General features: G+C 43.6%; 1 protein-coding gene across 3 annotated transcripts; it reads left to right on the top strand.

Moving 5' to 3' along the window:
- Window positions 1-15,481: 15,481 nt before the first annotated feature.
- On the top strand, window positions 15,482-54,712 carry ABHD5 (abhydrolase domain containing 5, lysophosphatidic acid acyltransferase). Of its 3 annotated transcripts, none has more exons than XM_029070178.2 (7): window positions 15,482-15,580; window positions 38,097-38,182; window positions 39,412-39,784; window positions 48,129-48,283; window positions 49,682-49,793; window positions 51,487-51,557; window positions 53,296-54,712. In XM_029070178.2, the coding sequence occupies exons 1-7, from the start codon at window positions 15,549-15,551 to the stop codon at window positions 53,328-53,330; spliced, it is 864 nt and encodes a 287-aa protein (XP_028926011.1). In that variant the 5' UTR covers window positions 15,482-15,548; the 3' UTR covers window positions 53,331-54,712. The 3 variants fall into 3 exon arrangements, with proteins under 3 accessions (XP_028926011.1, XP_028926007.1, XP_028926009.1); XM_029070174.2 differs by having other exon boundaries at window positions 15,483-15,580; window positions 51,487-51,673; XM_029070176.2 differs by lacking the exon at window positions 38,097-38,182 and having other exon boundaries at window positions 15,508-15,580; window positions 51,487-51,673.
- Window positions 54,713-72,089: the final 17,377 nt, after the last annotated feature.

Below are 72,089 nucleotides of genomic sequence, written 5' to 3'. Positions count from 1 at the left end.
CACGGCCTTCGGAGTCAGAGGACCTTGGTTCTAATCCCGGCTTCACCCACGTATCTGCTGTATGATCTTGGGCAAGTCACTTTGTTTCTCTGTGCCTCAGTTCCCTCATCTGTACCTTGGGGATTCAATACTTGTTATCCCTCTTACATAGACTATGAGTCCCATGTGGGACCTGATTATCTCATATCTGTAAGCCCATCAAGGGTCAGGGACTGTATCTGTTACCGATTTGTATATTCCAAGCGCTTAGTACAGTGCTCTGCACATAGTAAGCGCTCAATAAATACTATTGAATGAATGAATATCTACCCAGCGTTTAGAACAATGCTTCACACATAGTAAGTGCTTAAATATTGCAATTATTATTATTATTATAAAAGCCATTGCTCAATAAATCCCATGGTGATGTGAGATGTCAGATTATGTGAATTCAGTATTTTAATTTCCATTTGAGTAGTTTGTGATGATGGCGGTGATGATAATCACCTAGACCTAATGATTTTTCCTCTAGAGAAGCAGAAGAAACCCGAGAAATCATTTTAACCTCCAAATTTACTTGGGAAAATCATTGGGAGGAGGGGGGATTTTATATATTGAAGAAAGGGGGTCTGGTGGGTAAATTTATTTAATTTACTGACATTATCTCAATTCTTATAGCTTTATTATTGAATTATTTTTTGAAACTAATTTCACAGCCTACAATAACCTCTGACAATGTGTTCGTTTACTTATTCCTAGTTCAGTCACTCAGAAAAATTCAACAATGCAACATAAAAGCTGTTTTCTGATATTGCAAGGGAATGAACTAATTAAAAATGAGTGTGCAAGTAGACTAAAAAAGATAATTTGGAAAATATCTATTGCTGAGTTTGTAAACTCCAGGATGGCAGAGACCAGGCCTTTCACTTCTATTACATGTTCTCCAAGTGCGGAGTGTAATACTCTGCATTTAGTAGAAGCTTAGTAGATGCTGTTGATGAAGACAGTAATAAGACGCTGTGTGTTCAAAAATATGTAAGGGGCTCAGATCTTTTTTAAGGCCAGCTACAGGTTAGTAATATACAAGTGCGAAATGGCTTTTTCCCCCTATAAAATCAAATAAATCATCTAATTCAGAAATGAATCACAAAGAGAAGCAAATGCTGGCAAATATTTGTGCCAGGATTTCCCTAAATAGGCTGATAAAGTAAATTTACCTTGTCCCGGAGTGTAACAATCATTCAGTTAATCATATTCATTGAATGCTTCCTGTGTGTAGAGCACTGTACTATGCACTTGGGAGAGTACAATTTAACAGAGTTGATAGACATGTTCCCTGCCCACAAGGGCTCTTCAATCTATCAGATTATCACATAAATGGAGCTTCTTCTCTGAGTAAGTATGCAGTCACCTGACATCTGACTTTTCACAGGCATAAAAATGATGTCACTCAGTTTACTCACAGTAAGATAACAGATGCAATCATGGCTTCCTTAAATATACTGAGCAATTTCAACCACAGACTACAAGCAAGAAACTTTACCAATGCCATGTTCAAGAAATTTGTATTCAAGATGACAGACATATCATTTATCGTGTATTGAGCTGACCACCTTTGTTATTTACCTGACATTTTCACCTATAGAAAGAAGTATCAAATTTTCGCAGCAAAAAGGTGAAGAAAAGGTACACATCAAAAGCTAGTTAAATTGCAAGACTTTTTGGCCTCCAGTCTGTCTCATAAATACCATAATTATTATTACTGTCCAACTTGGGGAAAACAGCAGGCTTCAGGGTGGTAGTGTATATCTGGTCTCTCATGCCCTCCTTCCAGGACTCCAACACAACAAAGGCCTTACTTTGCACCTATTTTTTAAAAGATGCTTTTTAGGGAGACCACTTAGCTACAGTATACAGGAATATTTTATTCCACCGCAAGATACAGTACTTGCAACCACACTAATTCCAACATCGGAAAGTGAGAGATAGCTTAAGTTTTCACTCCACAAAAATATCCCTCGCTAAAGTCACCAAGGATCTCTTTCTTCTCAAATCCAACGATCTCTATGCCATCCTAATCCTCCTCAACCTCTAAACTGCCTTTGACACTGTGGACCACCCCCTACTCCTGGAAATATTACCTAACCTTAGCTTCACAGACACCGTCCTCTCCTGGTTCTCCTATCTCCCTGGCAACTCCTTCTCAGTCTCCTTCACAGGCACCTCCTCTAACTGTGGGAATCTTTTGAAGCTCGGGTCTGGATCTCCCCCTAGTCTCCATCTACACTCACTCCCTTGGAGAAGTCATTCACTCCCACAGCTTCAACAACCATTTCTGCAGATGATTCCCAAATCTACCCCTCCAGCCCTGACCTCTCTTCTTCTCTTCAGTCTCGCATTTCCTCCTGCATTTAGGATATCGCTATTGGAATATGCTGCCAATTTAACATGTCCAAAACAGAACTCATCTTTCCACCTGCTTTCCCATTACTATAGACAAAATCATTATCTTCCCTGTCTCCCACACCATAACTTTGGCATTATACTTGACTGTTCTCTCTCATTCAACCTACATATTCACTGTCACCAAATACTCCTGGTTCTCTCTTCACAACGTTGCTAAAATACACCCTTTCCTCTCCATGCAAACTGCTACTTTACCAATCCTTATCATATCACACCTTGCGTCAGTCTCCTCACTTACCTCCCTACCTCCTGCCTCTCCCCACTCCAGTCTTTACTTCACTCTGTTGCCCAAATCATTTTTCTAAAAACAGTTCCGTTCACATCTCCCCCCTACTCAAAAACCTCCAATCTTTGCCCACTCACCTCCACATCAAACAGAAACTCCTTCCCATTGGCTTTAGAGCACTCAATCAGCTCCCTCCCTCCTATCTTACCTCACTTGATTTTCCACTATAACCCAAAATGTCACTTTGCTCCTCCAATGCCAACCTACTCACTGTACCTCCATCTTGTTTGTCTTGACAGCAATCTTTTGCCCACATCCTCCCTCTGCCCTGGAACTCCTTTCCCACTTAATAAATGAGACACCACCTCTCTCCCGACCTAAGTAAAATCACATTGCCTCCAACAGGCCTTCCCTGACTAAGGCCTCATTTCCCCTACTCCCTCTCCCTACTGTGTTCTACATCGCTTGAATTTGTACCCTTCAAGCACTTGATGTTCACCCCAGTCTCGACATGTATGTACATATCTGTAATTTATTTTAATGTCTGTCTCCCCTACAAGTTGTAAGCTCCTGGTGGGCAGGGAATGTATCTACCAACTCCATTGCGTTATAGTCTCCCAAGCACTTACTATAGCAGTTTGCATACAGTAAGCCTTCGATAAATATCATTGATCATAAAAGGAACACAATTCATTACTATTTACCCCTCACAAGAACTTCGATTACCCAGTCCAAATTCCACATGCCCCAGTTGTCTTTCATTTACTTTAAGTCTCTGTGACTGTTGGCCCTTACATCTTGGCACCATGAGGAATATGGGATCCTGACATTTGAAAATTCCTCTATCACATTTTTTTTCTTAGCCACAAACTTTCCGCCCTTGCTTGATCCTAAATATTGCCTGTTTTTAGCCAGCTTCTTACCTGAATTCACGTGTCAGGCCAGGGGCAGAGCCTAGATGGAACCCAGGTCTCCCGGCTTCCCCAAATGCTTAATATAGTGCAGTGTACCCAGAGGGCACTAAATGCATATAATAATGACTACTCTCACATAGTTGTAATGAAATTTCTTCCTTGTGTCCTCGATCTCTAGGAACTGGACATTCAGCTGCTTAGGTGGTTTGAATGTCTCTTTGTGAGGCATTTGCTGCACTTCCCAAATGGGGATCTATTTCCCAAAAGTTTGGAACAAATCCGGAGACTGCCGTCCAAGCACTCAGCACCATGCATAGCAGCAGGAATATGAAACACCCTTCAATTAACACAGTTAGGCAACAGTGCAATCAACAATAAACCAGTGCTTAGACTTCAGGTGCACATAAAAATATCTTTCTCTTTTTTAAGTCAGCAAAAAACTGGGGTGATTAAAAAGCAGATGTTAAGTATAAGAACAGGCCTCTGCTGTGAAATTCATGAATCCTGTTTTGTCCAATTATTTTCATTCATATTTCAGAATCCCTACCCCACATATGCATTGTGATTTCCCATGATAATCAGATAGATTAATCTCTACAGCACACTTTTGTTATTCCAAAGAGCTTTCATATCAATAATCACATTTTGTTCTCACTGTGAGGACAAGGAGAAACAGTGTGGTCTAGTGGATAGAGTAAGGACCTAGGAGTCAGAAAGACTAATCCCTGCTTCACCACTTGTCTGCTGTGTGACCTTGGGCAAGTCACTTAACGTCTCTGTGCCTCAGTTCCCTCATCTATAACATTAGGATTAAGACTGTGAGCCCCATGTGGGACATGCACTGTGACCACCTGATTAGCTTATACCTACACCAGCACTTATTATGGTGCCTCGCACGTAGCAAGCACTTAACAAATACCATGATAAAAGAAACTACTGTTCTTGATTCACTGATATTGATACTGCTGGAATGAGTCTGTCTATATCCTTATCGATTCTTTCATTTTCTTCATCTACGTCAGTCATATGGACTGAAGATTATAAAAGAGTGCTCCTGTTTTAGGGAAATGCATAGAGTCATTAGATGTTCACTAACGCCTCTGGGCAGATTTGAAAGACTTGAACAGGGTGGAAGTAAACTGGAATAGGTCAGAACTTGTTTCCAATGGCAAAAAAAAAAAAAAAAAAGGGGGCCGGGAATGGCTGTTCTGGTAAGAAATTATTCGGCTGCAACAGTGCCCAGCCCATATGGGACCGGGTCAAGTAGGTGCGTATAGTGCCAAGTCTGCCTCCCTTTCCAGAATAATGCCTTAAAGGAGCAGTCAGCATCCCCAGTTGAGCCTGCCCATTACCGGCTGATGCCAAGAAGGGCGACCCAGAGCCAATGGGTTAGAGAACTCTAAGTGGCTTCTGCATACGGAGCATCCGCTGCCCTCTTCCTCCCCTGTGCAAGTTCAGGGCAGTCATGTTCTGCTGGCTAATAGCAGCTGAACCAGTTCTGAACCTTTCAAAAACCTTCCTCTCCAGGAAGCCACTGGGTTCCTGGGTCTCAGGGCAGTTCCTCAATGTGCCCTGACTACCTCTCTCTCTCTTTTTGTTTTGGGGCCTAGGTGTCAGAAGGACCTGGGTTCTAATCCCAGCTCCACCACTTGTCTGCTCTGTGACCCTTTTTTTTTTTGCCATTGGAAACAAGTTCTGACCTTTTGCACTCACTTCTCTGTGCCTCAGTTACATCACCTGTAAAATGGGGATTGAGACGTGGTACAGGGACTGTGTCCAACCTGATTCGCTTGTATCGATTCCAGCGCTTAGTTCAGTGCCTGGCACATAATATGTGCTTAACAAATGCCATAGTTATCATTATTATTATTATTATTATTATTACTAAATGGTATCTAAGTGGTTACTATGTGCCAGGCACTGTATTAAGCACTGGGGTAGATATAAGCTAATCATATTGGACATAGTCCATTTTCCATATAGGGCATACAGTTTTAATTCCCATTTTGCAGATGAGGTAACTGAGGCACAGAGAAATTAAATGACTTGCCCAAGAGAAGACAAGCAACAGAGGTTGGATTAGAACCCAGGAGCTTCTGACTCTCAGGCCCATGCTCTATCCACCAGGCCTCTCTATTTCTCCAGGGTTTGTTTTTTTTTGATCATCCCTTTCACTCGCATGGTAAAATTAAGCTATTGGGGTATGTAACATTTAAAATTGATGGTACAGCTTGGGATCTGGGGCGATTGTGGCTGAAAAGACCAACATGTGACAAACACTTCTTCACTGTTAGTTGCTAATTTCAAAGTTGGGCCAGACACCTTTGCTCACAGCTAGCCCTCCCAACTGCCCCCATTTCTGAGTGTTCTAGAGGAGGAGCAATAAGGTATGACTCTTCCTTAGGCCTCCTAAAGGAAAGCTAGATCTGATAGAGAATTGTTAGCAAAACAGCTGTATGTAACAGGCTTGGATTTGCCTGGTGGCAATGTGGCCATTTACCTGTTGACCTGGTCTAGTTTAAACTAGGCTGAACTGTTGGGAAAGCCACTGGGCATGGGGATATGCAGGATTGGCAGCAAGGGGACGGGTTTGCTGCCAGTTCTGCTGACCTGGGAGAAGCACACCTACTCACACTTCTGTCTGGAGCAGTATGTCTGTTCAGGAAAGAGCCCACCTGGCCTCACCCCAAAATCTCCCCCTTATCTCACGATGTTATAGAGTGGGTACAGACAGTGTGTGACATTGAGAGGCCCCGGTAGCATATTTTTTACCTGGATCATTAGAACCCACATCAGGTTTTTCTCTAGTCCAGTAAAGTCCTTCCCTGCATGGTCTCAAGTTGACTGTCACATGTCAGAAAGGCCTCAGGAGGTACTGGAAAGAACCAATCCACATCACATACAACTGGAAGGCCTCAAACCCATACCTGTGACCTTTCTGGTATGGGCTAGAACTTTTCCCAGCTGAGTAGAGCCTTTCCAATGAGGGCTGGAGCTTCTTGGGTATGCCCTAGCTTGTGCCAGAAAGGCCTCAGCAATCTCTGCGAAATTCCTAACCCCCACCAAGAAGCCACGGTAACCTAGGCTGGCACTTTTTCAGTGACTTTACGTTACGGTTAATAGGATAAAGGGTAGGAGTAAGTGGTAGTAATGGCATTTTCTAAGTCCTAGGTGTGGAATGTTGTTTTAGAAAAGTGATTTAGTAGCAGAATTTAGTATGGACTGGATATGGAGGAGAAGCAGTTTGGCCTAATGGAAAGAACACAAGCCCGGATGTCAGAGGACGTGGGTTCTAATTCCGGCCCTGCCAACTGCTTGCTGCGCAACCTTCAGCAAGTCACTTAACTTCTCTGTGTCTCAGTTTCCTCAACTGCAAAATGGGGATTCAATTCTACTCCCTCCAACTTAGAGTTTTAGCCCCTTGTAGGTCAGGAACTGTGTCCAACCTGATAAAAACCTGTAGCTACCCCACAGCTTAAAAGTGTGCTTGACATACAATGAATGCTTAATAAATACCATGAAAAACAAAAAGAAAAGCCAACAGAATTTGGTGACAGACTAAATGTGGGGACTGAAAAAGAGGAAGAAGTCAGAGACAATGCCAAGGTTGCAGGTTCAGACACAATGAGCCATCTAAGGACTTGGCACTGCAGGTCAGATCATGCCAAAAGGTTCAGCACAGGCCTTTTCTGAAGAAGGGGAATTAGATAGAGAAAGTGCAAGGGATGAGAGGGATGGAGAAAAGAGAGAAAGAAAAAGGGAAGGAGGTGGAGTTGGATAGCTTGGGGGTGGGGGAACTCAGAAGAGGGATAGAAAGGGACAGGAAATGAAGGAGAAAAGGGAAAGCTCAAGGAATACAGAGAGAGACCCAAAAGGGAGAAATCCAGAGGAAAGATAGAAATCATTGCAGCGGGAAAAAGAGAAAGGGGAAATGAGATTAAAGACAACAAACTCCTTGAGGGCAGAGATTCTGTCTTCTAACTCCATTAGAACTGTCCCAAAAAATTAATACAGTGCTCTGCCCACAGTAAATACTCTATAAATGCTATTGATTGATTAACTGATGGACAGGGTCACAGACAAAGAGAGATGGCAGGTGACAGAGAGACTGAGAGAACTGAGATCCAGAGAAAAAATACAGAGACATCCAGATAGACAGGAAGTTAAATAGGCAAATAAAGAGCAATAAATAAGGGTTAATTAGTCCATTCTGAGTGTTTAAGTTTGTAGTGGGCATCTGGGTGAGCAGAGGTAGAAACCTGCAGAGGGAGGTACTCTGTTCAAGGGTTTCAGTGGGCTTTCATTGACTCAAGCTCATCAGAACTTTTAGGTGATCTTAGGAGTGGCTAGGAGAGGGTGGACAGAGGTTGGAGTGATTTTGTTCAAATGTGGAAAAGAAGTAAATGTTTTGCAGTTTGAAAGATTTCTCTACTAAATTTTAGAGTGCAAAAGAGACTTAATGAAGGTTTAGTCATTTCACTGGTGTAAAGGACAGATATTTCAAATCTGAGCCAGACAGTCACACTTTATTTGGTTCTGTTGTCTTCCCACCAACCAAATGTCTACAGCACATGAGGAAGTCCTGCTCTGTCAGTGAGATAGTTAGTTTAGAGAGACCTGCCACAGAGAGAAAGGGGAAACAAAGAGAGTGTGAGGAGGCAGAGATCAGATGAGGGAGTGAGAGAGAGGAGATGAGGGAGTGGGAGAGAGAGGGCGAGAGCGAAAGAGAAAACCTGGAGGAAAAGAATGAGGCCAGGGAGAGAGGTGAGACACGGAGTAAGCTAACTGACTGTCTGCATCACCACCTTCTGCTATCGTGTCCCTCTGCTGCCAATGGAGAAGCAAGCCAGCTAGCCCTGGCAGACCCAGACTTCCTAAGGCTTTCCTGGGAATTTCGGATGCAGCCAAAAGACCCGTTTCTGGCCATACAAAAAGTCCCAGAAATAGCTTAAAGGAAAGGTTAGTTAAATCACAGTGGTGTTGGCGGTGACAGTAGCAGGGCTTGCTGCTTTTGTTTCTGCCAAAAAGAAGGCAGAAATAGAAGCTGAGCATCTTCACTTCTGCTCCTTTTCAGCCGGGCTTTTGTGGCATCTCATTTTTCCAGTGGTTACATATGAGGTGGAGAGTCGGGGGGTGGTGTGTGAGAAGCAGTGTGGCATACCGGATAGGGCAGGGGCCTGGGAATCAGAAGGTCCTGGGTTCAAGTTCTGGCTCTGCCACTGGCCTGCTGTGTGGTCTTGGGCAAGTCGCTTCATTTCTTGGGCGTCAGTTACCTCGTCTGTAAAATGGGGATTAAAACTGTGAGCCCCTTGTGGGACATGGACTGTTTCCAACCTGATTACCTTGTATCTACCCCAGCACTTAGAACAGTGCCTGGCACCTAGTAGGCACTTAAATACCACAATTATTATTATTAGGATTGAAATTTCATTTTGCTGTAAAAAGGGAGGAGAGAAGGCTGACAGAAGAATGCAGTCCTGCTTCAGGTAGAGAAATACCGACTACCATCTAGTATACATCAGGCTCACATCGAAAAGTGGCTTCAAACTACCAAAACAACTCAATGTTAGGTTCCTGGAGAACAAAATAATATATAAAGATTTCCAGAGTAAGGCTTCAGTAGGCCTAATGAAAGAAGGAACCTATTCTTTAAGCTCCAATAAAAGAGGCAAACGGGCATTTCTCCACAATACTGTTTACCTGGAAGTCATCAAGACACTGAGACAGAAGTAGTTTATGACACCAAAACTGGTCCAAACTCTACATATATATACATATACAGTCTTCATGGGTAGGGAACATATCCCTTTTTTCTGTTATTCTCTTCCCAAGTGCTCAATAAATACCCTTATACTATCTTCCATTATCATCAGTGGTATTTACTGAGGGCTTACTATGTGCAGAGTACTGAAGTAAGCATTTGGGAGAGTACAACAGAATTGGGAGCCTCTCATGATCCTGATAAAAGGTAGGTTAAAAAAAACTTACATTGTGATATGCAAAAAAAGATTCAAGGCTATGCAGGCCATACATATACATACATATACCAAACAAGTATATCTCTATCACTAAAGAGCGACGACGCTATAGTCACATGATCACAGCATTATTGAGGACTGAAAATAACTCTACCTTGTGCCCGATAAGGGGATAATAAATCAGCCAACTAATCAACAGCATTTACTGAGTTCTTGTGTGCTGAACTGAACACTCTGCACTTGGGAGAGTACAACAGAGTTTAGTAGACATGATTCCTGCCCTCAAGAAACTTACATTCTAGTAGGGAAGACAGACAAAGGATGAAAGAGAAAAAGGGGGTGAGTACTTGAATTGGTGCCTAAGTATTAGAGAAGCAGCGTGGCTCAGTGGAAAGAGCACGGGCTTGGGAGTCGGAGGTTGTGGGTGCTAATCCCGGCTCTGCCACTTATCAGCTGTGTGACTGGGCAAGTCACTTAACTTCTCTATGCCTCAGTTACCTCATCTGAAAAATGGGGATTAAGACTGTGAGCCCCACGAGGGACAACCGGATTACCTTGTATCTACCCCAGCGCTTAGAACAGTGCTTGACAAAAGCAAATTATTAATAGGGTGCATGGATAGCAACAGTACTTTAATATCCTCTTGAAAATCCCTTCTTCTAATGAACCTGAGGTCCTACAAAGCACGGTGAATTTACCATTGTGTAAAGAAATAGCATGACTTCCAGCTATTAAACCAGTTACCAATTGTCAGACCCATGATAAACGGATAAGTACCTGGCCCGATGGCGTACTTGCAGACAGCTGCAAGCTTTGACGTGGCACTTACACAAGGTTTCCCTCAACATAAAAGGACACAGAGGAGATGTCAGAGTATCAAAAATGCTGTCCTCATCACTCTCTGAAAGATTAGACTGTGGTAACTCTCTTGGTATCTCACTATTCTCAACTATTGCAAGATCCTAACAGCAGTCTTTCTATACCAAGTATCGAAGAATGTTGTTGGCCACATGCTTTCGAGTCACAATTTACCTTCCCAAAACGTTGCATCAGATACACAAGTAGTCCTGAAACTCCACGACCTCTTTACAGATTTCACAGACCTTATGAAAACATTGGACACCATCACAGATCTGGGCTTTAGCCACCGTTTAGAAAATCTGGTCTTCCTGAAAAGGTAAGATCCTAAAATTGCTTCTCGACAGTCTTGCCAAAACCGATGTCATCCAGACTGATGTATTCACCAATAGGGTAAGACAGGTTTGTGTAGGAGGTATAGTTCTTTCCAGTGACTTCTCCGTAACCATACTGGGGAATGCAACAAGGGATCTAGACAATGGCATTGGCATGTTCCCAATTCAACCCAAGCCCGATAACCAATCAATCATCAATGGTATTTATTGAGCACATACCGTGCTCAGAGCATTGAACCAAGTGTTTGGGAGTGTATGATACAGCTGGTAGGTGTGATCTCCACCCACAAGGAGTCTTCCAGCTTCGGGGACCATAGTGGGCAGCTCATTGCCCAGGGCCACCCTTATCCTGCTTCCTGATGCCATGGCAGCTTAATCATCCCCTCTCCCACATAGCAAGGTTGGTGTGACACTCTTTAGGTGTTTATTAAATACCATGACTAATACCTTAGGCCAGAGTGAGGCCATCTGAGCTGCGGCGAGGCGGACATCGTGTGCTGGGAATAGATGCAGTGTGAGAAGCAGCATGGCTTAGTGGAAAGAGCGTAGGCTTGGGAGTCAGAGGTCATGGGTTTTCATCCCAGTTCTGCCGCTTGTCAGCTGTGTGACTTTGGACAAGTCTTTGTACCTCAGTTACCTCATCTGTAAAATGGGGATTAATCTGCTTACCTTGTATCTGCCCCAGCACTTAGAACAGTGCTTGGCACATAGTAAGCGCTTAACAAATATCATCATTATTTTATTATTATGTTGGTATCCAGTAGAGGGTTGTCAGCAGTGGCTGAGATATCTATGCCCAAACCCCCTTGAACACACTTGAATTTCTCTGATTTTGGAAGCTAGGCAGTGGTGGACCTTGTTAGTACTTGGATGGGTAGCTCACCTGGGAAAACCAGGTGCTCTACACTTTCGTGCTCTACGCTCCGGACCAGTAGCTAATGTTTGGCTACTACACTGGGATACTTGAAGACTAACCACGCTCCTGCCAAATATCACCATTGGTAATGGCATCCTTGACTGCCAAATGGGGTGACTGTTGGGCTGGGGTGGAGAGGGGAGAGAGATGACAGAGACTCCAGTGGGAAGCAGATGATCAGGTGAAAGGCATTTGGGTTTGGGAGTCAGGAGAGTTGAATTCCAACCCCAATAATGCTGTGTGACTGTGTGACTCTACCACTCCCTCATCTCCTCTCTCTCACTCCCTCATCTGTGCTGTGTGACAAAGTCACATAATCCTTCTAGTCTTCACCTGGGAAATAGGGTTAACCATTTCAGCTTCTCATGCAATATTACAAGAACAAAAGAGTAAGTGTAAACTATAATAAAAATAACTGTGGTATTTGTTAAGCACTTACTGTGTACCAGGCACTACACTAAGAGCTGGGGTGGATACAAACAAATTGGTTGGACACCGTCCCTATCCCCCAAGGGGCTCAGTCTTAATCCTCATTTTAGATATGAGGAAACTGAGGCTCAGAGAAGTGACTTGCCCAAGGTCACACAGCAGACAAGTGGCAGAGCCAGCATTAGAAACCCTGACCTTCTGACTCCTAGGCCCGTGCTCTATCCACTACGCAGTGCTGCTTTTGTAAGCTCGTTATGGGCAGCAAACTTGTCCACTAATTGACCTTAGACTGTAAACCCAGTGTGGACAGGGATTCAACCCAGTCCGCAGACTTCGCTCCTCTGATGCGAACCTTCTCACTGTACCTCGATCTCATCTATCTCCCTGTCGACCTCTCGCCCAGCTCCTGTCTCTGGCCTGGTAGTTTTGATGGTAGTGATGCCTGTCTATTTCTTTTGTTTTGTTGACTGTGTCCCCCTTCTAGACTGTGAGCCCATTGTTGGGTACGGATTGTCTCTATCTGCTGCCGAATGGTACTTCCCAAGCGCTTAGCACAGTGCTCTGCACACAGTAAGCACTTAATAAATATGATTAAATGGTCTCTCTTTTTTCTGAATTGTATTTTCCAAGTGCTTAGTACAGTGCTAATAATAATAATGTTGGTATTTGTTAAGCACTTACTATGTGTCAAGCACTGTTCTAAGCCCTGGGGTAGACACAGGGTAATCAGGTTGTCCCATGTAGGGCTCACAGTCTTCATCCCCATTTTACAGATGAGGTAACTGAGGCACAGAGAAGTGAAGTGGCTTGCCCAAAAATCACACAGCTGACAAACGGTGGAGCTGGGATTAGAACCCATGACCTCTGACTCCCAAGCCCGGGCTCTTTCCACTGAGCCACGCTGCTTCTCTGCACACAGTAAGCACTCAATAAATACGAGTGAATGAATGAATGGCCTCTCTTTATTGGTGAATTGTACTTTCCAAGTGCTTAGTACAGTGCTCTGCACACAGTAAGCGCTCAATAAATACAATTGAATGAATGGTCTCTTGCTGAGTTGTACTTTCCAAGCGCTTAGTACAGTGCTGTGCACACAGTAAGCACTCATTAAATATGACTGAATGAACAATTGTTGTATGGGACTCTCCCAAGCACTCAACACAGTGCTCTGCACTCAAGCGCTCACTACAATCCCCCTGACTGGAGTCTAAAGTAAAAGCATCAGGCTTATTACCCTATTAGGTGTACATCCCCTTCATTCTATTCATCTTGATGATACTGTCTTGTTTTGTTCTCTTTTGCTCTGCTGTCTTGTCTCCCCCGTTTAGACTGTGAGTCCGTCATTGGGCAGGACGGTCTCTCTCTGTTGCCCAATTGTCCATTCCAAGTGCTTAGTCCAGTGTTGTGCACATAGTAAGCGCTCAATAAATACTACTGAATGAATGATTAGATTGTGAGCCTATCAATGGGCAGGGAGGGTCTCTCTCTGTTGCCCAAATGTCCATTCCAAGCCCTTAGTCCAGTGCTCTGCACAAAGTAAGGGCTCAATAAATACAATTGAATAATTAGACTGTGAGCCCGTCATTGGGCAGGGATGGTCTCTCTCTGTGGCCCAATTGTCCATTCCAAGTGATTAGTCCAGTACTCTGCACATAGTAAGGGCTCAATAAATACTACTGAATGAATGATTAGACTGTGAGCCCGTCAATGGGCAGGGACGATCTCTCTCTGTTGCCCAATTGTACATCCCAAACGCTTAGTCCAGTGCTCTGCACAGAGTAAGGGCTCAATAAATACTACTGAATGATTGGACTGTGAGCCTGTCGTTGGGCAGGGAGGGTCTCTCTCTGTTGCCCGATTGTCCATTCCAAGCGCTTAGCACAGTGCTCTGCACAGAGTAAGCGCTCACTAAATACGACTGAATAATGATCAGACTGTGAGCCCGTCAATGGGCAGGGATAATAATAATGTTGGTATTTGTTAAGCGCTTACTCTGTGCAGAGCACTGTGCTAAGCGCTGGGGGAGATACAAGGTCATCAGGGATGGTGGCTGTTGCCCAATTTTCCATTCCAAGAGCTTAGCCCAGTGCTCTGCACAGAGTAAGGGCTCAATAAATACTATTGAATGAATGATTAGACTGTGAGCCTCTCAATGGGCAGGGACGGTCTCTCTCTGTTGCCCAATTTTCCATTCCAAGTGCTTAGTCCAGTGCTCTGCACAGAGTAAGGGCTTAATAAATATTACTGAATGAATGATTAGACTGTGAGCCCGTCGTGGGGCAGGGACGGTCTCTCTCTGCTGTCCAATTGTCCCTTCCAAGTGCTTAGTCCAGTGCTCTGCACATAGTAAGCACTCAATAAATACTACTGAAAGACTGGACTGTGAGCCTGTCCCAACGGCAGGGAGGGTCTGTTTCTGTGGCCCAATTTTCCATTCCAAGCGCTTAGCCTAGTGCTCTGCACCTAGTAAGGGCTCAATAAATCCTATTGAACGAGTGAATTCGAGGGGCTTTAGTGTCAGGGCTCATGAGTTCGAATCCCAGCTCGGCCACTTGTCGGCTGTGTGACTGTGGGCAAGTCACTTAACTTCTCTGTGCCTCAGTTCCCTCATCTGTAAAATGGGGATTAAGACTGTGAGCCCCACGTGGGACAACCTGATTCCCCTATGTCTACCCCAGCGCTTAGAACAGTGCTCGGCACATAGTAAGCGCTTAACAAATGCCAACATTATTATTACTATTATTACTATTTTACCGTGGCTGCCGCCTGGGTGACTGGGGGCCTGCGTCAATGGCGAAGGTGTGGAAGGCGGTGTGGAAGAGAAGCAGCGTGGCTCAGTGGAAAGAGTCCGGGCTTTGGAGTCAGAGGTCATGGGTTCGAATCCCGACTCGGCCATTTGTCAGCTGTGTGACTTTGGGCAAGTCACTTTACTTCTCTTGGGCCTCAGTTCCCTCATCCGTAAAATGGGGATGAAGACTGGGACCCCCACGTGGGACAGTCTGATTCCCCTGTGTCTACCCCAGCGCTTAGAACAGTGCTCGGCACAGAGTAAGCGCTTAACAAATACCAACATTATTATTATTATTAGGCGGCGAGCCGGGGAGGCGACGGTCCTTCGCCTGCAGCCCCGCCCCCGGGTGACGTCACCGCCCCGCCCCGCGCAGGCGCGCGTGGGGGCAGGCGAGGAGGCGCGCGGGGGGGGGGCCGCGAGGAGGGGAGGAAGTGCGCAGGCGCGCGAGGGGGCGCGCGTGGAGGGGAGGAGGCGCGCGAGGAGGCGCGCGAGGAGGCGCGCGAGGAGGCGCGCGCGCGCCGCCGAGGGCCGGCTCCGTCCGCCGGCCGGCGGAGTGACGTCACCCGCGCGTGCAGCCGCCCTATTAAAAGGCCCCGGCGGCGGGGGCGTCCACTCAGTCGGCGCCGTAGCCGGCCGGGGCTGGGGGAGACGCCGTCATGGCCGAAGGATCGGTGGATCCCGATGAGCGGTGAGCGGGCGGGGGCCGGGTTGCGCGTTCCCGCGGGGGGGAGAGGAGCGGGTCCTGGGTTCGAATCCCCGTCCGCCTCTTGCTAGCTGGGCGGCGGTGGGCAAGTCGCTTCCCGGGGCCTCAGTTTCCCCCGTCTTGGCATCAGCGCTTAACAAATGTCATTATTATTATTGTTGTTGTTACCCCGCGCGCGCCGCTCCCCCAAACAAGCCTTAGACCGGCGTTAGACTGCGAGCCCGTCATTGGGCAGGGATAATAATAATGTTGGTATTTGTTAAGCGCTTACTCTGTGCAGAGCACTGTATTAAGCGCTGGGGGAGATATAAGGTCATCAGGGATGGTCTCTGTTGCCCAATTGTCCATTCCAAGCGCTTAGCACAGTGCTCTGCACAGAGTAAGGGCTCAATAAATAGTATTGAATGAATGATCAGACTGTGAACCCGTCAATGGGCAGGGATAATAATAATGTTGGTATTTGTTAAGCGCTTACTAGGTGCAGAGCACTGTGCTAAGCGCTGGGGGAGATACAAGGTCATCAGGGATGGTCTCTGTTGCCCAGTTGTCCATTCCTAGTGCTTAGTCCAGTGCTGTGCACCTAGTAAGCGCTCAATAAATACTACTGAATGACTGATTAGACTGTGAGCCTGTCGTTGGGCAGGGAGGGTCTCTCTCTGTTGCCCAATTGCACATTACAAGTGCTTAGCCCAGTGCTCTGCACCTAGTAAGTGCTCAATAAAATCCAAGCGCTTAGTCCAGTGCCCTGCACCTAGTAAGCGCTCAATAAAATCCAAGCGCTTAGCCCAGTGCTCTGCACCTAGTAAGTGCTCAATAAAATCCAAGCGCTTAGCCCAGTGCTCTGCACCTAGTAAGTGCTCAATAAAATCCAAGCGCTTAGTCCAGTGCTCAATAAATAGTATTGAATGATTAGACTGTCAGTCCTGAGGCAGGGAGGGTCTTTCTGTTGCCCAATTGTCCATTCCAAGCGCTTAGCACAGTGCTCTGCACAGAGTAAGCGCTCAATAAATACGACTGAATTAATGATCAGACTGTGAGCCCGTAATGGGCAGGGATAATAATAATGTTGGTATTTGTTAAGCGCTTACTCTGTGCAGAGCACTGTGCTAAGCGCTGGGGGAGATACAGGGTCATCAAGGATGGTTTCTCTCTGTTGCCCAATTGCACCTTCCAAGCGCTTAGTCCCGTGCTCTGCACATAGTAAGGGCTCAATAAATAGTATTGAATGATTAGACTGACCTGGGGCAGGGAGGGTCTCTCTGTTGCCCAATTTTCCATGCCAAGCGCTTAGACCAGTGCTCTGCACAGAGTAAGGGCTCAATAAATAGTATTGAACGAATGATTAGACTGTGAGCCAGTCGTTGGGCAGGGACGGTCTCTCTCTATTGCCTAATTGCACATTCCAAGCGCTTAGTCCAGTGCTCTGCACATAGCAAGTGCTTAGTCCAGTGTTCTGCACAGAGTAAGCGCTCAATAAATAGTACTGAATGAATGATTAGACTGTGAGCCTGTCAATGGGCAGGGAGGGTCTTTATTGCCCAGTTGCACATTCCAAGCGCTTAGTCCATTGCTCTGCACATAGTAAGGGCTCAATAAATGGTATTGAATGATTAGACTGTGAGTCTGTCCTTGGGCAGGGATGGTTTCTCTGTTGCCAAACTGTCCATTCCAAGCGCTTAGTCCAGTGCTCTGCACATAGCAAGCGCTTAGTCCAGTGCTCTGCACATAATAAGCACTCAATAAATACTACTGAATGAATGATTAGACTGTGAGCCCGTCATTGGGCAGGGACGGTCTCTCTCTGTTGCCCAATTCTCTATTCCAAGCGCTTAGTCCAGTGCTCTGCACAGAGTAAGCGCTCAGTAAATACTACTGAATGATTAGATTGTGAGCCTGTCATTGGGCAAGGATGGTCTCTGTTGCCCAGTTGTCCATTCCTAGTGCTTAGTCCAGTGCTGTGCACCTAGTAAGCGCTCAATAAATACTACTGAATGACTGATTAGACTGTGAGCCTGTCGTTGGGCAGGGAGGGTCTCTCTCTGTTGCCCAATTGCACATTCTAAGTGTTTAGCCCAGTACTCTGCACCTAGTAAGCGCTCAATAAAATCCAAGCGCTTAGCCCAGTGCTCTGCACCTAGTAAGTGCTCAATAAAATCCAAGCGCTTAGTCCAGTGCTCTGCACCTAGTAAGTGCTCAGTAAAATCCAAGCGCTTAGCCCAGTGCTCTGCACATACTAAGCGCTCAATAAATAGCATTGAATGAATGAATGAATGACAGCTGAGGGCTCCGCGGATTGGCGGGCGGCGATCACGTGACCCGTGTCAGGTGCTGGGCCTGGGGTGGGGGGGGGGGGGGGACAGTTCCGCGTTGTGCTGTTTTTGTTGTCTTCCCCTGGCTCCCTCATTCACTCAGTTCATTCACTCCTATTTTCTGAGCGCCTACAGCGTGCAGAGCACTGCACTGAGCCCTTGGGAAGTACAATTAGGGAAGCAGCTTGACTCAGTGGAAAAAGCCCACACTTGGGAGGCAGAGGTCATGGGTTCAAATCCTGACTCAGCCACTTGTCAGCTGTGTGACTTTGGGGCAAGTCACTTCACTTCTCTGGGCCTCAGTTACCCCATCTATAAAATGGGGATTCATTCATTCAATAGTATTTATTGAGCGCTTACTATGTGCAGAGCACTGTACTAAGTGCTTGGAATGAACAAGTCGGCAACAGATAGACAGTCCCTGCCGTTTGACGGGCTTACGGTCTAATCGGGGGAGATAGACAGACAAGAACAATGGCAATCAGATGAATGGGGATGAAGACTGTGAGCCCCACGTGGGACAACCTGATCACTTTGTATCTACCCCAGCGCTTAGAACATGCTCACGAATGCCATAATCATCATTATTATTATTATTATTACAATTGAGAAACAACGTGGCTCAGTGGCAAGAGCCCGGGCTGGGGAGTCAGAGGTCATGGGTTCGAATCCCAGCTCCACCATTTGTCAGCTGTGTGACCTAATAATAATAGTGGTATTTGTTAAATGCTTACTATGTGCCGAGTACTGTTCTAAGCGCTGGGGGAGATACAGGGTAATCTGGTTGTCCCACGTGAGGCTCACAGTCTTAATCCCCATAGTACAGATGACTAAGGCACCGAGAAGTGAAGTGACTTGGCCAAAGTCACACAGCTGACAGGTTGCAGAGCTGGGATTAGAACCCATGACCTCTGACTCCTAAACCCAGGCTCTTTCCACTGAGCCATGCTGCTTCTCACCTTGGGCAAGTCACTTATCTGGGCCTCATTCACCTCATCTGGAAAATGGGGATGAAGACTGTGAGCCCCATGTGGGACAACCTGATCACCTTATATCCCCCACCCCCAGCAATTAGAACAGTGCTTTGCACACCGTGAGTGCTTAACAAATGCCATCATTATTATTAATTCGGCATCAGAGACAATCCCTACCCACAGCGGGTCCCGCTTCTGGCTCGGGGCTGCCACTACTTGGGGCAGAATTGGTGTTTTTCAAAATTAATTAATTACTGATATTTAAGTGCCTACTATGTGCCAACCACTGTTCTAAGCACTGAGTAGATAGAAGATAACCAGGTTGTCCCACTTGGGGCTTACACTCTTCATCCCCATTTGACAGATGAGGTAACTGAGGGACAGAAAAGTTAAGTGACTTGCCCAAAGTCACACAGGTGACAAGTGGCAGAAGTGGGATTAGAACCCACGACCTCTGACTTCCAGGCCCGGGCTCTTTCCACTAAGTCAAGCTGCTTCTCTAAGTACAGTGCTGTCGCTGCCTTAAAACCTGCTTAGCTGGAGAAAGAATGCTATGCCTGTGTTTGATTTTTTTTGTGGTTGTTGTGCAGTTATTTAATCCGCATTTTTCTGGAGTAGTGATCCACTGCATTAGCATAGTGAACACGCAGCCCAGGTATGACAGTTGATGCATTGGTACGTCATGTAATAATGTTGGTATTTAAGTGCTTACTATGTGCAGAGCACTGTTCTAAGCGCTGGGGGAGATACAGGGGAATCAGGATGCCCCACGTGGGGCTCACAGTCTTAATCCCCATTTACAGATGAGGTAACTGAGGCACAGAGAAGTGAAGTGACTTGCCCACAGTCACAGCTGACAAGTGGAGTCGGCATTCGAACCCATGAGCTCTGACTCCCAAGCCCGGGCTCTTTCCACTGAGCCACGCTGCTTCCCAATGTGTAGTATATGCTTCCCAATGTAGTAGTATAGTAGTATATGGAAATGACCTAAGGCCCCTTTTACTTAAAAACAAAACAGATCGTCACTCTTCCCAAAATAATCGTAAGTAGCATTGATGATGATGATGATGATGATTATGGTATTCAAGCTCTTACTATGTGCCAGGCACTATTCTAAGCACTGGGGTAGTTACACGATAATTGGGTTGGACACAGTCCCTGTGCCACACAGGGCTCACAGTCTCAATCCCCATTTTACAGATGAGGGGACTGAGGGGCAGTGAAGTGACTGGCCAAGGTCACACAGACAAGTGGTAGAGCTGGGGTTAGAACCTATGACTTTCTGACTCCCAATATCCACTACGCCATGCTTCTTCTCTGAATTTCCCCAGTGCCCCAACTGATAGTCTACTCACCAGGCTTGGGTTTTGTTTTTTTTCTGGGTTTTGTTGTTGTTGGGATTTTTGGGGGGAGAGGGAGGGAGATGACGTATGGAAACTCTTCTATGGTATTTGATCCCAGTTTTCCAACTGTATGGGAACATGTTTCCGGATGCCATCTTTCCAAACCTGAAGAAATAGGGTGAGGAGGAAATCTCAGGTAGGACACAGTAACAATAATAATTGTGTAAAGTGCTTACTTTGTGTCAAGCACTGTACTAAGCAGTGGTGTAGATACAAGATAATCCAGTTCCCACAAAAAGCTCACAGTTAAAGTAGGTGAGAGAACAGATAGTGAGGCCCTATTTTTTTGGATTACCATTGTTCTTGTCTATCTCCCCCGATTAGACTGTAAACCCATCAAAGGGCAGGGACTGTTCCTTCTGTTGCCGATTTGTACATTCCAAGTGCTTAGTGCAGTGCTCTGCACATAGTAAGCACTCAGTAAATACTATTGACTGAATTGATGAGGAAGTGAGTTAAAAGAAATTAAGTGATATGCCCAAGGTCATGGAGCCAGGATTAAAACTCAGGTCCTCTGACTCCTAAACCCATGCTCTTTCCACTAGGCCATGCTGCCTCTTAATAACTGTGTTATTTGTTAAGCATTTATTCTGTTTTAAGCACTGGGGTAGTTACAAGATAATCAGGTGCCACCTGGGGCTCACAGTCTAAGTAGGAGGGAAAGCAAAAATTGAATCTCTATTTTGCAGATGAGGGAACTGAGTCACAGAGAAGTTGTGATTTGCCCAAGGTCACAGAGCTGGGATTCATTCAGTAGTATTTATTGAGCGCTTATTATGTGCAGAGCACTGTACTAAGCGCTTGGAATGTACAAATAGGTAATAGAACCCAAATCCTCTGACTGGCTAGGCCTGTGTTCTTTCCACTAGACCACTGCTGCTGTGATTTAGCAGGGAGTGAAGGAAGAAGTAAAAATAGAGTTCATACTTGAACTTAAAGGGAAAAGAGGTAGGGAGCCCAGCATCCTGAAAATTGGAACTAGAACAGGAGAATGGAATGCTTAATAAAGTGAAGGAAAAGCCAGGGACTTGGTGAGGAAAGCATCAGATGGAGAACTGGCACCCTGACTTGTGAATTGTTTGTGAGAAAAGGAATATTGCCCATAATTGAGTACCTACAGTTTGTTATACTTCAGGGTTCAACAGTGCCTTTGACTTGTATGTAGTGAATGTAAGCAATGGGGGGAAAAAAATGAACTCTGATAATCTTGTTAAATTTTAATATTTTTCATGAAAATATAAGGATGGAAAATAGTCCCCTTATTTTGTTGAAAAATGAACTTGTTTCTGAGCCTAGAGTTAACTCAGATTTTGGCAACTCCTATGGTTGAGTACTTATAATCTAATATTTAGTCACATTTTCCCTATGCATTAAGTTGCTCCCTGAGAGCAAATAGGCATTTGGAGGTCCATTGTTGTATGTTACCTACACTACAGTAATGATGCACTAAATTCTCTGGAGTTATTGTACTTCCCAAAGTACCATATTTGCCCCCATGGAGTAATTTTTAGGCTCTAGGAGAATTGGGTCCAAATATTCAGATGTTCTCTGATTCTGCTGCTGCTAGTAATGCATGGACTCTTCTTATTGAAGGACATATGCAATTCAAACAGTGGAACCAATTTATATGGGTTTTGAAAAGTATTCTACTGGAATGCAATAGGTTGAGAGCTGTGGAACACCTAAAGATGCAGCAATTTCAGTCATCTGGCTTGTCATTATAACATGCCAATTAGCAATCAATAAGTGTTGCAAGTCAACAATATTTTATTTGTAAGAATCAGTATACTAAAAAGCTGTAATAATAATAATGTTGGTATTTAAGTGCTTACTATGTGCAGAGCACTGTTCTAAGCGCTGGGGTAGATACAGGCTAATCAGGTTGTCCCACCTGAGGCTCACAGTCTTCATCCCCATTTTTACAGATGAGGTAACTGAGGCAACTGTGATGTAAATGACATATATGGCTGATGTTTGGAAATTAATTTTTTTATGGTATTTGTTAAGCACTTACAATGTGCCAGGCATTGTACTAAGTGCTGCGGTAGATACAAACTAATCAAGTTGGACACAATCCATGTCCCACATGAAGCTCACAGCCTTCATCCCCATTTTGCAGATGAGATAACTGAGTCACAGAGAAATAAGTTGCTCAAGGTCACATAACAGACAACTGGGGGCCCAGGATTAGTTCCTTACTCTTTGGATTATAGAGGGTTTCTGGACTACTCATTTGAATAATTTATGTCCTTTGGAGTTCATGGACAAATTTAGAAATTGCCAAGTTCACTTTAGTCACTTCATTCTCCAGGGATGTTATGAAAAATATAAAACTGTCTCCTGAATTGTGACAGAGTCTAGTTCATCCCTGGATATTTATTATCAAATGCTGCCAAGTCATTTGCAATTCACAGCAATTCTATGGATATATTTGCTCCAGGAAAGTCCTGTCTTCTGCCATAATCCGTAACCTGGCTAACGGTTCTTCTGTTATCGTATCTAGCTGCTGGCCTACCTCTTCCACACTTTCCCTGGACTTTTCCTACCATTACTGTCTTTTCCAGAGAATTAGTCCTCCATTGGTTATTTGGAACTGTCCAAAAAGTAACTAAGCTTGGTAAAGCAGTTCAGAACTAAAAATAACCTTAGTTACATCAGCTTGTTGGGTGACCTTTGCAGTACGGAGCTGATTCCAGAACAGTTGAATATTTGGTAGAGAGGGGGAGAAAGACCTGGGGCAATGGTGTGGAAAGGAATGTAGTTTCATCACATGATTGAAAGAAAAGCCCTAACATAGCTGTCATTTAAATGACTGTTGGGCTATTTTGTTCTCTGTAGTTAAGAATGGTCTTATGAACATTGAGGGATAGTGGACTCTTGCCTGCCAAATGTTCTATCCAGAAGGTGGATGGCTTATAATGCTACATTGCTTCAAGTGAGGAAGGATTTCTGTTTGTGGCATACTGGCATCTAGAGTTCTAGTATTCAAATGAGTTGAAGCTATTCCTGTCTGCACATAGATTTGAAAAAGATTACTCTCCCATTGGCATTTTTCCCCCGAGGCCTGTTCTCCCTCTCTTCTGAGTCATCCTGACACTTGGGTCTTTATCCCCTTAAGCACTGTAAATTGCCTTACCTCCCCCCTCTCTTCCACACCCCCCCAACTCCACAGAACTTCTGTATATATCCTTATACTCTGCCATTTCCAGTATCTGTAATTTATTGTCTATCACCCTATTAAATTATGAGCTCCTTGTGGGCACAGATCATGTCTACCAACTCCTCTGTATTCCCCCAAGTGCTCAAATACTATATACCCTTCCCCCTCTATGATAGTTAAAAGAACCCTTGTAATCCCCAATGCATGGATTGAAAACGAGAACCTCCAGTTGTTGTTGTATTCATTTAGCACTTACTATGTGCCAACCATTGTTCTAAGCACTGGGATAGATAGAAGATATTCAGGGTAGACACTGTCGCCATTCCTCAATCTTAATCTCCGGATCCTCTGACTCCCAGGCCCATGGTCTTTCCACTAGGCCATGCTACCTCTTAGTAATTGTGGTATCTGTTAAGCACTTACTGTGTTCCAAGCATTGTACTAAGCATTGGGGTAGCTACAAATTAATCAGGTCCCACCTGGGGCTCACAGTCTTAAGTAGGAGGGAGAACAGGAGTTGAATCCCCATTTGGCAGATCAGGGAACAGTCTTAAACCCCATTTTACTGATAAGAAAACTGAGATGGGAGAAGTTAAGTGATTTGCCCAAGGTCACACTGCAGACAAGTGGCGGAGCCACGATGAGGATCCAGGTCCTCTGATGCTCAGGCTCTTTCCACTAGGCTCTGCAGCTTCCCAGCCTCCTCATTAGCAAGAGAAAACCAGCTCTGTGAACTAGATTCTTTGGCGTTCCCTGCGGATTTCCTCACCCCCCCACCTCTTTGTAGGTAGTTCCTAGGACAGAAGGACAAATAGTCTAGATGCTGAGACATGTGGCTCAAAATGGCAAATATTGTGTGGATGGATTAAAATAAATAGATGGTGGTATTTGTTAAGCGCTTACTAGTGCAAAGCACTGTTCTAAGTGCTGGGGGATACAGGGTGATCACGTTGTCCCATGTGGGGCTCACAGTTTTAATCCCCATTTTACAGATGAGGTAACTGAGGCACAGAGAAGTTAAGTGACTTGCCCAAAGTCACACAGCTGGCAAGTGGTGGAGCCGGGATTAGAACCCACGACCTCTGACTCCCAAGCCCAGGCTCTTTCCACTGAGCCATGCTGCTTCTCTAAGATAATGGATGTGCTAATAATAATAATAATGTTGGTATTTGTTAAGCGCTTACTATGTGCCGAGCACTGTTCTAAGCGCTGGGGTAGACATAGGGGAATCAGGTTGTCCCACGTGGGGCTCACAGTCTTCATCCCCATTTTACAGATGAGGGAACTGAGGCACAGAGAAGTTAAGTGACTTACCCACAGTCACACAGCCGACAAGTGGCAGAGCTGGGATTCGAACTCATGAGCCCTGACTCCAAAGCCCGTGCTCGTTCCACTGAGCCACGCTGCTTCTCTGTGCTAAGCTTCTTGTCTGTGGGTGATGACTCTGAGAGGAGCCCCCTGAGCTCCAGTGGCTGGGAAGAAGAAGGAATCTTAGCTGTGGCATTTCCTCTCTGCTGTAATTCCTTACAGCCAGCTTGAAAGAACTTAATTCAGCTCACCCTTTCCTATCTTACCTCACTGATTTCCTACAACAACGAGCCTGCACACTTTGCTCCTCTAACACCAATCCACTCGCTGTACCTCGATGTCATCTATCGCTGCTGACATCCTCCCTAAGACCTTGAACTCCTTCCCCCTTCAAATGACAGAACACCACTCTCCCCACCTTCAACACCTCATTAAAATCCCACTTCCTTCGAGAGAATTTCCAACTAAGCCTTCATTTCCCTTACTCCCCATCCCTTCTGCATCACAGTTGGACCTGTACCCTTTGAACATTTGACATTCACCCCACCCACAGTACTTATGTACATATCCGCAATTTATTTTAATGTCTGTCTCCCCCTTGAGACTCTAAATTGCTTGTGGGCAGGGAGCATGTCTACCAACTTTGTACTGTACTCTCCCCAAGCACTTAAGTTAGTACAGTGCTCTGCACCTAGTAAGTGCTCAATTAATACCACTGATTGAATTATGGAATGGAGCCAAAGTTGAGAGGCTTAATTTGGCTTCAAAGAAAGCTTCAGGAAGGAATCTGATTTGAATATCAAGGGATATGGGGGATGCCTATTTGTAAGGGAAGGAGGGAAAAGCAGAATTGAAGTGAGAATTCTGTTCAACCTTATTGTAATGCACCAATTAAGAAATGGTATTTATTAAATGCTTGACTGCAGAACGCTGTTCTAAGCGCTTAGGAGAGTACAAGAGAGTAAGTAGACATGATCTCTGTCCTCAAAGAGCTTACAGAATTCCTGACTACTCTCAATTAAAACAGCAGGAGCAGAATAATTGTACCACTGGGAAAAATAAAGCAGACTTTCACTTCCTACAAAAAAGGGAAGGAAATGACAGAACAAGTTGTCCTTCTGGTCCCATATGGGATCTGAGGAGAACAAAAGTGTATATTACCTAAATTGTACCCTTACTAATCCACAGCGTAGATATGAGCAAAAGAAACATTAGCCCCCCTTCCTAATTTTAAAGAACCCAGAGGGAGAATTTGATGAAACAAATACTTTTTAGTTTATTTTAGGGGATCTTTGGCTAAAATGTAATTGGCATTTTCTGAATGTTGCCACCTGTTGCTGTGTCAAGGATTTATCAAATAGTACCATGTTTTGAAATTTCAGGACTTTAGTAAAAAAAAAAAAAAATCCCTGTCAAGTTGAATACCATATTTTGATCAGAAATGAGATAAAAATAATTTAAACTATAAAGTGTTCACTATATTAGAGAAGCCATTACAGATTAAATACATGCTCTTGTAGTGGTTAAATTCATTTCTCATCTGTTTTAAAATGTGGGTGAATTATATTGTGTGAATATGTGTCATAGGCAAGAACATAGTGCATGTGTTTACAGCACGTTTCTTCTGTGTAACCCTCCCAGCTGAACTTCCACACAGATCTATGACACATCAAATTGCTCGGTCCTGCTTGAGTGGTGATTAAACTTGGGGGAGGGGAGAGAAGGAAACGGAGGACGGAAACCATGAGTTTCTTACTTTATAAAATTAAAAATTACTTCTTGGGGAATTGCTGCCCCAAGAGGCATAGTATCTAAGAAGAAAAAAATAAGGCAAGCCCCTTCTAAATGTAGGAGAAGCTAGGTGCCTCACCTCTCTACTTGGTTTTGTTTCTCTCCCCTCCTCCACCTGAGGTTTCACCACTACCTAGGGATGACAAATGCTGGTTCGTGTTCCTTGCATGTCGATTTAATTCACAGAACACTTCCTCTTCAAAATAGCGATGACTCAAGATGTGTTATCGCCAATGTGTCGACTACGGGCTAGGTCTAGTAAACCAGATATCACTATTATATTGGCCTGTGCTGAATTAAACTGAGGTACCTTCTCACCTTGACTAAAAATGAGATTCAACTGAGTTAAAGACACAAGTAATTTGAAATGCACCAACTTCAAATTTACATCACTGCACAACTAAAACTTACTAGCTTCTTACGTTTACTCTCAAACTATCCTTGGGATGTGAGCAAAAGGCACTTAGAGCTAGTCAGGTTTTTAGGATGCTAACCAATATAATCCTCACAATATGCCTTTTCTGTTGGACATCACCAATGTGGTTGGGCCTTTTAGGACAATAAAGGGTTTTTTAAAAAAATTTGCTGCCTTATGTTTGTTTAGCTGTAAATATGGATACCCTCAACTCTGTATTAATTTTTCTGAACTCGGTTTAGTTTAGAGAAGCAGCGTGGCTCAGTGGAAAGAGCACGGGTCTAGGAGTCAGAGGTCATGGGTTCTAATCCCGGCTCTGCCACCTGTCAGTTGTGTGACTGTGGACAAGTCACTTCTCAGTGCCTCAGTTACCTCATCTGTAAAATGGGGGTGAAGACTGTGAGCCTCATGTGGGACAACCTGATTACCCTGTATCTACCCCAACGCTTGGAACAGTGCTCGGCACATAGTAAGCGCTTAACAAATACCAACATTATTATTATTATTATTCTTTATATGACTCTTTACAATACAATATCGACCCTTTACCCATGCCTTCCAGTAGCAGGATATTTAAGTTGATAGGAAGTTACCTTGAGCCAAGAGCTACTGTTTTTTCTAGTTTAATATTAGTCCTAAAAGGGTTGACTATTTTAAATGGTATTCAACATAAGATCAAAACATGGTAAAAGCTATTATTTGTCTTCTTCCTGGTTAGAAACAGGTTTTTACAATAAATAGCCACGAGTTGCTTATGAAAACCAGCCAGGTTTATGTATATTTTTTAATTGAAATACTGTGAAGTCTGAGGTATTCCCTACCATTTCACAACCCTTCTGGATTATGCAGTTTGGGTTTAGTAATACTATAGGCTGTCAGATGCCCTGGCTTAAAAACAGAAGTGACCAGAAAACATAAATATTGTAAACTGGAAGAATATTAAAATTGGAAATCCTTAATGTAACGACTCCCCTAGGAAAGCCTTTTTCCAAATAAGCCTGTCAGTGTAACCACCCTAAGGGGAAGTAGTTATTATGTCTCTGCCTTTTAACGAGGCAAGCATAGCATAATTTGCTTCAGGTTAATAGCCTATTTGGAGAGTCTCTAAATTGTCACCAGGATAGCTCTTAAATAGGTGTGGTTTCCAGAGGTTCCTTCCTTGCTTCCTTTCTAGTGTCTAATAGCTCAGAAGTGGTCCCCTGGATTAAAGCTGAGGACCTGGATCTTTGAGTAGTTAAACATTAACAATGAGCCCATTGAGAGCTCAAAGCAAAACATGCTAGGACTGGGTCTTAAAAAAAAACAAACAAAAAAAACCAAACCCTATCTGATAACCCAAGTATTTGCTTTTGGAAGGTTTTTCCACAAGTGGAAAGTTGTTTGCCACAAGCCCCAAACATTATATGGCTGAGAGCTGCATACACAGGCTTTCCAGGAGCGGGTGAGGGGGCCTGGGGTGAGACCCACACATGGCACTCCTCCATGGCCCCGGGGCCCACTTGGGCAAGGGCACTGCCACCTCAAGGGCTGAAACCAAAGCACACACTGCAGCCTGCTACAGTAATTGAAATAAATATTAAAGCACATGTCTACACTTGTTGTGTGGCTCACATACGAGTTATATGTGGCTCCTGAATAATAATAGTCATAGTAATTGTGGTATTTGTCAAGCACTTAATGTGTGCCGGGCACTGTACTAAGCACTGGGGTGGATAGAAGCAAATCGGGTTGGACACAGGCCCTTTCCCACGTGGGGCTCACAGCCTCAATCCCCATTTTGCAGATGAGGTAACTGAGGCACAGTTAAGGGAAGTGAGTTGCCCAAGGTCACACAAAAGACGAGTGGAGGAGCCAGAGTTAGAACCCATGACTTTGACTCCCAGGACCACACTCTATCCACTTAGCCATGCTGCTTCTCAAAGGTTGTATGGCTACCCCTGGTGTAGGAGCTCAGTAGTTGATGAATTTGAAAAACAAGAAAACTTTGGACCAGTGGCATAAATTATGGAAATGTACTTCCTCAAAGCCGTGAAGTGGCAAACGAATCATGTCTTCCACTTGTTTCTCTGTGTATGTGTGTGTGTGTTCCTAAAGCCACCTTCACACATTACTCTCACTTTATTCAGTTTTAAAATCAAACTAGTTTGTCCCACTTTTGGTTCCATGTCCTCTAGACTGTAAACTCGTTGTGGGCAGGGGACAGGTCTACCAGCTTTGTTATAGTGTATGTATTCTCCCAAGTGCTCACAGTGCACTACATACAGTAAGCGGTCAATAAATATGATTGTGGAAATTGTCCACTTTCCTCTAATGCTTAATTTTCGCATGTAGAATTTCAACTGTTTTTAATACCAGTTTCACCTCAAGAATCCTCTTCTCTCCAAACAAACGGAAGCTAAATACACTCTCTAGACCAATCAGTCAATTATGGTATTTATTGAGCACTGTGCTAAGCACTTGAGAGAGTACAGTACAGCAGAATTAGCAGACATTCCCTGCCCATAATGAGTTTACAGACTAGACAGGGAGATGGATTAATATGAATCAGTAAGGAATTTATAATGTGTAATTTAAAGATATGTACACAAGTGCTGTGGGGTTGGCGTGAGGCGGGGGGGCGGGGAGGGTGGGGAGGGTGAATATCAAATGTCCAAAGGTCACAGATCAAAGTACATAGACTATGCCGAGGGAAGAGCACGCCAGGGGAAAGAGGGATTAATCAGAGTAGGCCTCCTGGAGATGGGATCTTAATAATACTTTGAAGGTGGAGAGAGTGGTGGTCTGACATATATGGAGGGGGAGGATGTGGGAAATGGGTCAGTGATGAGACTGGAGCGCAGTGAGTAAACTGGCACTTAGAGGAGCAGAGTGTGCGGGCTAGGCTGTGATAGATTAGGGAGGTAGAATAGGGCAAACTGAGTACTTTATAGCCAACTGTAACCGCACTGGTTTTCATTAGTCTAAACTTGTCATTTCCCCAGGAAGTTTAAGCAGATTAGGGTCCACTTCTTCTGAATCAACTTGTGAACAAGTCTAATTCTCTACAGTCCACCTCCAGGTATATGGGTCTTACATTGAAACCAGTGGAGACTTTACATATGGACTGTACCTTTTGGCTCATATTTGAGCACCTACTTTATGCATATCATTGTATTAAGTATCTTGGAACAATTAAAAAAAAATTGAAGACAGCTCCTACCCATCGGAATCTTCCAATCCAGAGGGGGGATGACAAATATGGGGGGGAAAAAACAACAACAAAGGAATGAACATAAAGACTAACTCCTTGCCCCACTCTTCCCCTATCCCCAGTCCAGTAGCAGCTGAGTCCCCAACACTTCAAATATTTACAAATGCCAAGTTTCACTTCCCTTCGATCCTAGTGGGGTGGAGCTTGGGTGCTTCTGTGGTGGGGCAGCACTCCTGGAAAGGGGGTAGGGGGAGGGGAAGATGGAGGTTTTGTGGTCATGATCCCTTAAACTGATGACAGGAAATCCTCAGGAACAACATTCCTAGGCCTATCCTTAACAGGGAATGGAAGTGTCCCTATCCACTTGGCTATCAGCAGTTACTGATGAATCTTCACTACACCTCTATCAGTTAATAAAAGACTCAAATGCTCTGATTGTTAGCAGGGTTTGTATCACATTGGGGCCTATAGGAGGTGACTCAAGTTTGTGTTAGCCCCGGCTCACCCCAGGGCCTGCCTGCCTTTTGCTTTAACAAACATGAAATTCTCCTCCCAGACTTAGAAATAAAAATGAAAATATAAAAATACACCCCTTGCTCCTCTTGCAGACTTAAATAGTGTCGGCAGGGACTGTCTCTATCTGTTGCCGACTTGTTCATCCCAAACGCTTAGTACAGTGCTCTGCACATAGTAAGCGCTCAATAAATACTATTGAATGAATGAATGTACAGAAATTCTGCCTTGAGGCTTTTTGCCTCCTCCAGAACAACCCTTAACCTCAGGGTTTTTAAAGTATTTATTTCAGAGAATATTGGCATCAAACTGCTCATGTCTTTTATCTTCTTAACTACTAATCTGCTGTTTCCTTGATCACTTTTTTTCCCCTTTCACACAATGTAGGGTCCCCATCATGCAGCTTGCTTCCTAAGGTACATTATTCTGGATCATCCCTGAAAAGTCCTTTATGAATGCTTTTCCTTTATTGGAGCTTTTTCCTTCTTCTAACACAAAAGTACTTCTCAACACACTATCTCCCTCAAATTCACATCAAGGAATTGGGAGGGGGTGATTAAATTGAATTGGAAAAGGAGAATGCATCTTCCTACCTAAAGGGTAGGTCCCTCCCATAGAATCAAAAAGTTGGAAGGGATATTGAGATTCCGTCTGGTCCAATTCAGGGAGAGATTTGGCTCTGAGCCCCGAAGTTCGGTCCATCGTGGAAATTCTGTGGGATATGTCTGGAATTCAGCCTATCACTTTGCTCAGAGCACTGAAATCTGAGCCAGTTGCCCGGGCTTTCTTCAAGGGGTTGTTGGGGGAAGAGCGAGAGGAAGCATGCAGCAGAAGTGAGAAAATGGTAAAGTGTACTCTTAATTTACATTGGTCTTTAAGCACCATGGCCATGCAAGAGTGGCTTTATGCATCCTTTCTGCATTCTAGAAGTAAACTAGATTCACATTTCTTTTCCTAGCCAACAACTGTCAAGCAGTCCCATTCTTCACACCAGTTTTAGGTATTTGATTTTAAAAGGACACTGATTCAGTTCATGGCTTTGAAGGCACCAACAATCTAAATAAAGGTACGCAGATATACTCATAATAATATTTGTGATATTTAAGTGTTTACTATGTGCCCAGCACTGTACTAAGCACTGGGGTTAATACAAGATAATCCTCTGGCTCCCAAGCCCATGCTCTTTCCACTAGGCCATGGTAGCTCCCATCTCTTTCTGCAAGGAACAAACTTTAAAGATTTCTCCAGCAAAAAGGAATAATGTTCCAATGGGACTTCGAGTGGCCTCTTAAAGCCAGTAGCTATCTGCTGGTGTGTGTCTGTCCCTCATCAAGGTCACCATGGAGAAGAGGGGGTGTCCAGTGAATACAGTCCAGTCACTTGTTTTTTTCCCTATGTCTATCCTTCCCCAACCTTTAGATTGTGAACTGCTTTTGAGATAGGAACCCCCTCTGAGACAAGAGAAACAGCATGGCCTAGTGGATAGAGCACGGGCCTGGGAATCAGAAGGATCTGGATTCTAATCCCGCTCTGCCACTTGTCTGCTGTTTGACCTTGGGCAAGTCATTTCTCTGTGCCTCAGTTACCTCATCTTTAAAATAAGAATTAAGACTGTGAGCCCCATATGGGACATGGATTATGTCTAATCTGGTTAGCTTGTATCTACCCCAGTGCTTAGACAAGTGCCGAGCACATGGTAAGCACTTAATAATACCATTTTTTTAAAAGGTCAGAATTCATGCTTCCGTTCTTCCCAGGACAGTGCTTCACATATTTGCAAGCATTTTAATAATACTAGCTGACTGATAATTCTGTAGAACATTTAGTGGTATCTCCATTACTAGATTCTACTGCTAGAACTCATAACTGTAAACAGAAAATATAGATACCTTGTGTTTATTACAATTCACCATTTCTGAACAAGAGTTCACATCTGTGATCTCCTTTGCCCTCAACCTTTCTGAGAGAGGGAGAGTTGGGTATTATTGCCTGCTTACAGAGGAGTCCCCCTTCCCATTTAAAAACAGATTGAGAAGAATGCTGTTTTTGTTCATACTGTTTCTGTTATGAGGTCACTGGAGCAGCAGTATATGACAACTTGTTCTGTCATATTAAACTTTTGTTTTTCTGCCCTGACCTCTGGTTCTGTCCAGCAAAAGAGATTGCAACTGTTTGAAGAGTATTTGCTGAAGAAAACAATGGACAACTTTAAAATCACTACTTATTGGTAATATTTCACAAATGTTTGTGTTAGTGTGTATTCCCCCTGCCTCAGGTGTGCTGAGAAAGGGGAAGTGCTGGGATTCTGAGGCCCATGTGTCCAAGGGGGACTCACCAGTCATCCTGCCTGGGATGCCAGCCTCTGGCACAGACACCTGCATTCCTGCTGCAGTTCCTCACCACTGCTGCAGTCTGCACAGCTTACCTTGCCTGGGTCCTGGGGGGTGGGGGGCAGGGGCCCTCAGCATTCTCTGCTTAACCCCTGTGTTCTGCAAGGATGCTGGAGGTGACTAAAGGCAGAGGCTAGTACAGTACCCAGAAACTGCTATCTCTTACTTCCACCACAAAATCCCCACTCAAGTCCTTTAGTGCACAAAAGTTAAGCATTTGGTACTGTCTTTGCCTTTCCTAGTAGACCAAGTGTTTCTAGTGGGAGAGAAGGATTTATTGACAATGCATGTGGGCAGGGGACTGTACTGAATACTTGGGAGAGTAGAGAGTAACGCTATAAGACACACATTCCCTACCCAGAACGAGCTTACAGTCTAGAGGGGGAAGCAGTGTAGCTTAGTTGGTAGAGCATAGGCCTGTGAGTTAGAAAGAACAGGGTGCTACTCCTGGCTCCACCACTTGTCTGCTTTGTGACCTTGGGCAAATCACAAATTCTAGGCTGCAGTTCCCTCATCTGTAAAATGGGGACTAAGACTGTGAGCCCCAAGTGGGACATGGGTTGTGTCCAACCTGATAAGCTTGTACAGTGCCTGGCATATATAGTAGGTGCTTAATAAATACCATTAAAAAAAGTTTTGGATAAACTGATTCTCTTCTTTTCCTTCATTTTTTAAATGGGTATTTAATCACTATGTGCCAGGCACTGTGCTGAATTCTGGGGTAGACCCAAGCTAATCAGGGTAGGCATAGCTATTGTCCCATGTGGGGCACCCAGTCTTAATCCCCATTTTATCGATGAGGTAACTGATACAGAAATTGTGACTGTCCAAAGTCACACAGCAGACAAGTGTTGGAGCTGTGATTAGAGTTCAGGTCCTCTGACTCGCTGGCCTGTGCTCTTTCCACTAGGCCATACTTCTTCTATGAAATGATAATAATGATATCAAGCATTTTGTGCCAAGCACTGTACTAAGCAAAGGGGTAGAAACAAGATATTCAGGTTGGACGTAGTCCTACATAGAGCTCACATAATGAAACGAAGCCACATTTCAGCAGAAAATATTGTGCCCTTGACATGTGGGTTTGTTTATTTAGGGGATGGGTATATATCAGCGCTTACAACAGTGCTTGCCACATAGCAAGTGCATAACAAATACCATCATCATCATCAGTTTATCATCTCATTGGACAAGTTTATGCCTGGGAACTATTCCTGAATATGTTTTGGGAAATAAATTTAAATTTCAGAAACATTCTGAAGTTTTCCCAAGAGCTAAATTAAAAAAAAAATTAAAACAAAAAAAGCTTATTCCATTTACTTTTCTGGCTCTTAATGTCTGATTTTTGGATATTTTCCACTTAAATTTGATAGCAAATGACTTGGTAGTATTGTATTTTTGTATACAGAGATAGCTGGGTAAATGGTACATTAGTTTTAAACAGCTTGTTATAAATGCTTAATCTATTTGGAAAATTATACTGGATTTTTCAAAACATAAGTTGAATACTTGAGCCTTGTAAACAGCTTTCCAACATTGCAGCTAACTGTATTTTAAAAGGAAACACTTTCTGCCTATACAGTTTTCTGAGGAGCTCTATCTTATCAGTGGTGGCCATGCTTGTCTCAGCCCCTTGTACTCAAATTAGGTGGGGGTAGTGGGCTTCCCTTTCTGATAGGTGGGGAGGATGTTGAAATCTTTAGCTAAAATAAGGTTCTTTTCTTTCCTGTAGCATTCCTAAGCTGTCCCTGTTCTTCATTATTGGAGTCAGGACCATGTTAGCATCACTGGCCCCGAGGTGGGCCCAGGACTAATGGATTTTGCAGGAGGCCTCTGCACACCCCCTTGTGACATATGACATTATTTCGACAGTCTCCCTGGCTTATTGGGGGCTACCCTCACTCTTGCAGCCCCAGTGGGGACTCACGGCTCATAAGTATGCTCTGGGAATCCCTCCCACTAACAGTAACTCTCTCACTTCAAAGCCTTATTGAAGGCACATTTTTTTCCCCCGTCTAAGCCCCCCTCTCCTCTTCTCCCACTCCCTTTTGCATCTGGAATCCCCACAGCACATATATGTATATATCTGTAATTTATGTATATTAATGTCTGTCTCCCCCTCTAGACTGTGAACTCATCATTGGCAGGGAATGTGTCCATTAGTTGTTGTACTTTCTCAAGCACTTAGTACACTGCTTTGCACACACGTCCTCAATAATAAAACTGAATGATTGAATAACTAATTGTCCCTCTCCAGGACATATGTACATCATCGCTATACTCCACCACTTTCTCCTATCTGTAGTTTCTCTCCTTCTAGACTGTAAGATCCTTGAGGACTTGCTCATGTCTAATTCTTTCATACTCTCCCAAGTGCGTTGAACAGTACTCTGCAGTACAGTAAATGCTTAGTAAATAACTTTTGATTAGGACTACAGGCTTAAAACAGATTCTGGTTGCCAGGATCGATTAGCAAGAATCATCTATCTCCACCACCACCAAGCTAGCCCTGTTAGTGGAAGTTCCACTTTCATCATATGGGCCACAGATCAGCCATTCTTAAAGTTCTGAGCAACAGAAATGCTCCTCAAAGTGCCTCTGTTGCAGTTTCTAATAAAAAGTAGAATTGGCCAGAAATAAGGAGGGAGAGAGAGAAGGTGATGTTGGATATGGGTGAGGGAGTGGACAGCAGCCAGAAAGTGGGAAGACTTCTACCATGTATTTTGCTTGCTTTCATTAGCTCTGGTTTTGTTGATCATGCATCTTTTGTCCCTTCTCAGAAGTCTACTGGAAATCAAGCAGAACGCAGTTTAGTCAATGTTTTTACCTAATGGACTTTTCCTTCCTTTTGGTTACAGGCCTTCATTGGAAGAGCATGTTTGTTTCCTCATCTGCAAAACGGGGATTAAATACCAGTTCTCCCTCCTACTTAGATTCTGAGCCCCATATGAGTCAGGGACTGTCTGGCCTAATTTACATCTACACCCAGAACTTAATACAATGCTTAACAAATGCCACTATCATTATTTGTATTATCTCATCTCCTCCGGGAATCTCCCCATCCCACTCCCTCCCTTTTGCATAGCCAGTGCGCTTACATCCAAACTCACTGAGCACTTTGATACTCACCCTACATAGCCCCCACAACTCTTATCTATACACCTTTATAGTTTCCTCAAACTGTATGTTAAGATTGGTAAACTACTCTATTTCAGTTGTATCAGCATGAGCTGTGAACTTTGCTGCTTTCTAATGTTAACTTCCTAATTGTCATTGGTGACAAATCTATTTACAGTTTTTCCTTTTGGGTCATCAATCTTATTGTATTGTTTCTGGGAGGGGAAAAGTCTGGAAGGGATTAACTTTTTGCTTAAATTCATAGAATGAATGGCAGTGAAAATTGGGCTACCTAATCTGTGGCTGGCCAGCATAGATATTTGCAGGGAGGGGTAAAAAAAAATCACTTGTGAACAAATCCTAGAAAGTGAGGCATTTCGGGTGGGGGAATGGGCTATGTATGACCAGTTATTTTGCTGGCCCTGCTGCAGCATTCCTGGGGCCATTTCTTTTAATAATTAATAATTGTGATATTTAAGCACCTACTAGGTGCCAGGCACTGTACTAAGCACTGGGGTGGAGACAAGCAAATTGGGTTGGACACAATCCCTGTCCCACGGGGCTCATACTCTCAATTCCCATTTTACAGATGAGGTTACTGAGGCACAGAGAAGCAAAGTGACTTGCCCAAGGTCACCAGCAGAGAAGTGGCGGGGCTTGGATTAGAACCCATAACCTTCTGACGCCCAGGCTCTATCCCCTATGCCAAAGAGGAAACCCTTCTCCTTCCACTAACCTCCCCATCCCCAGCACCCTCGGGCCGTGGCTCACAGCTGTGTGGCCACCCCTAGTCTACACAAATCAAGAAAGTGCCTCTGATTAAATACCTTTTAAAAATTGAATTTAAAATCCACTATTTTAAAAATATACAAGTTGTCTTTATGACACCATGGCATTTTAAGAACTCAGTCGTACTTGGGCTTTTTCTTTAATGCAAGGTTATCATTTTATTTTATTGCAGTGATACTGCAGGTATTTGTCGAATGAATTAACCACTAAAGCTGAGTTGAGGAATGAGTCTGTCATAGGCTGAAGAGATACAAGACTGTTGCAAGGAATGCATAGGCTTTAAAAACCATACCGGTGCCGAGTTTGTGAGTTTGTGACTTCGCCCCAGAGCCCAACCTTCACTTTTCTGCACTGCGGCAACTCTCGAGTCCCCTCCCCCAGCAGGCCTGGGGTCTCTGAGGATGTCAGGTGATCAGTGGTGTTTTTTGAATGCTTACTGTGCGTTGCACTAAGCGCCACTGGAGTGGGGAGATGGCTGAGTGACCCTGTGCAAGATGGGGTGGCCAAGTCAATAGAGGAGAAGGGATGGAGATTTAATGGTAGAAATTCTACACTCTCCCTCAGGGGGGCCAGGCACCGACCCTTTGTTGGAAAAAATAACATCATTTAACATCCAGCCGTGGGCATGTCATTGCAAATATCAACTCTGCATGTTTTCTTGTAAAAATTCACAGTGAAGTAATTCTATATATTGCTAAGTCTTTTTTTGAGGGTGTTTTTTTTTTTGTCCTATTGATGTTGAGTGCTGGGAGACTTTATTTATTTTGGCTAACCCTCTCCCTTTTGTACACTGGTGGCCTCTTACCCCATCATCCCTCCCCAAAGTAAACTTTCTCAATGGTGCCACTGATTTTTTTTTCCTTTTCCTTCCTCTTTCCTTGTCTCTGCAACTTCATGGGCAGAATATTTAATTTGCTGCATCTTAAACAGAAAACATGGTCACAGAAATTAAACCTTCAAAGGATGGAAACCACATTGACTTAACTCTGTGTAGGTCTAAACTCAGCAACATGCACACGATGGGATGCGATATTACTTGGTAGTGATTGATATGAGAATCACTCCTGCTTCTACCGGAAACGATGCTCAATCCATTTCCTCAAACTGGAGTTAATTTGCATTTTCTATTTTGAATACTGTAGGTCAGGATGGCTAACTGGTTGGCTTCCTACATGGTGTCCTACATCTAGATCATTGCTTAGAGAAGCCGAAGAGAAAATTTTAAAGTGTAAGTTATTTTTTCCTCCCTAATGCATGAATCCAAACAAAATGTGTACTGCATTAAAATAAAGGCAATAGATTGGTTTGACCTGACACAACAAGATGAGATTTCTTGAAGGTATAGGTGTTTACAAAACATTCTTCTATGCCATTAGCAAGCTAGGGCTGGTGTGGTGTCCTAGTGTCTGTTCCACCTTAATTGCTTGAAGTTTTACATTGGATTAACAACACTTCTCTCAAACTGTTTTATGTGACAGTTGAAATCACCACGTCAGCATGTTCCAGCATGATGTGGATTTTTTTTTTTTAAGCAAACAAAAGAAACCATTGCATTTCTTAGGGCTTAATGCCCTTTGAAGGGAATGTCCTTCTAAAACTAGGCAATTTCACTGTACTAAACTGCCTTTCTGGTCAGAGAGAATGGTGTGAATTCCCTCCAGTGCTCACATAGCATATGCTCATGCATTCATACATATCTTTGTTAGGGGGTTTAGGGTGCATAAACTGAAGATAAATTTGGAATAAGATGTCATAAATTGGGCAGTGAAGTGTGAACAGGCCCCATGTGACTAAGCCAGATCCTGACTCTACCTGAATTGTTTAGTTACCATTTCTAGTGCAATTAAAATCTGCCTCTTATTTGTACAGCACTTTCAAAGACTGATATGATGTTGTTGGCAGGAAAGCGGAGGGAGCTGCAGGGTTTGTCTCACTGTCTGTCATTTTATGTTCATTAAAATCTATGGTAAATTTTGAGAGAATTTATTCAAACTGCTTTGGATTACGGGTCCAGTATCAAGTGAGTTAGAACACCATCATTCCTCTGTATTGTAAATCAGCTGATACAGTCTGGGAGTATTGAGTCAATTTTCACTTTCATTAAAAAGTTATTACGGCAATGCTAGGAACTTTCAGGGTTCAGGAACAAATTATTGGCCTAAGCTTGATCCAATTTTATGGTCCAGGTATAATCCCCCAGGGAACAGAGTAAAGAGCAAAGTCACTACTGATGGTTGTGAAACCAAGATTGGTGTGAATCTAGCCAAATTGGAAATTACCATTTTGTGAACACTTGGCTGAAACAAATAAATCTTACTCATCAGATTTTTGTTTGCACTTGTAAATTGGAGGAAATCTCTGGTCTAAAATGACCGTGCTTATCTAGGGTTGGACATGCACTGAAGTAGTAGAGTTAACCTGAGTAGAATGTATGACCCTGTTTTCTGTTTTGTTTAGGTGTCCCTGTCACATACAGCAAAGAAGCTGTCTTCATATCCAATGGAAATAAAATATGGACACTCAAATTTTCTCAAAGCCTTTCAGATAAAACTCCACTTGTTCTTCTCCATGGATTTGGAGGTGGGGTTGGACTTTGGGCACTAAACTTTGGAGATCTTTGCCAAGACAGACCTGTATATGCCTTTGACTTGTTGGGATTTGGAAGAAGTAGCAGGCCACCATTTGACACAGATGCAGAAGAAGCGGAGAACCAGTTTGTGGAAACAATTGAAGAATGGAGGTGTGCAGTAGGCTTGGACAAAATGATCTTACTTGGGCACAACTTGGGTGGATTCCTGGCTGCTGCTTATTCACTAAAATATCCATCAAGGTAAGTGAGGTTAGTAGCTGTGAATCAATCAATCAGTGGTATTTATTGAGTGCTTAATGTGTGCAGAGCACTGTACTAAGCACTTGGGAGAATACAGTAAGATACATTCTCTGCCTATAAGTGCATTGGATAGCTTCTCTCTTTGCAGTATACACTGTAGTATAATGCAAATTGGACTTTTTCAAAGGAAGCATAAGTTTCTGGTTGTGCAAAACTCGGGAGTTATTAAAGGAACATCAACAATCAATCCTTACAGTGAGCTCTTTAGTGAGACAAGCGTAAGGAATCAATCGTATTTATTGAGTGCTTATTTTGTGCAGAGCACTGTAAGTGCTTGGAAAGTACAATTCAGCAACAAAGAAGATAGGAAAACTTTATCATTTGTCTGAAGGTAAGTAAACCATAAGGCTTTTGAAATTTTCAAATGAATTTTTCTCAGGTATAACAATACTGAATCTTAACTGCTCTTAAATAGTTACTGTTCTCAACATGGCGCTTTAATTTGTGAATAAAATTATTTTTGTGGCTTTACCACCAAGTGTAGCACTTGTGTTTCTTATGATCTTCCTTCCATCTCCCCCTCCAATAGTCTTTGGGTAAAAGTCAAATATATTGGTTCAAGTCTTCTAAATTTCTTGAACTGTTGGGAATTTAGGGCAGCCCAAGTGCTCTTGCTTTCTGCCAAAATGGAGCTATTCTGCATAACTGTGTTACCCTGATAAATTTAACAGGAGGCATGCAAAGATAAAGCTGACTTTCTACCATTCTAAGCAAAAATTTTAAGACCAACAAACCTCTTAAGTGTTAACTCTGGAGAGAACAAGTCTTTTTATATTTTATACCTGAACTTCCTCAGGGAACAACAGGATCAAATCCAGATCATATTTATGATATATTTATCATATTTATATCATATCTCTTGTTCTGCAGAACTTAGTCGTTCTCTTTTCTGCAAAACACTATGTGGCATCATTTTTCTGTTTCTGACTTTACCCTTGCCATAAACTATTTAGAAGCATACATATCCTGTGGGTTAGATCTGTTGTAGTTATTTTGAAAATAATCGTTCTTGTTCAGAGCAAAGAATCCCTGGATCAAAAGCATAACTGTACTTGCAAGGTCTGAAAATGTTTCTCTGTAGAGGTTTTTCATTGACAAACAGACAAGGCACACTGATGCTTTCACAAGGCTGCATAAGAAGAAAGTAATCGTGGGAACAAAAGATCATTTAACCTCCTTCCCTCCCCACTACTTCTCTTGGTTTTCTAGTTGGCTGTTCTATAATTCTCTTATCCACCTATGTAGAATGTAAATATTTGAGGGACAGCCCAGGCGGTCATTCTGGAAGCTGCTCTGATACCTTTTGTGGCAGTCATCCTTAGAAAGTTTAAGTGACTGCCTCCCTGAGTACTAAACAGCTCTACCAGAAGGAAACTTGCCTTTGTCTCTCATGATCCGAGAGAGGCCAATGCCTTTCTCTTCCATTTTTGCCTTCTGACAACTTGCTGGGCACTCCTCAACCTCACTGGAGCCAATTTTGATGTAGGTTGTGGAGCTTATTATGTGCCCCAAAAAACACATACAAACCCCTCACTTACATGGCTGCATGATTAATAAGGGTTTTATTCACTACAACTGTAGGGCCACCATGTCCAACTTAGCAATGCATCACCTTTTCACCTTATGTTACTACATAGCGTAGCAGTGATTGGAGGGAGCCAGCACCAAAATTCCCTTTCTTCTTCCCCTCATTTGGCCAGCACTTCCAGCTCTCCCTCCCCCTGCCTCCCATATTGCCAACTGGTGCCCTTAAAAAGTTTCCCCATCCCTTTTATTATATGAAATAATGAACCCTGTTTATTAAAGTTATCTGACAGGACCCTGATGAAGCCATAGGACCTTATGGTATATGTTTGCCCCCTTTAGTGTAGCTTTAGGCTCTTGAGTCCACTGATTGGATACTGTGTTTCCTTCTTTTTGTACTGTGGGGGCTGAGGAAGGGTCCTCAGTCCAGTCACAGAACTAGGCCCCGTGACCAAAGGTCTCCCTCTACTTGGGCTTCAAGATGGCCAAAACCTACTTTAATAATAATAATACTATTAAGTGCTTACTATGTGGCAAGCACTTTACAAAGCATTGGGGTAGATACAAGTTGGGCACAGTCCCTGGCCCAAATGGGACTTATAGTCTAACTATGAAGGAATAGGATTTAATCCCCCTTTTACAAATGAGGAATCTGAGGCACAGAGAAGTGAAGGGACTTGCCTGTCACAACAGACAAATGGTGGAGCCTGGATTAGAACCCGGGTCCTCTGACTCGCAGGCCCTTGCTCTATCACTAGGCTACATGGCTTCCTAACATTAGTTCAATTGTAAATACATTAGTTCAGCTGCAAATGTACCCCTAGGTTAAAGTGGCACACAAATGTCTTGGAGATAAGCGTGGTTTGGAAAACCCAGCAGCCTGAAACTGGTTCACTTTTAAGTGAGAATGAAGAAACCCACCATGTTCTATGTAAAGAAGAAATGAGTCTACTAGACAGTAGAAAATCAGCCTTAACTGTCAACCACTTAGTTCCCAGGAAAGAACATTAAAACTGAGTCACAGCCCTAGATCCCCCTGAATGGGGCTTCAATCTTTGCGCTGTGCAGGGGCTACTGGCCCCTGGGGACCACAAGAGAACTACCATCAGCTCCAGAGAACTGTGCAGAGGCAGGGATGGCAAATGCCCCAGTGAAAGGAGGAGGAATCAGTTCGCATATACCCACTTTTTTCCCTCTTGAAATGCCCAAGGCCTGAGCAAAACTGAGATACCTAGTCTGGAATACTCCCTTGGGGCCAGGCAGAAAACCCACAGTGTGGAGCTTAGCATAAGATGCCCCTGGACAACTTTATCTGTTCATCCAAGGCAGGGATTGAATTCCATCCTGCCATGCAGGTGAGGATGTTTGCAGCCTAGCTCTGGAGTAGGTAGAAGTGGTCATACTGTGTCTGTCCAATGACATGTCCAAGATCTTGTTGATGACTGGGCAGTTGACCTCAGGACTTGCCTCTTGGCAGAAGTACTAGCCTCTAAATGTCAATCCTACTGTATAATTCTGAACAAATTTTCACTTGGGCCAGGCAGGCTTCGAAGTGACTTGCATTAGAGTGTGTGTGTTAGCCATCTCAGCATTTCATCTTCTCCAGAGTAAGCCAGCAGAGTACTTTAGGACCTGTTTATGCTGAAGCCACCTAAGCCCTTGGGGCATCAACATAATTTTCCCCAACTTGAACAAGCTTTTGTTTGAGCCCTTAAAGAAGAAGCTTTTCAAAATAACCTACCTAAAGGGGCCTCTGATTTTGTGGGCAGTATTTCTGTCCAAAACATAGGTGACCTTCAGGAACTGGTAAACAATTCTTTTTCGCCGCCTTCTCACCTTTCCCATCCCCTTTTCTTCTCTCTTTGTTCCTACCAGGATCTTCCTGAATATCCACCCAGGTCCCTCAAGGTGGTTTCCAATTTTCACATCAACCAGAAAATCTTGTGGGACTTTATTTTTTTCATATCCTCCAACTCTTCATGTTAGTAGGATGGCCCTTTCTGATCTGGATCACTCAAAATATTTAGGATCAGTACAAAGATGTCTTTCTTCTGGGATCTATCCTTCAATGGGGAGGCCATTTTGAAGAGGACATTGGCCCGCCAACTGCAATTGTTTATTACAGAGTTGGCAGGACTCTCCCTTCCAGGATCATTCTTGCCCTCTCCAGTGGGTAAGCCGCGACCATGATGGTCTTGAGAAATGTCCTGATAAAAGAAATCTGCTGGACAGTCATGTGATCCACAATACTTACCTTTGTCAGCCAATATTGCCTGGGCATGGCTAAAACAGATACCTGTCTTAGAGATGAATTTAGGAGTACTTGTTTCAGTAACCTCACTCGCATTTCCTTCATGGGACCAGGGACTCCATCGACTGGGACCCAAAATCTCTTATCTACCACTGAAGATAAATGGGTTCATTAATGTAACCTGACTTCCAAGGTATGTAGCTCCCCCAGGTGTTCACATCTGCCTTCCTTTCCCCTCTTTTTCCCGAGGGCGATGCTTTTTTTTCCTCTTGTGTTCTCTTCTGCAGAGTTCTGGCTCTGTCAGAAAACTGGAGGGGAGCGAGGGTGGCTTCAGTTGGGTCATGGGAAGGGTGGAGCCTGGCTACCTCCTGGTCAGGATGTTGATGACCCCTCCAGCTTTTTCAAGGATGAGCCCTGAGAGCAGCTACTGGTCATCTTAGAGAACCTTTGGAGAACTCTAGTTAGAGTAAGTAACTTGTGTTTTTATGCTCTTCATGTACTGAAGTTTTAAAACATTTTCTTCTTTCCCTGATAGCAGGGAACCACTTTCACATCGGTCAGTCATATGTATAGAGCACTTACTGTGTGCAAAGCACTGTACTAAGTGCTTGAGAGAGTACAATACAGTAAGCACATATGGGGTTGGAGAGAAACTGAAGGGTGGTAGTATCAACGGGGACATGGCTGCACATCCTGTGACTGAGTCATGAGTAAATGGGGGTGGGGGATTAAGTTCTCAGATTGCATAATTTTAAAAAAATCTATTTAGGACAGCATATCAAATGAGGAGGGTGTGGGTATTGGCTTGTTTTTCTACCCTCATGTCTTACTGCAGGTGGATTTTGTGTCTGAGGGTTCATATGTTCATGCAAAGTTACCTACCTGGCTTATCTACTCCATCTTCCTTTGACATCTTTAAATCAGGGGAATCTTCTGAAACGTGAAGCGTCCAAGTTTTCCCCTCTGGCTTATATTTGTCCTCATTTTCCGTCTGCCAGGCTTGCAGAATCTATTGCAGTTTTATTAGGCTGTTGAGCAGCTTCTTTCTGTAGTTCACCTTTAGCAGAAAATGAGAAAAGGAAGGGGTGATTATGGGCTTCAAAAGTCTGCTAAATAAAGAAGTTATCAGGTTACTCTACAGGAGGGCTTTGTTCTTGTTTTTTGCCCTCATGCCATTTTTATATCCTCTTGACAAGGCCCTCCTTTCCCTAGTCTATAGAATAACTTGAGGAAGATATATTTTTTAATAAAATCTCATAAATGCTTTCAATGAGTAAAGCATTAGGGTCATTACAAGAGAACCAATGAACGCACAGTCCATGTCCCACAAGGAGCTTCCAATTTAAACAGGGAAGATAGATCCATGGAACAATCAGAATATACTAACAGCAATTTAAAATGTACTAATTCAGGAAAGGTTATTAATTGATCACCAAGTACCCAAAACCGCACTGGATACTATGGAGGAATTACAGAAGAAACAGTTTCTGCATTCAAGGAGCTTGGTCTAATGAACTATCAGGGGTATCTGAACTAGAGAAGATTCCCATGATGGAGAGCAATGGAATATGATTTTTATTTTTTGGCTAATGCTAAACTCGGAACCTAATCACAGAGGCACCTCTAGCTGTCAAAGGAATCGGCCAATTGTGATGGATCAGCAGACAGGTTATAAAACTACTTTTACTGAGGGAGCTAATCTGTTTAGAATGCTGTGGCAGCATTCCCGGGCTTCTTCTCACTGTCTTGATAGTAATATAGTACCAAGTGTTAAATTAAATTTGTTTATGGTGTTTTACTGTAGGAGTCGCTTGGATAATTCCCCCATTAATATTTTGGCAGGGAAATAATATTTTAAGTGCTACATTCTGACAAATTGGTCATAATTTCACAATTTTGAGTGACAGCTACTTAAATAGTTAATGAAATGGAATGCAAGTTTTTCCTTTCTTAAACCTTAATTGAAGGCAACTGGATGTATTCCTGCAGTAATTCTGGCAGGGGTGTGTTGATCTCTGAAGAGGCAGATGGAAGTGCCATGAGCAGAGTCACCTTAAAACTCCTTTTGAGAGTAGTAAGATGAAAGCTTGATACATACTCCTAAAATAGTAAAAACTTTTAAAAATGTGTTCCTATCAAAAACTTGATCTTACATCTTCTTTTAAAGTGGTGCCTTTATTTCTTCCTGCTATAAGGAGGTTCTTGCTTAAGCTGATAAAATTTCATCTCTCCCCCTCTCCCCCTACCCCCCACTTCCTCCTTTCTTACTTTGTTTAAATTCACCAGGTTCTATTATAAAATATGGATACCATAGTTATATAATACTTATGCTATAGCCTCCCACTTTACCCTCTCAAGGAAGGTATTTATTTTGCCAACCTGGGAGAAATTATAGAAGCATATAAGCCTACATTGGAGTTGTCAATGGTGAAAAATAATAGAGTTCAGTGCTTGAAAAACTTAGAGAAAAGTAGGATGTTATTGTCAGAATAACAATAACAACGCTGTCTCTTATCTATACACTTCCAGCCTCATTTCCTGCACTCTCTCTATTCAGTTCTTGCATTTGCCTAGAAAGTAATTCAGTTTCTTTGCTTGTTAATATTATATCTATTTTGTGGATATGGTACTTTCAAGATCATTGTGAGGCTTAATCAGATCATCTCGATAAAAGCTTTCTAGGCTGTTTACAAATTGGATATTTCCTTTTACAATAAGAGCATTATCTTTTGAAAGAGATTGGTTTTAGAAGAAAAATCTATCAATCCCCTCTTCTTCCCCTCCGTCCCCCTCACCCCCTTTTAAATTACAAATCCCATGGGGGCCAGGGGCCAGGTCTACCTCATCCAAATTTGTTTTCCAGTGTTTAGCAAACAGGCTCTTCACAAATACTATTACTCTCAAGCGGGCTCTTCACAAATACTATTACTATTATTCTAATAACACTTGGCCTTTTATCAAAGCATACACTATCAGGAGATCATTTCTGACAACATCCCACTGTTCACTTGGTGAATCATCAATTTAGATGAGTAAGTCTGCTGCTAGTTCCTTAAGATAAACCGAGTTCAGGAGTGCAAAATCTATTTGTTCCAAGTGATAGGAATGTTAAGCCAAATGACTAGGTTTTGGTTTTACCCCTTCATGATGAAGGGAGGAGGGAAGACTGAAGAAGAATAAATCCACTTTGTGGTTTCCCATTTACATTTGTTCTTTCCTACTATACTTCTCCTTTGATATTCATTTAAATGTGTACAATATTGCTTGTTATGTACCCATTTTTAGTACTCTACCAAGTATTTAGTACTGTGCTCTGCATACAGTAAGCACTCAATAAATGCCATTGTATGATTTAAACTACAGTTAATTTTAATCCAGGGGATCATTATTTTATTTTTCAAAAACTGTTTTGACTTAATTTTGGGACCAAAACAGTTGGTGCCTGCTATTCAGAATAGGTTACTTACTGCATCATCTCCTCCCAAATAATGCTGCTTTTTAGATGCCTTTGTAAAAGTACTGTCAATTTATGAATATTAAAGTCCAATTGTGTCAACTCAAACTTAATTTTCTTAGCATCTTAATGTTGCGCACGTAACATTAGTGGGATCTTTTCAAATCTTAACAGTTATTACCTATAATTTTATTACTGAAGCCATCTAATTACTCCTTTTTTGTTCTTGTTAATATGTTGCTTATCTTGTTTGGAACATTTATTAAATGACAATTCTTTACTACCTCTACAATTGAGCATATCACATGTCATCCGGATATAAAACCAACTTTTTCTATTTAGAACCACACTTGAAAAGAGCTCATAAAAAAACAACAACCCACTGGCAAAGCTGCCTTATGCCAGACAGCACTGGTAAAGATTAGCCAAGGTAATGGCAGAGTTAGCAGTTAGAGTGAGTCATTCTGACACTCAGGCCTTGTACTTCAAGGGACTATGGTCAAATATTGATTATTTCCCTGTAGTCTGACTTTCATAAGACCAAGACAAAAAAAGATTGGACTTGCAGTACCCTCTTCAAACCTGGTGATGTGGCAAATCTGCAGGGATGCTCTTTGTAGCATGAAATTATATTGTAGTTATTCCATCGATTCTGGTTGGGTCTCTACTCCCCAGGAGAAGTGCAAAATATCACTCAGGCCCCAAAATACCCACTTTGCAACATGAACGATCTCTGGGGGTTGTTTTCCTGGGTACCTGGTTAATTGGTTACCCCTGCACCTCCCTTGGGTACAGACCCAGTCTTTGTCTCTTTAAAATACACACTTCATTTCTGATAAACACAACCACCTTCCTGATCGTACCATCTCACCAACTACCTCACTAAGTGTGTATTTAAAAAAGCATGCTGAAACATTTATTTTGCCAAATGCCTAGTACAGAGTTCTGCACCTGGTATATGAACAGCATATAGTGTTGATACTGATGATTTTCAAAACAAGTCATTAACCTTGAGACTGATCATCTGAAATGAAATTTAAAATTTTCTTTCTCAGGGTAAGCCATCTTATCTTGGTGGAACCCTGGGGCTTTCCAGAGAGGCCTGACCATGCCGATCAGGATAGACCGATTCCGGTCTGGATCAAAGCGCTGGGAGCTGTACTGACTCCATTTAACCCATTAGCAGGACTCAGAATTGCAGGGCCCTTTGGTGAGTAATCAATCAGCTTTTCTTGAAATATTTTTTTTTATACTGTTCTGGACTATTTATCTTCTAAATTACTCTGTGTTTTGGGAAAAATGTAGATTACCTATATTTTGCTTCTGGTGTGTTCTCCCAAGTGCTTAGTATATTTTTCTGCAGGCAGTAAATGTCACTATTTCCTTACTGACCAAAATTCAGCATCTACAGGGATTCACCTGGTATAACACTCTTAGTACTTTTTTGCAATTGTACTGTTGAATATTAATGCCAGGATTTCCTATAGTACTTTTTCACTTCAACACTGATGCTCTAGTTTTGCAGCCAGTGCAGAGTTTACCTTGTATGGAACACTTAACCTTGCCTCTCACCCTCCCCCTTCCCCTTTGAAGTACTTTGACTTGAGTAGGGATTAAAAAGCCCATTTCAGCAGCTGTCTGGAAACAAGTATGTGAGACCTCTAGCATGCTAGCATACCATTTTTTTCTGATGAATATTTATATACATACACAATTCATAATCCGTGTTAATATTTGACCGTGTAACTGTTGTTTTTAATATATTTAGATCGGTTAATCTTTTGGATCATAAACACTAATTCATTTGACAGTAATTCATATGAGAAATAATACTCTATTTCACTTCATATAACCACTTGAGCTAATTGGAGTATGTCAGTGCTACCTTATCTGGAGTACCATTCTATCTTACTAAATTAACTCATTTGCTAATACTGTGGTCTTCAAATAGTCATTTTTCATAAACTATCTCCAATTATTGTTCTAAAATGTCACTCTGTGAAGCATCTCCTCAGTCATTTACTTCCTCACTTTCTTATCGAGCAATTCCCATACCCTCTGATGTCTCTTCACCCAAAAGTGTGACAGGGCAAATGAGAGAAATCAGCCAACCGGTCATTATTACTGAGCACTTCCTGAGTGCAGAGCACAGTAGAGTTGGTAGATGGGATCCCTGCCCTTGAGATTCCTTCAGTCTGATGGAGGAAGGAGGATGAAGTGGTAAGAGGAAAAGAGTAGAGTGGAAGGACTATACCGGGAGCATTCATTCATTCAGTTGCATTTACTGAGTGCTACTCTGTGCAAAGAACTTTACTAAGCGCTTGGGAGTATAGTGCTCTGCAAAGAGGAAGCGCTTAATAAATATGATGGAATGAAAGAACGAGAGTACAGTATAATAATAAAAACACATATTCCCTGCCCACACCGAGTTTACAGTCTAGAGGGGCAGACCCAATGGCTAGGAGGAGAGGAGAGCAGTGGTGATTTCACAGGGGAGAGGCCAGAACACAAACACCTCATTTTTAATGAGTTATCTTTTTGTGCCAAATACTGAAATCTTCCCTTCAGATTTATCAGTAAAACAAAAATACGATCTCCTTTTCAACAGGTTTAAGTCTTGTGCAACGTTTAAGGCCTGATTTCAAGCGAAAGTATGCTTCAATGTTTGAAGATGATACGGTGACAGAATATATCTACCACTGTAACGTTCAGTCACCCAGGTGAGTGTGGGGTTTTAAATTCTGTTCTAACAGCATAAATATGCAAAGTAGTTGGAATTTTAGGGGGATGAGGCCATCAAAATTGTACACCTTATGTGTTTCTATCTTCACAACAACAAGTCAAAAAGCAGGGTAGCCTAATGGATAGAGCCCGGGCCTAGGTTCTCTGCCACTTGTCTGTTGTGTCCTTGGGCAAGCCATATCACTTTACTGTGCCTCAGTTACCTCATCTGTAAAATGGGGATTAGTACTGTGAGCCCCATGTGGGACATGGATTATGTCCAACCTGATTAGCCTGTATCTACCGCGGTGCTTAGGACATTACCTGGCACATAATAAGCGCTTAACAAACACCATAAAAACAACAACAAAAAAACAAATCTAATAAAGATGCCTGTCCAGCCAGCCCGACATTACCACAGCTACTCTCTCGGCTCTTGACTGTAAACTCATTGTGGGCAGAGAATGTCTACCAACTCTCCCAAGCACTTAGTCCAGTGCTCTGCACACTGTAAGCACTCAATAAATATGATTGATTGGCATGTATCCCATCGTTATGCAGAGAACAGGAGAACTTGTATGATTGGGAGCGGAATCCCCCCGTAACAACAGGGGTGGCACTGCTCCACTGCTCACAGAGAGAGGCCTTGGTTTGGGCTCTTTCCTAGGCTCTAATTTGTGGTTTCCCACTGTCAAAGGAGAATCAGGGGTTCGAGGTGAGAAATGATGCTTTTGTGCTTGGGGTGTATGTCCCACACCAATGCAAAAATACTATCCAAATACAAATGTGCTTCCTCACCATGGAAGTTTGCAATAGAGATTCCTTTATGGACTTTTGTTACAGGAGGGAGGCTGAGGGTGGCTCTTAATTAAGGGTCAGTGCAACTTTACATCCCACCCGGGCTTAGCTTGGTTTTGTACTCTCCATCAGTATTTTCTATGTGTACACTGTACTTGTTATACTGTACTGTACCTAGAAGCAGCATGGCTTAGTGGATGGAGCATGGGCCTGGGAGTCAGAAAGTCATGGGTTCTAATCCTGGCTCTGCCATTTGTCTGCTGTGTGACCTTGGGCAAGTCACTGGAGTCAGAGGTCATGGGATCTAATTCCAGCGTAAGCCCGTCAAACGGCAGGGACTGTCTCTATCTGTTGCCGACTTGTTCATCCCAAGCGCTTAGTACAGTGCTCTGCACATAGTAAGCGCTCAATAAATACTATTGAATGAATGAATGAATGACTGATCAACTGTGTGACTTTGGGCAAGTCGCCTGACTTCTCTTTTCCTCAGTTACCTCATCTATAAAATGGGGATTAAGTCTGTGAGCCCCACGTGGGACAACCCGATTACCTTGTATCTAACCCAGTGCTTAGATCAGTGCTCGGCACATAGTAAGCGCTTAACAAATGCCATTATTATTAATATTCACTTCTCTGTAAAATGGGAATTGAGACTGTGAGCCCCACATGGGACAGGGACTGTGTCCAGTCTGATTTGCTTGTATCCAGTGTTTAAGAACAGTGCCTGGCATATAGTAAGCACTTAAAAGACCATAACTATAATTATAATTATTACTGGTATTGCTAATGCCTAGCATTAACTTTGGTATGTCTGTAGCACTTGCTGAAAGTGAAAGGTCTCACTAATATTAAACGTGCCTTTTCCTCTTTTGTGTTTCTCTCTTTTACTTTAAGTGGTGAAACAGCTTTCAAAAACATGACTATTCCCTATGGATGGGCAAAAAGACCAATGCTCCAACGAATTGGTAAGATGAACCCAGACATTCCAATCTCTGTGATCTATGGAGCCAGATCGTGCATAGATGGCAATTCTGGGAATACTATCCAGTCTCTCCGTCCCCATTCACATGTGAAGACCATCGTAAGTGGGTGACTGCTTGCTTGGTTTCAAGTATAAGCCTTGACTGTGTAAACTGCGATGTTCACTTTCATGAATCTGTTCTGAACCCTACCGAGGATGATACTCAACTAAGGCATACCAGCCTTGGGGATGATGCCTTGTAATCTACCCTCTCACCTCCAGCCCTTTTTTTAAACTCTTCCTCCTGCCTGGAAGTACCTCCCACTTCGAATCCACCACACCACGGTTTTCCCCATATCCAAAGCCTTCCTAGTAGTAACATACTAGGATTAGTATGTATTGAGTACCTTTTTAGTGCAGTGCTCCTGTACTAAAACCCCATGTCTCCCAGAAGGCTTTCTCTGATTTAATTTTTGCCCATTCCCAGATCCCATCTTTCCAACTATTACCTCAGCACTTAACACTTTCAGACTTCTCAGTTTGCGTACTGTATTGTATAAGGATTTATTTATCTATCCATCTTCTTTCAGTTACTTTGCTTTTGCCTATTAGATAAGATTCTTAAAGGGAGTGAAAATGTCTCCTTGCTCTCTCTCTCTCTTTCCCTGTTTTTCTCTTCTGCCCCCTCTCCCCCCCGGCCCCGCCCCGTACAGTCACTGCATACAGATGCTGGACACTACTGATTCAATGAAGAAAACATTATGACCTTTTGACTGTACCAATCTGAATAGTCACAGTTACTTAGTTCCAAATAAAAAATGTCATTTCAACTTATTTTGATGTTCTAGCTCTTCTCCCTGGTCTGAGAGAGAGGTGGAACTCTATGCTCCAAAAAGGTGACTTCCATCTTATGGCCTTAGCTGTGTCCCCTGGTTTTGGGCTTATCCGACCTAGAGCCATGGCAGGTAGTTCTCGGGAGAGGTGTCCTGCCCTCCTGCAACTCCTGGCCACAGCAAAATCTTAGAGGGATACGGAAACAAACTGTAGTTTCAATTCTCAGAGTTTTGCTTTGGAGATTTCCCCATGTGGTGGTTCTATAGGGAAAAATCTTGGAGTATAACTTTAAATTTAGAAAGCCGTTTCTTTCTCACCCCCACCCCGGAACTGGCCACCAGTGACCAGGAAAATGGAAGTAGGATACTGATCCCTGGGGAATACCTAGCCCGGACACCCTCAAACTTCCTCAGTTCTGTCAGCTAACCTTTGGGGATTGTGGGGCTATCTTTCATTGAATAAGTGAAATGGAAGCAGCATAGTCTAATGCAAAGACCAAAAGCCTGGGAGCCAGTGGACTTTGGTTATAATTCTGGCTCTGCCACTTGCCTGTTCTGTGATCCTGAGCAATTCAATTTGCCATGCCTCAATTTCCTTATCTGTAAAATGGGGATAAAACACCTCTTCTCCCTCTTACTTAGTCTGTGACCCACAGGTGGGACAGGTTTCCTTACCCACTCAATTACTTGTATCTATCCCAGCACTTAATACGGTGGCTTGACACATAGTAAGTGCTTAACAGATTCCAGTATTATTAGTGATCCTGGATGACTTCATTTTCTACTCTTAATATACAGTTAAAACCAGGAGGATTCAGGAAAAGATAGTCATTCCACTATTCTGAATTTCAACATGCTTGAAGAACTTGTTGCTTGACAAGTGCCCTGACCTCTGTTGTTTTTTTCCAGGCTATCCTTGGGGCAGGACACTATGTGTATGCTGATCAACCAGAAGAGTTCAACCAAAAAGTGAAAGAGATCTGTCAGACTGTGGACTGATTCGCTGCAGCTCTTTGTGGAAAAGCCTGGTGACTGATGCAGTTCCTAAGCAATAATTTATTGAATATGATGAAGAATAAGGAATGCAAGAAAAGGAAGCCAAGCAGTTAACCAGACTGGGTTTTGCACATTTGGTATTTCTTCCATGAAGTCACTTGTACACTTAAAGCCGGAGAGTGCCTTTTTGGGTGGGTGGTTGAATGGGTGGTTGCTGTCTAATAGCTCACTTTAAAGGATGGAGAAGAATCACACTAACTCCTTCAAAGAAAGGGTTAGGTCCCCTCAAGGTTCTTCAACTGGAAGGTTTCTTTCATGTACATCTAACTTTGCTGTACTGGATGCATTTTCTATCCTGTTCGTGCTTTAGTGAAGACTTCTCTTTTCAGTCTTACAGTATGTACCGAAAGATATAGTTTTAGTTGTGCTACTCTTACAGTATGTGCTGTAAAGGTATGGTTTTAATTGGGCCATCTCTACATACAGTTAAAATGCCTTCAGGCTTGGCTAGCCCTATCAGCTGTCAATTGGTCTTGTGTCAAACTTACTTAAAAGCTTTACTTGAGGGAATGATATGACAAGCTATGAACACAGCACTGGTGGTGCTGGGAAGGGCCAAAATAAGAACATCATTGTAGACTAGGGGAACAAAACAGAATTTAGGCTGGTGGTTGGTATTTTAAGACTAAAAGGCCAGTAATAGAAAACCATGCTGTTGCTTTTGTACTACTTCTGCCCATCTTTCAACACAACCTTTCTTTCACAAGTTTTAAGTCCCCAGAAAATTCAGTCCGCAAGTAGCTGTGTTTTCATAAACACTGGATTTTTAATCATGAAATTGAGGTTCTAAAGTCCTGAAATATCTCAGCCTGCAGGATTTCTCGTTTTTAAAAATAAAAATAACATGGAAAAATCCTCCATTTTGAGCCACACTTAAAACAGCTAAAAATTAGGTACAAGTAAAGCTGTTTAGGGAATGCATTTTTCTGGAATGTTGCAAAAGGCCAACAGTAATATATTCTCTAGTAACTGGTACCTATGGATTGAGGGGTAGAACTGAAATAAATCTGTAGTCAATAAAGCACATCCAAGGGAACTATGGATACTTCGTATTAAAAGTACTTAGTGTTTATAATACAACAGGAAAGCATGCCAGCATTGTTCTTTATAAAACGTTGGATAAGTTTGAAAAGTCATTCATAAATATAAGCAAAAGAACTGTTGCTCTAAGCCAAATCAGTGTTTTTACAGAAGTTTACACAATTAAATAACTTGAATCTCGATATATTTTTCTTGGTAAGTTAAAATAAACTCTAAACAAATAAGATAACTGCCAAAGGTGTCCGGTGCTTTCATACCAAGGAGAATTGAGAGTTGTTATCCTTGTATCCCATGTAGCCCCTGAGTATTTTGGTACTTGGAGCCTCAAGGAGAAGCAGAGTTACCTACATTTTAAAAATTCCAAAATGTATGATAATTACCCCTAAGTTAACATATCTGGGAAATTCCTGGCTGAATCATTAATTGGAAGAACTGCGAGGCAGCGGAAAAAGCACAGGCTTGGGAGTCAGAAGCTGTGGATTCTAATCCCGGCTCTGCCACTTGTCTACTGTGTGACCTTGGGCAAGTCAGTTAACTTCTCTGTGCCTCAGTTACCTCATCTGTAAAATGGGGATTAAAAGTGTTAGCCCCACGTGTGACAACCTGATTATCCTGTATCTACCTCAGCGGTTAGAACACTGCTTGGCACATAGTAAGTGCTTAACAAATACCATTATTATTATTATTAACTGGAGCACTGAAAATGCTATCTCCAAGAGCAAGTCATGGGAGTAGGTCATTTCTCCCACTTCTCAGAATAAGGTAATTTAAAGTTACCTGGTTAGTTCTATGCAGAAATGTTGGGTGATCAGATATGGAGTCTTAGCTTCATTTCTCTATTTATCATTCTTTTCAAAGTAGCACTAATTGACAGTGAAGCTCCCAGATTATGCCATTTATGATTTGGGAGTTTGGTGTTTTTATTTGCCAACTATAGTATTCTTTACTCAAACACCATCCACTAGTCTTAAAATAACTCTTCTATGTTGGGTACAAAATGTCTAATAATCATGGCACTTGTGAATGAAGCTGCTTATTGCATGTGAGGGCAGGTACCATTATTGACAGTTTAGATTTTATTCCTGGGATACTGGTCAAAAATAGATCAGCTTTTTATTTCCTGACTCTATTCTCTTTCATTTTTTAAATTAAGGTGGTGGATAGAGTTCTTAATCTTTCTTTCTTTGATGCAGTCAATTAATGGCGATGGTACCTCAGGAATGTTGTTTTGACCCTGGATCTCCCAGGTTATGAACAACTGAGGCAAACTCCTGGAAAAAAAAAATCCCACATTTTGTAATACTTTCTAGCTGCTAAATCAGGAAAAATGTACTTTTAAAAATGATAAAAAAAACCCAACCCTTATGTAATTGTTATCTAACCATATCCTGTACCATATGAATCTCTGGACCATATCCTTGGTCTTAAGCATTGTGAACAGACATTTACCTAGTATAGTGCCATGCGTCCAGTGGCTGCTAAATAAAAATTCATCGACTGGGTTACCCTGTAGCACCTTTCTCTAAATCAAAACTCATCACATTTATCTAAATAGTCTCCCCTGCCTTGCTTTCCCCTTTTAACTTAGCAGGTATTTGATCAGGAGGAGAGATCCTCTGCTTGTTGAGTTCTATAGTTTGAATTACATTTTACAATCTTTAAGGATCTTACTGTTGGAATGGTATCCCATAAGAGTTCTGGAGGGGCACATCAAGTGTTTGTAAACTTTGCTGTTTTCCCAAAGGAATAGAATCTCACCTCTCAGCCCCCACAGGAACTTCTGAGAGCCTAAAGCTGGCATGCTCAAGTGCATTCAGTGCTTGTTTCCCCAAACTAGTAGAGTAGAAAATTAAAAATCTACCAGACAGCCCCACCTCTTCCCTCCTTGCTCCCCAGCCTGCTTGGCAAGTGCCCACCTGGCAGGAGCACTGTTGCACCCGGATGGCTCCAATTTGCTTCCCTTTGCAAGGTCTGGCCTCACCCCCTCCGCCCCCAGCCCTTTACCGTGACCCCTACTCCTCTGTAGCTCTAACCAGAGCAGTGCTGCTGTGCTTCTTGCTACTGAGTTGGCCCTGGCAGGTCACTGCTCCTTGCCAGGGCGAGCCACTGCTCCTCCAGACTTCTGTCACCCAGTGCCAGGGCCGCTGGGCCACTCGCTCCTAGAACGGCCTTGCCCTGCGTCTGCTTTTTAATGACGCCAGCCCTGAGCAAAACCCCCACAAAAGTCCCAAATCCATGCACTCCTTGGACAGAGGCTGTTAGGGTCCGATGAAATGGGAATCTGGAGGGAGCCCTAGGTCGCCCAGCCGAGCGGTTTAACAGTTCAGCCAAACTCTCCATTATCTACTCGTTCCACCTGATGTTCTTTCCAAGGGCTTAGCCAAATATTTCTTTGTTCCCTTGGGAGGACAAGTGCAATAGGTTCATCTCAGGTGACATTCCAGCTTCCACACACTATTAGTTGTCTGTGTTCGGGTTAGAATGATCAGACTATTGGTAACTAAAATGCATTTGTGATCTATTTTCATCGAGTTTCAGGTTACATCTCCAATATGTGGTGCTAAGAATATCACTGCTGCTCTTCTTGCAAACTTTTTTTTTTTTTACTTTATGGCTCAACCCTGCAAGTTTTTTCAAATGTTGCTTTATTCTAAACACAGAAAAGGAAAATTCCCCCTATTACTTTTGGTTTAACATGACTATTGCTCTCATTGTGAAACCAAGTACGTGAGATGAGTTGAGAACTTGGAAATTAAGCCAAGTGGGAGAAGTGGCTTAAGCGGGCAGCATTCCTAGATTTGCGTCAGCAATTCAGATATAGATACTGATTTCTAAAAGCTTACAGCTAGTCTGCTGGACTGTGAATACTCACCTTGCGCTGACATAAGCCTTCAACCAGTCAATTCTTGACTATCAAATATCCCTCTCTCCTTTTCAAAAACTCATTTTGGAAAAATTACTTTTGGACTTTCAGTAATTTTTGTGGGTTGAGAATTGAGAATACACTGAACCCAAAAACTAAGTCAATCCTATAAATAACAAACTGTTCTTAAAAACTTCTATTTCTACCAAGTCCTTATTTTTAAGCTCTAAGGGAAAAGATAGTTTATCTGCCCCTAGTATTAGTATTTATGAAACACTAACTGTGTGCAGAGCACTACACTATGTACTGAGGGAGGACACTGATGGGAATAAGATATGGATCCTGTCCCTTGAGGGGATCACAATCTCTGACTCTAGGTTGGGGAGATGACTGGAGATAGACACATGGCAAGCAACAGAACATTAAAACAGCTTGAGAAAAGGACAAATGGATAATGCATAAAATAAACAAATGTCAATAGGAAGTTTTTATATACTTGATTGTACATACAGTCCCTAGAGAAGCAGAGCGACCTAATAGCAAGAGACTGGCCCTGGGAGTAAGAGGATCTGGATTCTAATCTCAGCTCCACCACTTCTCTGCTGTATGATCTTGGGTAAGTCACTTCTGTGCCTCAATTTATTCATCTGTAAAATGGGGATTAGATCCTACTCCTCCTTATTTAAACTGGGAGCCCCAAGTGGGACAGGGACTGCGTTAACTTAAGTATCTTGTACCTACCCCAGCGCTTAGTATAGTGCTTGGCACCCAGTAAGTGTTGAACAAACACCATAAAAAAGTACGAGAAGCCTCAAGTGAAGGATAGTGATCTGATGGGCTTTCATACTGGTTTTGATGTGCTAAGAAGCCTGCTCTTTTTGTTCCCCCCTTCCTTTCCTCCCCACCCCGCTGAGTTATTTGATTGGTGTGGGCCGGGAAGTCACTTGGTCTGTGAGTTATGCTGTGAAATGATGGGCAGCATGACTCAGGGGCTGAGCTACAGCTGGGCAAGTCAGGGGTGGAAACTTCTCATTCTGGCCCTGCAGTTCAATTGCTATAGGGCCCTGGGACGACTCATCCCCCAGCTTCCTCTTCTCTAAAATGAAGAGGATCGGCATGTTTGGCAGTGTCAGGTAGGGGGCCCGACTGCCCAGATGGTGGCCATTACGTTGTGGGCAAGGAATATGCCTGTTTATTGTTGTGTTGTACTCTCCCAAGTGCTCTGCATACAGTGCTCTGCACACAGTAAATGTTCAGTATGATTGAATGAGTCCACATACTTGCTATCCCTGCAATGTTCCTTTGAGAAGCAGTGTGGCCTAGCAGGCAGAGCATGGGCCTGGGAGTCAGAGGACCTGGGTTCTAATCCTGACTCTCACTTGTCTGCTGTGTGACCCTGGGCAAGTCACTTCACTCCTCTGGGCCCATTTGTAAAATGGCGATTAAGACTGTGAGCCCCGTATGGGACATGGACTGTGTCCAAATTGATTCCCTTGTATCTACCCCAATTGCTTAGAACAGTGCCTGGCACCTAGTAAGCACTTAACAAATGCCATTTATTAAAAAAAAAAGATTCATCCTGGGTTTGACTTGCCCTTGGAAGCCAAAGGGCTTTGAACTAGCACTTGGGGAAGTACAACAGATGAGAGTTGGTAGACATGTTCCCTGCCCACAATGAGTTTACAGTCTAGAGGGGACCTTCCAGACCTTGTCTGACCCCCAGGTCTTTTACAATTATAAGTGAGCACTGGGAACAATCAAAAGGCGAATTCAAGATTCTGGCCATGTAAGACTAGGGAATCACTCTCCTAGCTTTCCTATTCCTCAGTTGTTTTGCAAAAGGCCTGACAAACTGGATCTCAACCAACACAGTTTGGGCTGATCCAAGATTGGGTTTGGAAATCTAGGACTAGGAAGAGAGTCAGCAAGCTCTCTGCTTCCCTGCAGCAGTGGGGCAAATGGTGCAGGGGGAGTTCATCTTATTCCTTGCCAAAGTGCTGGGGTAGATCAATCAATCCATGATATTTATTGGGCGCTTACTGTTTGCACAGCACTGTACAAAGATGCAAGGTGATCCAGGTAGACACAGTCCCTGTCCCTTGTCGACCTCACAGTGTAAGTAATGGGGAGAACAGGTACTTCATCCCCATTTTACAAAAGAAGAAACTGCGAAGTGAGAAGCAGTGTGGCTTAGTGGCAAGAGCACGGGTGTGGGAGTCAGAGGACATGGGTTCTTATCCTGGCTCCACCACTTGTCTGCTGAGTGACCTTGGGCAAGCCACTTAACTTCTCTGTGCCTCAGTTACCTCATCTGTAAAATGGGGATTAAGACTGGGAGCCCCACGTGGACAACATACTATTGAATGAATGAATGAATGAACAACATGATGACCTTTTATCTACCCCAACGCTTAGAACAGTGCTCGGCACATAGCGCTTAACAAATGCCATCATCATTATTATTATTATTCACTTCTCTTTGCCTGTTCCTCTGTGCCTCTGTCACCTCCTCATGGTCCCTGGTTTGTGCCTGTCCCGCCGTCGACCCCTGGCCCACGTCCTACCGCTGATCTGGAATGCCCTCCCTCCTCACATCCTCCAAACTAACTCTCTTCCTCTTCCTCTCTTCAAAGCCCTACTGAGAGCTCACCTCCTCCAGGAGGCCTTCCCAGACTGAGCCCTCCCTTTCCCTCTGCCCCTCCTCCCCTTCCCATTCCCCCTACATCCTCCCTCAGCTCTTCCACCTTCCCCTCCCCACAGCACTTGTGCATATTTGTATATATTATTTATTACTCTATTTTATTAATGATGTGTATATATCTATGATTCTATTTATCTCTGTGGTATTGATGCCTGACTACTTGTTTTGTTTTGTTGTCCGTCTCCCCGTTTTAGACTGTGAGCCCATTGTTGGGCAGGGATTGTCTATCTGTTGCCAAATTGTACATTACAAGCGCTGTGTGCTCTGCACACAGTAAGAGCTCAATAAATACAATTGAATGAATGAATGAGAAGTTAAGTGACTTGCCCAGGATCACACAGCAGACAAGTGGCAGAGCCGGGATTAGAACCCAGGTCCTTCTGACTCCCAGGCCCAGGCTCTATTCACTAAATTATGCTGCTTCTCTAGGTGACTTTGTGCATCTAGACTAGTGAGCCCTTTCTGCCCTTGCCTTTTAAAACATCTCTCCAGGCTTCTTCCTCTTCAGTTGCCTGCTGCCTTTGCCAACTCAGTAATGACTCCACCTAGTCCTTGGTACAACCTCCTTCCCTGGCCTTACTCTTTCCTCCACCACTGGACAGGCTTGCTGCCGCTGACAAAACTCTATGCTCCTCATGGTGAGAGGAGCTCAGCGTCTCCAATCCCGGACACATCATATTCCCAGCCAGCTAACCAACATCCCAGAAGTCATCGATCATCCCAGCGATTCCTGCTTCTGTCAACTTAACTAGTATTACATGGGTCCACAAGGTCAGGATGAGTAGAATTACAGGAAAAAGCAAAAATTAAAAATACAATCCATGAGACTGGCTCTCTATTTCTTGTTAAGTGTGCCCACTGCAATCTGAAGAACACTTGCTTTGGTGGTGGTAAGTGCAGACAGGGTTGGAGAAAAATTCATGGCTGGGACTTTGACGGCAGAGATCGAAGTTTTGGGGTCTGTAAGGTTTCTGCAAGCCATATGGACAAGCACTAAATTCCTAAAATAAGCGGCCTCTTTCCATAAGCTCCTCCCTCCAGACTGTGAGCTCTCTGTGGGTAAGGACATGTCCTCCAACTCTCTCATATTGTACTTTTCCAAGTGCTTAGTACAGTGCTCTCCACACAATAAATGCTTAATAAATAGGATTGAAAAAGAACAGCATGCGGGCAAAGAGCTTTTTGGATGAAGCTTATTAACACAGGAGAAAGATGTTGAACCAGAACCTTTCCTTCCCAGGTCCCCTACTCTCCTCCCCATTTCTTCCATAACTCTACCAGAAAGCCCTCCGTGTAGGGGTCCTTCCTGACATCAGGTCGTCTTTCCTTTTAGTCTCATTATGTTGTTTACTGAAATAACCATATTCTCCACCAGGTACGCTGGCCGGTTAATTGGCTGGAGGTAGCAATCAAACCTGCTTCTTCCCGCAGGACACCCAACACTAATGAAGCCATCGACACATCATCACCATCATCACCAACAAGTACCCACAGGATACAGACCTGTTTAGATAGCAGATGGCTTGTAAACAGAACAGGTGGAAAACCAGGTGAGAAATAGACAGCAGAAAGAGAGGATAATAACAATGCCCTTCTGAGGAGCTCAGAGTCCTTCACGAGAGACAAACTCACTCAAGGACAAAGACAAATGAGCCAGACCAGTGAGCAAAAGAAGAACAAAAGGCTACGGGATAGTGTTTGCATTTAGAATCATCAGAAATTGAGGGGAATTACCATCATGCCACAGTCAACAGAAGGATTTCCTGTCCTGGCCACATTGAAGTCTGGAGACAGTCTGGAGAGTTAGGCGGTGGAGAACATGACAGAAAAAACTGAAACCAAGGAGGATGAGGACTAGGTATCTTTCCATATACAAATGTTCCTTGGTAATATCACTTCATTTAATTTGAGTGTAAAAAAAGAACCCTCAGGTATCGCCTCCCTCTGAAAAGCTCAGAGCCGAGAGAGAATTTGACCTCATCAATCTTCCCAAACCCTTACACTGTATGTACGGCAGAATTATTAAGTCCTGAATCTCTTTTACATTGACTCACACTGTGTCTCATAAGACATCATTGCTGGGGACTCGGGGGAGAGGGTTGGAAAATGCTATTTGATCATTTCTCCTTTTCAGGTAAAGAAACTGAGACCCTGAGGTTAAGTACTGCAATAAGTCTCATCACACAGTAACCATGTTGGCCTAGGGTTAGGCATAAATTTTGATAGCGATTTTCCACTGAAAAATTATTTGGGCCCACAGTTGCAGAGGGCACACCTAAATGCAAGTTCTATTCTAATGATAGCAGGGATTAATCAGGGCTACCAAATGAATTGATTTGGAGCTGTGTATTAAGTACAATCTTACTTAATACAAGTAAAGTTAATACAATATTAAGTATTTTTACAAGTCATAATAATACTTGTGACATTATTATTACGAGCACTATACTAACCACTGGGGTAAATGCAAGATAATCAGGTCCCACGTGGGGCTCACAGTCTGAGTTTGAGGGAGAACAGGTATTGAATACCTATTTGCAGATGAGGGAACTGAGGGACAGAAAAGTTAAGTGGCTTGCCCAAGGTCACACAGCAGGCAAGTGGCAGAGCCAGGAAAAAAGCCCAGGTCCTCTGAGTCCCATGCCTGTGATTTTTCCTCTAGGCTATGTTGCTTCCCATCATAACTAACATCTGACTGGTAGCATTTTGCATGCCTCACCCATGATCATCTCATCAACTGTATCTTCAGATTCACAGGATGCTTAACATACGAGTGCCTAGTAATTTTACAGATGAGGTAACCAAGGCATGGAGAAGTTAAATGACTTGCCCAAGGTCACACAGTAGAGAAGTGATGGAGCCAGGATGAGAAACCGGGTGCTCCTGAATTCCAGACCTGTGCTCTTTCCACAGAGCCATGCTGCTGTATTATAATAGGTTAATAGATGAGTCAAGTATTAGATGGAATGTCCTTAACTATGTGGATGGCTGTCAAGAATGGCAAACCATCCCAATGGTCCTCCAAACATCCTGGTTTCATTGTTAAACAACAATAATAATAATAATAATTGTTAAATGCTCACTACGTGTCAAGCACTGTACTAAGTCAAGGGGTAGGTACAATTGGGTCAGACAGTCCCTGTCCTATATGGGACTCACAATCTAAATAAGGGAGAGAGAGAAAAGGGGTTTTATCCCCATTTTATAGATGAGATAATGGATGCACAAAGTTAAGTGTCTTGCCCAGGGTCACCCGGCAGCAATTGGAAGAATCTGAATTAGAATCCAAGTTTTCTGACCGCCAGGCCTATGATCTTCCCCTGAGTCATGCTGCTTTCCCTAGACATAATACTGGACTGAAACTAAAACACCTGCCACACTCTTGCACCTTCAACTGCTTTTGCTTTTCTTCTGTGGATCTTCCTAATGTTCCCACCAATCCCATGGAGTTCTGAACCCAGAAATACATTATTAGCTTTAGTCTCTGAACTCTGCTGGTGAGCCCAACTAAAACGACAGACATTTTGAGGGTTTTCCTGGCCTGGGAAAGCCATGATCTAGTTGTTACTTCTTCCTTGAAGCAGTTGTCTTTAGTTTCTGTTCAACTTTGAGGACTGTATTTCACTATTAGTGTGTCCCCTCTCCTTCTGCCCGCCACTGCTAAAATTTCTTTATTCTCAGAATATTCCCAGACTTCTTCTCTTTCTCTCCCTCTCTGGTCCCCCGGAATATTCTCTCTAGGTTATAACTCCTAAACCTTCTTCACCTAAGTCAGTGAATTGTATTTACTGAATGCTTTCTGTGCGCAGAGCACTGTACTAAACTTATGGGAGTGTAGAATATAACTGATACATTTTTATACCCATAAGGACCTTACATTTTAGAAGGGGAGACAGACATTAATATAAATAAATTACAGTTATGTACATAAGTGCTTTGGGGATGGGGGGACAAATAAAGGGAGTAAGTCAGGGCAACACAGAAGGGAGTGGAAGAAAAGGAAAAGAGGGGTTCATCAGGGAAGGTCTTTCGGAGGAGATGAGCCTTCAGTAAGACTTTGAATGCCAGGGAAGGTAATTGTCTGTTGGATCTGAAGAGGGAGGGCTTTCCAGGCAAGAGGCAGGATGTGGGCAATGAGATATAAGAGATCGAGGTAACAGTGAGAAGGTTAGCATTAGAGGAGTGAGGTGTGCAGGCTGGGTTGTAGTAGGAGAGTAAGCGAGGCAAGGAAGGAGGGGGCAAGATCATCAAGTGCTTTAAAAGATGGTGGTGAGGGGCTTCTGTCTGTCACAGAGGTGGATGGGCAATCACTGGAGGTTCTTGAGTAGTGGTGAGACAGAGAAGCAGCATGGCATAGTGGATAGAGCCCGGGCCTGGAAGTCAGAAGGTCATGGCTTCTAATCTCGGCTCTGCCACTTGTCTGCTGTGGGACCTTGGGCAAGTCCCTTCACTTCTCTGTGCCTCCTCAGTTACCTCATCTGTAAAATGGGGAGTGAGGCTGTGAGCCCCACATGGGTCAGGGACTATGACCTACTCAATTTGCTTGTATCCACTCTAGCGCTTAGTACAGTGCCTGGCACACAGTAAGTGCTTAGTAAATACCGCAGTTATTATTATTATGGCCTGAACATTTTTGTAGAAAAATGAACCAAGCAGCAGAATGCAGTATGGACTAAAGTGGGAAGAGACAGGAGGCTGGGAGGTCAGCAAGGAGGCCGATACAGTAATCAAGGTGAGACAGGGCAAGTGTTTGGATTAACAAGTAGCAGTCTGGATGGAGAGGAAAGGGCAGATTTTAGCGATGTTGGCACAGTCCTAATATTCCCCCCCCCCATGATAACGAGCTTTGTCCCTACGGCACGCCAAGGTCGAGGACTTCAAGGCCCCATTTGTTTATAAACTACCTGAAGACAACCAAAATTTGTTTGCTTCTTTGGAATTCTCTCAAACTCTTCGAACAGTGCTCTGCACTAAGGAGTTACTCAAAAAGTATCACTGATTAACGGATTGATTGTCCCACTTTGGACAGCTACCTTTCCAACTGGAGTTCATGTGGCTGCAACATGTCCTGGGGGCCACCAGATGTCGCTGTTATAGACAGAATCCAACGAGTCAGGAAATGCCCCATCGCTGGGAAGGAATCCTTTTTGGACGCCCACGAATGGCTCTACGATTGTAGATTCCTCTGGTGGTCACATCTAGGACACATCTAGAAGGGATGCCAAAATGATGTTGGGGAAGGGGTAGCAGGGGAGGGAGGGATGATAGCAATTACTGCGGAATTTAAGCGCTTACTATGTGCTATACACTCTACTAAGGGCTGGGGTAGATGCAAGATTATCAGGTTGGACACCATCTCTGTCCCAAATGGGTGTGCAGTCTTAGGAGAGGGAAGACTGTTACTGAATCCCCATTTTAAAGATGGGGAAGCTGAGGTACAGAGAAGTTGACGTCCAAAATCACAAAGTAGCCAAAGGACAGAGCTAGGATTAGAACCCAGGTCTTCTGACTCCCAGGTCTATGCTCTTCCCATTAGGCCATACTACTTCTCGGGCGAAGGTTTTTCTCTACCAACTATCAAGGGGAGCAAGAGATGGAGCTCTGTGTGCCTATCCTAATCCCTGGGGCATTTTTCCTCTCACTTCCCCAGACAACCTCCACTGACATTTGTCCTACTGCTAAATACTCCAAGAAATGCCAGAGCTACAGTGTTAAAAAAAAACACACAGAGCCACAGTGTCATCATCCATCTTCTGATCCACTGTTGGCTCTTTGGCTTCCTGTGGTAGAATAGTAGTCCTGTTGTTGGTCCAGCAGAAAGAACATTCCCCTGGGAATCACGAACATGGCTTCCAGTCCCAATTCTGCCTGCTGGGCTCTGCTCCCAGGGGTTAAGACTTCTGCATGAAGACCCATTTAGGGTATTTCACAAGGTGGACAGCCAATGGGAATCCTGAAAAATAGCAGGCTAATGTGGGTGGTAAAGACCTTAGTGGCTAACAAGGCTACCAAGTCAGGAGAGCATCGGCCTGATCTGCCTCACTTTGTTCACTGGTGAGTCCTGCACGTCAAACCTCCGTGGCCACTTCATGATGCACTCAACTCCTGCACGGCTACTCACTTGTGCCTCAGGGGGAGTATGATCAGCGGGGACAAGAGATATCAAATGGTGCCTGGGCAAACCACTATCACTACAATCAATTCCTCTGGGCAGGTTCTTGGTCCTGAAGTCTCTGAACTGAAACTCATCTGAAACTCCTGATGGGAGACTTCATCCTCAATAGAATAGTGTGAGGCTGGAAAACTCTGCAAACTGGTAGGAGAGAGAAGATTCCACTGGCAGCCCTGTGTTGGTCAAATAATAATAATTATGGTATTTGTTGAGTGCTTACTATGTGCCAAACACTGTTCTAAGCACTGGGGTGAATACAAGGTAATCAGGTTGTCCTACGTGGGGCTCACATCCACATTATACAGATGAGGCAACTGAGGCACATAGAAGCTAAGCGGCTTGCCAAGGTCACACAGCAGACAAGTGACAGAGCCGGGATTAATAATAATGTTGGTATTTGCTAAACGCTTACTATGTGCAGAGCCCTATTCTAAGCGCTGGGGTAGATACAGTGTAATCAGGTTGTCCCATGTGAGACTCACAGTCTTCATTCCCATTTTACAGATGAGGTAACTGAGGCACAGAGAAGTTAAGTGACTTGCCCACAGTCACACATCTGACAAGTGGCAGAGCCGGGATTAGAACCTGGGTCCTCTGACTCCCAAGCCCGTGCTCTTTCCACTGCGCCACACTGCTTCAGATGACCTCGTGGCATGCCCTCAGCATGGCTAGTTAATCTAGTCAACTAGATTGCCAGTCTAGTTGACCCAACCAAGTGAACTAAACTGTCAGTTTACACAGAGGAAACCATTCCCTCATATTCTTCCCCCACTTGGGGAAGGCATCCTTAGAATCTGGGGAGTCAGTATGCATTACCAATAGGGAGAGGGGGTTCAGGACTGGTTGCCCTTTCCATCCCCACTAGTTAAAGTCCCATCTCGGCTCTTCGTGGCCCAAGTCACAGAATAGGAATGAGTGCATGAGAAATACTACCATTCCATTTGCAGACAAAATGGCGACGCAACCCAATGTTCCTACTGTGGCAAGGATGCTTAGAAGTACAGTGTGACAGTTACTCTTCTTGCCATCCCCTTTTAATGCTTCCGAGCAACCCTAACTTTCCTCTAGAAGCCTATTATGAACTTCTCGACCTTTACAGTGCATTTCATTTCATAGTCACTAAATTTCATGGGCCAAAGATGATGGACAGAGGAGAAAGAAGTGCAGAAGAAAGAGAGAAGAGCTAGAAGGGGAGTGAAGTTTGATGTTTATCCATTTGGTTCTAAGATGTGGGGCATGAGTGGTGTCCTCTGAATGTCCTGTACCTCCTTGATGCTCAATCAATTTGAGAACACAACAAGCTGCCTCAGGGGGGACTTAATTTCCAGCATAGAGAGCAGTTCCTGCCAGTTCAGTCGAAGGGCACCGGTTTTGGACACTGGCAGGGTGGACTTCTTTATTGTCCTAGCTAGTGCTCCGAGAAAAGCCCTGTGGTCGCCAAGGCTGAAATCAGGAGAGATCTCACAGGGAAGCAGCATGGCCTAGTGGAAACAGCTTAGGTCAGAGGGTCTGGCTCTACCAATTGCTTGCTGCGTGACCTTGGGCAAGTCACTCGACTGCTCTGTGCTTCAGTTTCTTCAACTGTAAAATGGGGATTAAGTCCTTCTGTCTCCTGCTTAGCTGTGAGCCCCAGGGGGGACAGAGACTGTTTCCAACCTGATAAACTTGTATCTACCCCAGCAATTAGAACTGTGAATAACAAATTCCATTAAAAAAATAAAAATATAAGAACTTCAAATACCTCTCCGTTTTCCCTCCTCCCCACTTTCACTTCTCGCTCCAGCACGGAATATTTGGTTGGAGAGTGATAGGGCCAGGACACCTGCCCTCCGCTGAGTCCACTGGAGTTGTAATTTCTTTTAACCATAAAGCTCTGCTTGTGACTCTACATTCCATCTGATTCTTTGGCTTGCCCTCCTACCTTTCACTACTGTATAGCTGCTTTATATTACTATACACTAGCACTTTCACAAGAGAAAGGTTGAGCAGGGGATGGGAGGGGAGCAGAGAGGAAAAGAAGCAAGTCAGTCCATGTCATTTTATTGCTGTATTGTACTTTCCAAGCACTTAGTACAGTGCTCTGCATATATCTATGATTCATTTATCTTGATGATACTGACACCAGACTACTTGTTTTGTTTTACTGTCTATCTCCCCCGTTTAGACTGTGAGCCTGTTGTTGGGCAGGGACTGTCTCTATCTGTTGCCGAATTATACATTCCAAGCACTTAGTACAGTGCTCTGCACATAGTAAGTGCTCAATAAATACGATTGGATGAATGAATGAAGTCAGGGGCTGAGGGGATTCTACAGTTCAAAATTCACCCTCTCATTGTCCTCCTCGCAGCTCCTGTGCACCTGTAGCTCCCTTTACTTCCTTCCACCCCTCAAGACTGCTGGGGGAGGTTGAGGGTCCCTCTGATGGCAATGGGCCTTGGGTGGACCAATTAAATTAGCTGGGGTGGGGGAAGATTATCTGTTTATTTCAACTATCCATGTGAACCATGTGAACCACTTCCTTTCCCTTTCCATCATGACCATGAATCTTGGGAAGTTAGAAATTTAAACTAATTAGAAATTTTTCCCCATAGGGCATTTTTAAGCATTTAATTTGTGCCAAACACTGTGATAAGTGCTGGGGTAGATTCAAGATTTGGCTTCTTGAATTTAGTGACTGTTAGCAAATGTAGGTTAGCAAATTCAACGTCAGCCCATCAGAAATGTACTTCCGCTCCAAGTGATTTCTGCTTGGATTTTCCCAATTTCAGATTTGCCAGGAAGGCTATTTCCCTGCTCCCACCTCCTCTCTGATCCTGTTTCCCTTGCCCTGGCTCCTGTACACTTTCCTATTCACTTCCCTGTACCCCAAATTCACCTTCCTTTCCTGCCTCTTCCCATAGCCACCCCCTTTTGTTTTTTCTATTCTCTTAACTCTTTTTTAACAGTTGCCACAGCTGCCATCCCCTTCCTTATACTGTGGTTCCTGCCTTCTAGGGCTGCATATCTGGGGGACTCGGGGTGGACTGGGGTGGGATGCAGTGGTGTTGGTGATCTATCGGGAATCTCCTTCCCTGTTGCCACCTGCTTCCCCACTTTCCCACCTCAGTCTGACCCTGGGCCTCTGGGCCCTGGCCCCAGATTTGCATCCCAGAAGGTGGGACTCACAAGCTAAGGAAGGATATAACAAAGCAGTGACAGCAGTAATAACAGCTGTTCCAAAAAAACACCCAACTTATAAGAGTAGAAAAGCAGCAGCCAGTGGGAGGGGGCAGATGAGGGTGCAGGGGGTGATGGGAGAGATGTGGGAGTAAGTTGGAAGTCTGGGCCGGGGGTAGGGGCAGGAAATCTACAAGCCAAAAACAGGGAAGGCTGGATAATAATAATAACAACAACAATGGTATTTGTTAAGCACTTACTATGTGCCAAGCACTGTTCTAAGTGCTTTGGTAGATACAAGGTAATCAGGTTGTCCCACATGAGGCTCACAGTCTTAATCCTCATTTGATAAGTAAGGTCACACAGCAGACAAGTAGCAGAGGTGGGATTTGAACTCATGACCTCTGACTCCTGAGCCCACGCTCTTGCCGCTAAGCCACACTGCTTCTCATAGGGGGGATAAGGAGGGAAGAGAGAAGGCAGGGGGCTGAGGAAGGGACAGGGTGGGTTTACATACTTCGACAGGGAAGAGGTTGGGTCCTTCATGCTTAGACCAACAGTGCTGGGAATGTCACTGAGCTGTCGGGTAACTACCTGGGGCCCAATAACAGAGCCTAGCAGTGTGGACACAAGAACAGGTATCGGGAGGCAGAGCAGGGAAGACCAGGTCTGTGGCCTGAGGATTATGGCCCAGGAGCTGACGCTCTTTGGTTCTGATGCTTTTAAACTGAAACAGATCTGAGGAGGTCAGGGTGTGTGCTTATAGCATCCTTGACCTCACTTAAAAATGGAAAATCCACTTCTCAGTCATCTTCCCCTTTTAGACACCTCTTCCCAGTAGAAGAGGGGGTGGTGTGTATGATTGTGTGTGTGTAAAATACGGCAGAAAAACAAGCTATTATGGGTCACATTGACATGATTGAGAAAAGGCTGCAATCATTGTGGCCCATTGCTCATCATATCCCCCAGTCTCTGAATCATGTGATTATGCTCTTGGGAAGCTGAGCTGACCCTTGTCTTGGTTTTGCTGTTATATGTGGAGTATAATGGAGTCAGATTAAAGTGCACAGGAAAGACTAGAACATTTGTTGCCTTCGTATGTATTTGGCTTAAGAGTTGGAGAGGTTTGCAGGGGAAATGGATTCTCAATTTTTTAAATTTGCCTAGTAATGTCCTGCAGCTGTAATGAAACTTCAGAAGAGTGACTACAATAATTTCTTTTTAAGGTTTAACTTCCAATCTGGGTTCAGGAGCAGGAGAGAAATTACAATAGCCCTGAATAGCTGGAAATAAGATGGAAATTCTGGAAATACCCCAAATAAGGAATAAGGAGCCACCGATGGCTAGCCAATCTATCACTTTAAAATGCAAGTGGGTAGTTAACACCGGGGTAGTTGTGGAGGGAAGTTGGGGAATTACTTTCCCTGGAAGTTTCTTACCAGCAGTCTGATGCTCGTGTGCCCTCGGCATGGCATTTTTAAGCACTTAATTTGTGCCAAACACTGTGTAAAGTGCTGGGGTAGATTCAAGATTTGGCTTCTTGAATTCAGGGACTGTTGTTTAGGTGAGCAAATTCTCTATCAGCCCATCAGAAATGGACTTCCGCTCAAAGTGATTTCTGTTTGGGTTTCCCAATTGCAGATCTGCCAGGGAGGCTACTTCATTCATTCAAATGGATTTATTAAGCACTTACAGTGGGCAGAGCACTATATTACGTGCTTGGGAGAGTACAATACAACAATAAACAGACACCACTTCCAGCCTAAAACAAGCTCGGCAAGGGATCTGTTAAGGGATGACTTAGTCCAGGGCCTTCCCATCTTGAGAATTTTGCTAACTCACGATCCAAGAAGGCCCTGGGAGCTCCACTGCCCCCACTTTTGCTGATTTGAGAATGATTTCCTCTTCAGCCCAGCAGAGGGAGAACCAAGGCTCTAAAACCCATAAACTGACCAGTTTCCCCGTGCCCGAGTGCTATTTCACCTACAATAGCTGAGTGCCGGCTTCCCCTCCTTGGCATCGATTCTGAGAACTAAAGCTGGTTGTATGGAAGGAGCAGAAGGGAAGAAAGTCACAGGAAGATATCACTTTGGTGTCTCTAAGAGAAGCAGCTTGGCCTAGTGAAAAGAGCACGGGACTGGGAGGCAGAGGACCTGGGTTCTGATCCCAGCTCTGCCACATGTCTGCTATGTGATTTTGGGCAAGTCACTTAAGTTCTCTGTGCCTCAGTTATCTCCTTTGTGAAATGGCAACTCAATCCTACTCCCTCCTCCTTAGACTGTGAGCCCCATATGGGACAGGGACCATGTCCAACCTGATTAACTCATATTTCCCGTGGCACTTAGAACAGTACTTGGCACATAATAATTGCTTAGAAGTACAATAAAAAAAATCCTGCTTGCAGAAATCTAAGGGAGCCACACCGTGGAATAACAGGAGTCCAAACGGTCCCACTGTCACAGTCTTTTTGCCTAAGTTTCCGAGCTTGCTTTCTGAGCACAAGTGATTAGGCAGAAAAGGTGAAAAGAAACCTCCCAGATGATAAGTACCCAAACAACTACATGGTGCCCGATACCAACAGACTAAACCACAAAGGTGAAACACAAAAGTCTGTTCAATGAGTCAGATGGGCTCTTCTGAAATCATTCAAAATATCCAAAAAAAAGCCATCCTGACAAAAAGGAAATTTCTTGTTTTTAATGACAATTCTATGG

This window comes from Ornithorhynchus anatinus, chromosome 8 (assembly GCF_004115215.2).
Source record: "Ornithorhynchus anatinus isolate Pmale09 chromosome 8, mOrnAna1.pri.v4, whole genome shotgun sequence".
In the NCBI taxonomy this organism is placed as follows: Eukaryota; Metazoa; Chordata; class Mammalia; order Monotremata; family Ornithorhynchidae; genus Ornithorhynchus; species Ornithorhynchus anatinus.
Note: the sequence above shows the minus strand (reverse complement) of the source record. Positions and strands in the feature narration are given on the sequence as shown.

Excerpts from the sequence above, each read along its gene's own strand:
- ABHD5 (XM_029070174.2), top strand. The coding sequence starts at position 15,549 with ATGGCCGAAGGATCGGTGGATCCCGATGAGCG. Across the intron at positions 39,785-48,128 it reads TCACTAAAATATCCATCAAG|GGTAAGCCATCTTATCTTGG; the intron begins GTAAGTGAGGTT and ends TTTCTTTCTCAG. Across the intron at positions 51,674-53,295 it reads ATTCACATGTGAAGACCATC|GCTATCCTTGGGGCAGGACA; the intron begins GTAAGTGGGTGA and ends GTTTTTTTCCAG.